The sequence below is a fragment of the Amborella trichopoda genome, chromosome 11 (genome assembly GCF_054954075.1).
Source record: "Amborella trichopoda isolate Santa Cruz 75 chromosome 11, AtrichopodaSantaCruz75HAP2 v2.0, whole genome shotgun sequence".
Classification (NCBI taxonomy): domain Eukaryota; kingdom Viridiplantae; phylum Streptophyta; class Magnoliopsida; order Amborellales; family Amborellaceae; genus Amborella; species Amborella trichopoda.
The window spans coordinates 13,685,400-13,745,080 of record NC_142346.1 but is presented as its reverse complement, the minus strand read 5'-3'; the positions used below and the strand labels follow the sequence as shown (position 1 = coordinate 13,745,080).

At 36.7% G+C, this 59,681-nt stretch overlaps 1 protein-coding gene and 2 long non-coding RNA genes across 4 annotated transcripts; all 3 read left to right on the top strand.

Annotated features, from left to right (window-relative positions):
- Positions 1 to 21,994: 21,994 nt before the first annotated feature.
- LOC148779757 (uncharacterized) lies at positions 21,995 to 28,596 on the top strand. Of its 2 annotated transcripts, none has more exons than XR_016044221.1 (3): positions 21,995 to 22,545; positions 27,483 to 27,904; positions 28,015 to 28,596. It is a non-coding gene; the product is annotated as an uncharacterized LOC148779757 (long non-coding RNA). The 2 variants fall into 2 exon arrangements; XR_016044220.1 differs by having other exon boundaries at positions 28,012 to 28,596.
- Positions 28,597 to 33,164: 4,568 nt separating this feature from the next.
- Positions 33,165 to 57,215, top strand: LOC18426913 (ACT domain-containing protein ACR12). The gene is made up of 10 exons (XM_011622350.3): positions 33,165 to 33,694; positions 37,457 to 37,511; positions 38,459 to 38,581; positions 39,055 to 39,149; positions 54,791 to 54,875; positions 55,181 to 55,240; positions 55,529 to 55,584; positions 56,186 to 56,291; positions 56,547 to 56,615; positions 56,862 to 57,215. Exons 1-10 carry the CDS (start codon positions 33,534 to 33,536, stop codon positions 56,922 to 56,924), a joined length of 873 nt encoding a protein of 290 aa, XP_011620652.1. The 5' UTR covers positions 33,165 to 33,533; the 3' UTR covers positions 56,925 to 57,215.
- On the top strand, positions 39,463 to 40,002 carry LOC148779756 (uncharacterized). The gene is made up of 3 exons (XR_016044219.1): positions 39,463 to 39,583; positions 39,700 to 39,781; positions 39,895 to 40,002. It is a non-coding gene; the product is annotated as an uncharacterized LOC148779756 (long non-coding RNA).
- Positions 57,216 to 59,681: the final 2,466 nt, after the last annotated feature.

Below are 59,681 nucleotides of genomic sequence, written 5' to 3'. Positions count from 1 at the left end.
ATAGAAAATTTAAGTATATTATTAACCTATATAATTCCTATTTTTGGGTAATTATTGTTTACTTTTTTATTTTTATATTCCTAATTATATTTTATAATACTTGAATTTTTTCAACTTATATTAGTAAATATATTATTTATATAAGTAAATATTATTTTGGAAAATTTAGAAAATAGAAACATAAAGCACCAAAAAACAATTTATAGTTTCCATCACATGTCATATAAACAGAATTATGATTACACTTCTATTTAAGGTATTAATAATTTATAATATTTTTATCCTTAAATATAAGATTTATAATGTGTCACATATTACATAATTCTTATTAAACAATATGTCAGTTATTACCAGGAATTACATTTATGTTAATTCCTATGTCTTGATTAACATATATATCAAATGACAAATGCCCTTAAGCATACTTAGCACACAAAACTAATATTGCACATAGAATATTATATAAACATACTCAGCTTTATCTCGAGCAAAAGTAAGTGATATATAAATACCAAGCATGTGAAGGAAAACTTCAAGAAACTCTTGTATTATGGGTTAATTTTTTTCATTTTTTTTATTGCAATAAGCAACGGCTAGCCTAGTGCAAAAGCCGTTGCGCCTAACAAGCATTTCCAATAATAATTTGTATTTTTACTTGGCAAATATATTATTAACATATATAAATATTAATCTCTATAATTACATAGAAATTTTAATTATATTATTAACCCATATAATTTGTATTTTTGAGTAATTATTTTTTAAAAATTTCTATTTTTACATTTCAATTATACTCTTATCCTAATTGAATTTTTTCTACTTATATTAGCATATAGATTATTTATTTGAATAAATATTATTTTGGAATATTTAGGAAAATAGAAACAAAACACTAGAAAAAAAAAAGAAATTGTAGTTCCATCACATGTCATATAAATACAAATTAATGATTACACTTCTATTTAAGGTGTTAATAATTTATTATATTTTTAACAGTGTTCGAAAAACCGACCGTTAGCTCGCTACCGGTGGGGTGGCACCGGTTTGGTCCGGTTTTCGTGTACTAGTAAAAAAACACATCGTCCTGAAAAAAAACGGCTAAAAAACTGGCCGGTTTGGCCTCGAACCGGTGACTTTTTGACAAAACCGGTCCAGTTTGGCATTATATCAGGCGATATATCAAAATAATGGCACCACAAAAAATAACAGCTGCTATTTTTAACAATACCCGTTATTTGGGCAGAACCCGTGATCCGCCATTTTTTGCAGCTTTTTTATGCTTTTTCTTGTCGTTTTTTTGTTTTTTGTGGCTCAATTATTGTACTATACCTTCAAATCTTCTATAAATCCATCAATATTGAATCAAAAAACTCCAAGATTATATCGATTTTGGCAAATTTTTGGTGGGTTTTTTGATGTTCTTCAGTTTTTTATGAAAAATCCGCCATTCATTTGATTTTGGCCTGGTGTTCAGTTTTTTTTTATAAAAGTTGGGGATTTTAATGATCACAGAGATACATATATTTCAAGAGTCCTGATTTCATTAAAATGAAGAGATTAGGGGCTCGATTTTGAGATTGAAGCAAATAAGGTAAGCCCGAACCCAATTTTTTAAATTTTTTTTATTAATTTTGCAGCTTTTTTGGGATTTTTTAGACAATATTTGACTAGTATTATTTATTGCAATAAATAAAAGAACGATTTTTTAACAACAACAAAAAAAAATTTGGAGCTCGATTTTAGGAATTTAGGGTTTTTTTTGTTTTGAATGTTATAATATATATATATATATATATATATATATATATATATATATATTTATAAAAATATGTTTTTTGTGATGAATATGAGAATATATATACACAATATTTGTGTGAGATTATTGATTGTATAAAATAAATGAACGAATTTTAGAACAAAAACAAAAATTTGGAGGTCAATTTTGGGGACTTTAGGGATTTTCGGAATTTTCGAGATTTTAGGATTTATTGAATGAAAAATAAAATTGATATTTTTTTTGTGAGGATTGTTTTTAATGTTATATTATAATATATATATATATATATATATATATATATATATATATATATATATATATATATATATATATATATATATATATATATATATATATATATATATATATATATATATTGTGATGAATATGAGAATATATATAAACAATATTTGTGTGCGCTTATTGATTGCATAAAATAAATGAAAGAATTTTAGAACAAAAACAAAAATTTGGAGGTCGATTTTGGGGATTTTAGGGATTTTTGGGTTCATTGAATGAAAAATAAAATTGATATTTTTTTTGTGATGATTGTTTTTAATATTACATAATATATATATTTATAAAAATATGTTTTTTGTGATGATGTAATGAATATGAGAATATATATATACATATTCAATAAAAAAAAAATTGTATTCCAAGTATTCTTTAAATTTTAGGGAGACATTTTTTACGAATGATTTGAATTTGTGGAGTCATTTTGATTCAAAAAACACTCAGTTTTCCGAGTATTCTTTAAGTATCAGACTACTTGTTGGCTATACTTCATTATGCAATTGTGTCATAAAGCCTTAAGATTTTATATCTTTATGTATGCAGCAATGTTATGAAAAATGGATATATTTAGTTGTTCAACTTTAATTGTGTCTAAAGCCCATTCTTATAAAGGTTTCAGTTTTGGCAGTATATCTTATTAGATCTTCAGTTTTGATCAACATACAGAATTGATCTATTGTACTAGCTTGTAGAACTCCTTGGAGCAATTCATGCTTTATAGTTTAAACTTATAGCAAGGAGTGTATTAAATTCCACCTTTGGAAAGTGGATGTATTTTTCCCTTCTGATGCGTCCATTTAGAACCTTTTGAGAAATACTTTTTACCTTGCATATATATTCATGGCAAGGGTCACTATCACATGAAATGCAAACTGCTCATCATGAATTGAGGTATTTTTATATGGATTACTTCTTGTTTAATAGGTTGCTACTCTTATTCAATTTCATGGTGTACCATGTGCTTTGGGAAAGGTTTGGGCACTTATTTTTATTCATATTCCCCATTGAAGGATTTACTTGACCTTAGCCCTCTAGGAAACATATATCCTAGTATTACCCTGTGCTTCTCCAATAACTGGGAAAATCACTTCAATCTCGGTTTAAAAGCACTACATTACTTAATGCATTCCCATCATGCAAGGCTTTTTCAGCTTTCATGGTCTAGAGGCACACATGCATGTTTTTTATAAAGAAATATTAATTGAATGGCATGGTGATTCATGGTCATCTTAATTATAAGTTTTTTTTCTATTGGATGTTATTGTAAGGCTTACAAGGTCCCCTTGGTAGAGTGATTTTCCCAAATATATATTTTTTTAATGAACTTTTATACTCAGGAAAATTTACAAGAAAATAAAAAGATGAGAAGGGGAGATGTGACATGGCAGTATAGTACAAAAGTGAATGACAAAGGAAGAGTACGATGTAATTTTTGCAATAAGGAAATTGGTGGTGGTATTTATCACTTAAAAGAACATCTTGCTTGGGTAAAGGGTAATGCAGCGGTTGTAAAGAAGTGCTACCAAAAGTAAAACAACAAATGATAAAATTAATTACAGAATGAAGAGGAAAAAAAGTGCAGAGAGAAAGGGATGCAGAAGAGATAGGGAGGGGGTACGAAAGTCCAATAGATGAGGAAGATGACCAAGAGGCAGAATTTGAGCCGCAAATAGAACGAGCAAGGATTGTTAGTATTCAAGAGCTTAATTCTAGACAAATGGAAATTCAAGAGATGTATGGGAGAAGGGATGGTGCATCTAGTAGCTGTCAACCTCAAGAACATGTAGTATCGAGTAGAGGTGGATGTGGGTCTTCATTGTTTTTATCCACATTTAATAGATTGAGGCGTAGTTTCTCTAGTCGCCCATCCTCTTATAGTCGGCCATCTACTACTCAACGACATGAACCCATAGATATCAATGACCCACAAACCCTCTGGACTTGATCCCCACAAATCACAATATCATAAAAAATATTAAAATTTCCGTCAACAGGTGTATTAATAGAAAAAAAGAAAAAGATGATTAACATGTTCTGGTATGCTAATGCAGTGCCATTTAATTCTGCAAGCTCAGACTTTTACCCACAGATAGTAACTTCTATAGCTGAGGCAGGCCAGGTGTTAGAGGTCCAACTGCGAAGGAGCTTGCAGAGCCATGTTTAGAAGTTGTTGTTCATGATGTTGATAAGCATATTACACAGTTCAAGGTCTGTTAGCCAGATATAGGAGGGACCATCATGACAAACGATTGGAAGGACAAGTCTCATAGGTATCTTGTCAAATTTTTAATAGGTTGCCCTAGGGGCATTATTTACCACTTTAACCTTGATTTATCAAGAAAAAGACATACTGGGAGACTGATATGCATACACCTAAACAAAATTGTAAAGGAGGTTGGGCCTGAAAATGTGGTCCAAGTAGTGACTGATAATGCTGTGAATTACAGAAAAGCGGGCTTGTTGCTAATGGAGAGAAGACTCAATCGTCATTGGACACCTTGCTAATGAAGAACAAGTTGATTATAAGGTTTATATACAACCACATGTATCTTCATGCTTTGATGAGGGAGCATTGCATGCGAGAGATTATCAGGGAGTCCATTACTAGATTCGCTACAGCATTCCGTAAGATACAATCGATATTGGTAAACAAGGCAGGATTGAGGTCAATGATATGCTCTAATAAATGATAGACTGATAGGGCAGCAATGAGTCAACTTGGAAGGCAGGTTGAAACCACTTTTCTCGATTTTTGGGCTCGATATAACCATGTTGTTTTTGTAACTGAACCTTTAGTACAGGTGTTGAGGTTAAGTGACTCTGATGCTAAACCTGCAATGCGGTTTCTGTTCAATGCAATGAGACGTGCAAGGGAAGCTATATTTGAGAATAACATATGGAATGAAGAGATATTGGAGATTGTTGATTGTAGGTGGAGAGACCAACTGTACCAGGATATCCATGCAACATGTAATTTATGATTCACTGTCACAATTCATGACTCTTTCTCAACTCCAAGAAAAGTTACCATAATTAATAGTATAATAAATCATGTGTAGGGTTCTTTCTTAATCCACAAAATTTGTTCTCTAATGCCACTTTAGATGATGCTGATATCATGGAGGGGGTAAGAAACTGCATCTATAGGCTTGAACCGAATCTTGAAACTCAGATGGAGTGCATGCAACAGGTAAACCTTAATCAAAACGTGTATGTAATAAAATTTCAATTTACAATAAGGAATTGCATGTCTATGTAGTACTAATTTTTTGTTTATGAGTCTTGTTATTTCTAGTTTATCATGTACGTGGAAGAAAATGGGGAATTTACAATGCCAAAAAAGCAGTTGCAAAATTGCACCCAAGTTAGTTTTAAGTTAAAACTTGCAATAGTTTAGTATGCTACTATTTGTGGTTTTTTTTAAATCAATTTATTTTCTATTGTTAAGTATTTCTTTGTTTGTTGTGTCAGCACAGTGGTGGATGATACACAGAATTTGAATAAAGCAATTGCAAAAGATTGTCGTTAGAATTTTGAGTCAAACATGTGTTTCCTCGGGCTGTGAGAAAAACTGGAGTACATTTTAGTGGATACACGCCCCTAGGCGGAATAGGTTAAAAACACAGACGCTGCACAACTTGGTGTACATTCATTATAATTTGAAATTAAGAGAGAAACATATAAGGAGGACCCCCACAGGCTACACGCCGATCAACCTTGATTACATCTTCCGGAGGGACCTCGCTAATGAGTGGGTGTCACTAAGGACCCCACTACTAGACCAAGATTTTCTTAGTGGGGCAGTTGCCGATATGGATGATAATGTGAATGTTGCGGCATCTAATGAAGGAGACATAATAATGGACATGGATGACGATTATACACAGGATGAAGATGAGGCATATGATGATGAAACAAATGGGACAATGGAAAACAATTGGCAAGAACCAGTCATCCAGGAACGTGAAGGGGCGCAACACGATGCGGTGCCTAATGAACAGGAAGATTTAATGAGATTGGCTCGGGAGGAAGTCTAGGCATCGAGGCATAGGAGTTAATCAATAAGGGAGAGACGAAGCCGTAGCCGTCACCGTAATCCGGTTATTCATGATGATGACAATATTGAAGATGTTGAGGGCCATAACACAGATCGGGGTGGGGTAACACAGAATAGGGTACGGATAACACAGAACAGGGTGGGGGTAACACAAAATAGGATGGGGGAGAGCATGAAGGCTGGACGAGTCTAGGAGACTTTGGCCAAGGCAGTACCGCAAGAAATATTCCTGACTGGCGAAGGGGCACAACTGCGGTATTACAGACTCCACCAAGCCTTACTCAGATTTTTCGCCCCGTAAATCTTGATAGTGAAACACAACAATATCATGATCTCCCTCGCCGCTCTCATTACTACTAGCATTGTTAGTTGGACTTTGTAACTTCATTAATTGAATTCATGTCAAATTTTAAATTGTTTTGCATATCTTCATAGTATTCAAATATTAATTTATATAAAAAGTTGTTTCATTTTTTTTATAAGATAAATGTATGTAATATAATAGTATACACTTAATCTAAGTTTTTCTATTTTTTTTCAAGTTTTTATTTAATTTTTTTGGATGAATTTTATTACATTTTTTTTTGAAAAAAAAACTTCTTTACCAGTTAAAACAGTTAACCGCCCCGGTTAGTCTAGTTCCGGTTCAAACCGCTCCTAGCCCCAAAAACAGTTAACCGTTCCGGTTTGATTATGCGAACATTGATTTTTAACCTTAAAGATAAGATTTATAATAGAATAATTTGTTTGTTGTTGTATTATTAGTAATGTGTCACATATTAAATAATTTTTATTAAATAGTATATCACTATTACCAAGAATTTACATTAAAGGTAATTACTATGTCTTTGCTTAACACGCACACAAAATGACAAATATCCTTAAACATACTTAGCAGGCAAACAAAACTACTATTGTGAATAGAATGATATATAAGCATACTTAACTTTATCTCAAGCAAAAGTGAATGATATAGAAATGCATAGATGCATGTGAAGGAAAATTTCTAAAAACTCTCAACAAAACCAACACACTTAAAAGTTTGTTTTCGATATTCCTAAGAAATTAGTGAATGAAAGTGATCATCATTTAAGCCTTATCCTAGCTATTTGGGCTTGGCTACTCAAATCTTGTCCCACCATTCCGCTCTATCAATGGTCATTCTCTGAACTAGACCAAAAGTCCCCATATGTCTTATCACATCTTCCATTTTCATGTCTTTTTTGGACTTTCCCTTGTCCTTTTACAGGTTTCCAGTTGGACAAGTAGTCCCACCTCATTGGTGTTGTCCTAAGTCGACACTGCACATGGCTTGCTCACTTAAGTCGATTTTCCCTTATCTTGTCAGCTATTGAAGCCATCCCTATGTTCCTCCTAATATGTTTCATAATGAAATTCTATCATTTCTTGTCTTGTCACTCACCAAAAAAAATGAAAGTGGTAATTATTACATTAAGAATTGTAGAAATAGTGAGCCAAAAAATGATTCGTGAAGCAATGGGAAGAATTTATTCATTGACAATTAAGGAAATTTATTGTAAAGAAATAGGAAAAAAATACTACTAAACTCATTCTAACTACTCACGTAAATTAAATCCCTACATAAATGAGAGCATGCATTGTCAGCCCAAAGAAAACTTGTGTGATTTCCAACCTAAAAAGGTAAGTTGTGGGGGAAAGTAGTATTAGAAGATGCATTAATTGTGTTAAACCTGAAATTTATACTCCATCGTTGCAGTTCAAAAATAATTCCTTACTATTTAATTAATGAAAGAGTAATGACCCTTTAGAATCTTTCCCCACCCATTTGTGTAGGACCCCAAAGGATCACCATTAAATTTGGCACGGATCTCTAAAAAAGTTATCACATTGATGTGAGACTTGACTTTTTTAGAGATCCGTGCCAAATTTAATGGCGATTCTTTGAGGTCCTACACACATGTGTGGGAGAAGGTCCTATAGGATCATTTCTCTTAACGAAAATATGAAAAACAATTCATCACTATTTGTAATTATCATTATCTTGTTTTAGAGCAAGTTAGCACCACTAGATTGTTAGTATTGGGCATGAGCGAGAGAGATGAGGGGACCGAGATGCATGCCTACGAGACCACATTCATAAAGAAATAGAATTTATAAAATATGTATTCTATTTATTCTAACTATGATGAAATTGGATATAATTGTATATCTATTTAGCACATTTATATTATTCAAGTATCACGAAATTTATAATATCATCAAATAATCCCTCGCAAAAAAATATGATTTTTATAATAACTTTACATTGCAGAACGTATGCTTAACTTATTTATAATAATTGCCATATTAGAAACACTTATTTATAATAATTGCTATATAGTTTCTAATATGTGTAATAACATTAATATTTGAATAGTTATCTTATAATTATTAATTACAAATTATAATTTAAAAATCATTAATTAAATTTATAACTATTAACTAAAAATCCTTAATAAAATTATTAAATTTAGTAAATCATGATTTTTAATTAAAATTTACTATATATAATATCATATAATAGTGAATGAGAAAATATAACTACGTCTTTGTATTTATGCTTTGCAATTAAATATTCAAAATTTATTTAGAGTAAATTATTTAAGTGATATTTTACAATATCACATAAATGTTTAATACATAGAAAATTCAGTATTATACAATAAATATCGTAATTATATACAAATGCATATAATTGCTATTTCATTATTACCATAAATTAATAATATCTAATTCAAATCTTAATAACACTATAAAAAACCACTCACAAAATCTTTGGATCTTCACCCTTCATCTATGTCTTGAGTTTATCTTCTCAATTGAAGCATAAATCTTGCAGGGCGCGATCTTTATCTTCATACACAGTTTTTCTTCTTATGTTTATTTTTGGTTTACCTCTTGAATTTATCTTCTCATGATGTCGATCTTTCTGCTAGGTTATCTTCACAGGTGCAATCGTTGGTGCTTCTTGAATCTTCGAACCCCATGATTTTGTAAGTGCAGGACCAGAGATTCATTATTATCATGAATGACAGTGGTAGTGGGCTGTAGCCACTTCCGTTGTTTCAACTCAATCCATGCTAACTTTTTAAGGGTGATAAAGCAAGGAGCCTAGAGTTCAATGGAGCTGATTAAACGAGAGAATTCCTTGTTCCAGAAGGAAAAATTCCCTTCTTGCAGATATTAATCAGTCGTGCGATCCGTAAAGCTTTTAAGGCTTTAACTGCCAGACAATGATACGGTCGATGGGTTTAGCTATCGTTTGGCAGTTCAATACTGTTGTTGAAACTGAGATGGGTTAAACCATCGTTGGGCAACTTAAAACTGTTGTTGAGACTGAGATGGTTTTAAGCCATATATGGGCAGCTTTAAACTGTTGTTGAGACTGATATGGTTTTAAGTCATCTGTAGACAACTTTAAATTGCCGCTAAGACTAAGATGTTGAAAATGAGATAAGTTAAACCATATCTGGGTAGCTTTAAAATGTCGCTGAAACTGAGATGGGTTAAGCCATCTCTTGGCAGCTTTAAATAGCCACTAAAACTGAGATGGGTTAAGCCTTCTCTGGGCAGCTTTAAACTGCCGTTGAAACTGAGATGGTTTTAAGCCATCTATGGGCAACTTTAGACTGCCACTGATACTGAGATGGGTTAAGCCATCTCTAGGTAGCTTTAAACTGCCACTGAAACTAAAATGGTTTTAAACCATCTCTGGACAGCTTTACACTGCCACTGAAACTGAGATGGGTTAAGCCATCTCTGGGAAGCTTTAAACCGACGTTGGGACAATCCCTGACCTATTCTTGAAATCCATAGACTAAGCTATGCTCCAATCATAGTCACACTTGAATGGCGAGAACCATATTCATCCGTTGGTTCACTGCATTATCCCCAAGCGGTTTTATTCTTAATCTTTTATTTCAGAGGCGAAGTATGAGTCATCTGATCTGACCTGTGATAAAAGTACACCCAACACAAGTTCATGAATAGGGCTATTATATCACTTTATGAAAGCATATGACACTAATTTGTGAATGGAGAATGGGTACACTATGTGACATGTTCTGCCCCTTGATTAGTTTGATATGTTAGTTGACTAGTCTGTTTAAATTTTGTTTTCATGTTTGTCAATTTGCTATTTCTTGGGCGGGTTAGCTTAGTTTGCGAGGGAGTTTCAAATCCTAGCCCTCTCTCCTGCAAATTGCATTTCTCACTATTAGCCCAAAGACCTAGGTGATTAACTATGTGGCTATTCTTAATCATGAGATTATCTTGAGTCTTTATGTAAGAGGTGTGTCTACTCTTTTGTTTTAAGGTTTATTTATGTTTTATTGTAAAATCCATGTAGAATTGATACTTTAGAGTTTTGTATTGCAGAGAAAAGTGAGTATTTTCATATTTATCAATTTGCTATTTCTTGGGTGGGTTAGCTTAGTTTGCAAGGGAGTTTCAAATCCTAGCTCTCTCTCCTACAAATTGCATTTCTCATTATTAGACCAAAGACCTAGTTAATTAACTATGCAGCTATTCTTAATCATGAGATTATCTTGAGTCTTTATGTAAGAGGTATGTCTACTCTTTTGTTTTATGTAAGAGGTGTGTCTACTCTTTTGTTTTAAGGTTTTGTTATGTTTTATTGTAAAATCCATTCAGAATTGATACTCTAGGGTTTTGTATTGCAGAGAAAAGTGAGAGTGTGTGCGTAGATGTTACGAGTGCCTCGCTAAGTTAGCTAATCTTTGGTCTCAGTGTTGCATAGATGTTAAGAGGGCCTCACTTGCTAATCTTTGGTCTTAGTGTTTGAAAATTTGGTGACCCAATCCAAAATCGAGTGATTTAGATCGGGTAGTGTCCAGCCCGTCCCTAATCTATTTAAAAACGTGATCCAGCGGGTTTGACATAGGAGCCCATCCACATCGATATCAGCTCTAGCTGACTTAATTTGTAGAATCTGGAATCGGATGATTCAGATCGAGTAGTGTCCAGCCCATCCCGAATCTATTTAAAAAATGCCCATCCACATCGGTATAAGCTCCAGCTGACTTAATTTGTGGAATCCGGAATCGAGTGATTCAGATCGGGTAGCGTCCAGCCCGTTCCGAATGTATCTAAAAAACTATATTCAGCAGTTTGGATGGGGCTCCAGCTGACTTAATTTGTGGAATCAGATTATTTAGATCGAGTAGCGTCCAGCCCATCCCGAATCTATTTAAAAAACTCGCTTCCTCATCGGTATAAGCTCCAGTTGACTTAATTTGTGGAATCCGGAATCGAGTGATTCAAATCGAGTAGCGTCCAGCCCATCCCGAATCTATTTAAAAAACGCCCATCCTCATCTATTTAAAAAACACCCATCCTCATCGGTATAAAAAATGCCCATCCTCATCTATTTAAAAAACGTCCATCCTCATCAGTATAAAAAACGCCCATCCTCATCGGTATGAGCTCCAGCTGACTTAATTTGTGGAAATCCGGAATCAAGTGATTCAGATCGTGTAGCGTCCAGCCCATCCCGAATGTGCCAGCCGCCCGTCTCAAAAATGTGCTACCTGCCCATCCCGAATGTACAGATCGAGTAGCGACCAGCCCGTCCCAAATGTGCTACTCGCTCGTCTCAAAAATGTGCTACCCGCCTATCCCGAATGTATCTAAAAAGCGGGATCCAACGGATTTGGAGCACATCCACACATCCACATCCGTATCAGCCTCAAGCTGACATCTACATCAATATCCATATCCTCCGGTTGACATCCACATCAATATCCATATCGAGAAAATTATAAGTTGATTATCATCAAATGGTTGACTTTTTTGGAAATCATGAAATTGTAAGTTATCATCAAATGGTTGACTTTTTTGAAAATCATAAAAATCTTGTTAAGTGGGCCTACCGAAATAGGAAAATACATTATAAAAATCTTGTAAAGTTGTAAGTTCAATAGGCCCACGTTGTAAGTTCAATGGGTCCACGTTGTAAGTTCAATGGGTCCACCAAAATAGGGAGCATGGTACTCCCACATGGTTATCTTTCCAGCCCCATATCTGCATGCTTGGAATGAGTTCATTCCAAGTTACATGGCCGTTTGCTCCCACATTTCTTCAATGTGGGACAAATCTTTTTCAAGCTTATTTCGTTATGTTCTACTATATGAGTACGGTACGGTGGTGCTCCATATCAAAATAATTTCATTTTGTAACATACCACAATGCAATACCAATTGCGCCCTACTTTTCCAAAAGGTTCATAGTAGTTGTAACATGGTGTCTATACTATTGTGGCGGGACAAGGGAAAAAGTTTATAAAGAAAAGTTATATACTATGATTAGAAAACAATAGATACACATGGGAATTGACATTGAACTAGGGATCCACGCTTCATAAGAAACTTTATGCTAATAATCAATTAATTAAAAAAAAGAAAAAAAGAGGACATTGTCAAAAAAATAAAATAATGCTTTCCTCAAAAATGCCTAATGTTTTGGGGCTAAACATAAAAACTATTGAGATCTTACACATATTTCTGAAATAACCTTGTCTTTGGTCATATGTGTTTGATTTCTTATTTCAACAACAAAATTTATTATAATATCGTAATTAATAATTATACATTGATAACCAAATATTATATTATAAATTATGTAATGTATTATTTTTCTTATGGATGTAAATAATATTTTTAAAATTAGATGATATTATAAGATATTTTGAATTTGATCTTATTTGTATAGCAAATAATTATAAAATATAAAACAACCATTCTAATTTCAGTATATAAGATTATAGTTAGCTACGTTGTGATAATTTTGGATGAGTAAAAGTGAATTAATAAATGTTTGATACTTTAATGTGATACTAATTTCACTTTATATGATAAATTATTATTTTTAATATTATAATATGAAAGTTATTATAATATTTTTAATTTATTTTGATGTAATATTATAATACTATATTAGAATTACTAATTATATAGACATCCAGATAGAAAAACAATGTTTCAATATTTACCTATTTTCACAATGTAATAAAAACACTCCTAAATTTTTTTAGAAACTAAAAGAACATTATTTTTAAATATTTAAAGTGATTTTTTGAAAAAAAATTAGGACAAAAATTACCGATCCGATTTACTGATTCACCAATCCGACATGATTAATGGCGTGACGTGATTTTTTCTACGTTTCCAAACTACCAAATTGGGTCCAATAGAAGTTTAATATTCCATGGCTGAAGGTCTTGTCTTTGAGATGATCTGCGTAGTTAGCATCAGAGTATTTTTCATAATATTTTAAATTTACCACGTCTAAGGTGCTCCCGCATTGAGCAGAATAGCAGATTGGACCCTACAGTGCACCGAGTCTGCAACCCACATTTGATAACAATGCTAGAATTAGATGGGTTTTTTTATGTATGGGGGCTGAGATTTGTATAATGTTACTTCTTTATATTGTAGCGCCTATAAAAATTTACTAAGCGATGTCATTTCGATGCATTGTTTTTTGCACTTGGAATTCTTTTTTTTTCTTCATGTCCATTCATCTCAATGTCAAGATGATCACTTGCAGGGTTCTCCAACACCGGAGCACTCTCCTCTATAGGATTTTTGAGGTGCACATTATTTCCACAGTATAAAGTTGGAACGTTATATAAACTTTTTCCTTATATATATATATATATATATATATATATATATATATATATATATATATAGAAAAACACTACGCAACGCTTATAGGCGAAAATGAACAATGATTTCGCCTATGTTCATCAGCTTCAAAAGTTCATCGCATGGTCAAAGTTGTTCGATAGTGTTTCAATTTTCATTTTTTTTTTACAAATCATAATTATCTGAAATTTGGAGCATGTGTTTATCAAAAATAGGATAATCTAATAAAAATATAAAAAAATAATTCGTAAAATATAAATTAACCAAAATACCCCTTAAAATTTACAAAGGTATTTTGGTCAATTTATATTTTGTGAAATATTTTTTTCATATTTTTGTTAGGTGCGCCTCACTAAGATGTACATAAGCTCCAAATTTCAGATCAATTTGATTTATAGAAAAAAATAAAAAATGAAAAATGAAACACTACCAGACAATCGTGACGGTGCTATGAACTTTGGATGGTGATGAAAAAAGACGAAATCACTGTTCATTTTCGCCTATAGGCGCTGGGAAGACTTATATATATATATATAATCTAAACTTCACAACCCTTCAAATTACAAAGGTTCAAGATAGAGAGAGTTGTGAAGGGTGGATTTATTAATTTTGTAGTCTATTTTTTAAAAAAAGCTATTTTTGTGGGGCAATTTTGTAAATATTACTACAAGACAAAAGGTACTTTTATCATTTCTATAAGGGATAAAATTGAAATTTTAATTAAAAGACAATGACACTCTATAAATAAAGTTCCAAGACACTAACTTACAAAATGCCATTTTATTTTTGTGAAATTTTCAAATTTGTCCATGCTTAATGGTAAAGTTACTTATTTAAATAATTTTTTAATAAAAAAGTAATCATTGTTTTGATAAATACATCCATCGCAACCCCTTTTAACTTGAACCTTTATATTTTGAGGGGTTGTTCACTCTAGACAAGCCCATATATATATATATATATATATAAGAATGTAAATTTTTTTAAATGGATTAAATATATTCTTAAAACAAAAGGAATTCAAGTCCCAGAATTTGAGATAAATATGACTGAGAAATCTTTTTAGACCTTCCATACCATTAAAGGAGAAACGATAGAATCAATCCATTCACCTGAAACTAGTTTGCAGTTAAATGGAAAAAAACTCGAAGTTAAGGCCTCACCCTTTAAATTAGGACCTAAAGAAACTGATAAGGTTGAAGGAATACCACATATTATATAACAAAATAATTACACTAATCTCTTTCTACAAACTATAGGAAAACAAACTACTAGGATTGAAAATGCCCTCAACAGTCTAAAACCTATGAAACAAGAAAAGAAAGAGGAAAGCCGTAAAGAAGTAATTTTATTCAAACTTCCACCGAATATAGAAACATGAAAGTTCAGCCTACAAGAAATGAAAAAAAATGAAGACAACAAAGTGCTAGTTGATGAATTAGTCAAAAGATTGTCAAAATTATATATTAATAAGGAAAAACCTTCCCTTGTTGGAGAATTGCAGGTCTTACAAAAATATCAAAGTTATACAGACCAAGAGATTTCTCAAATAGAAAATGCTTTTAAAGTAGAAAGCTTATATGTTAACATGATAGATTATGGACGAAAAACTAGATCAGTTTCTCAAACTAGGGTGTATTATCCTCGACCCACTCCTGTAGATCTCTAAATAGAAGAAGACATTATTTCTAGTTCTATCTCCTACTCAGGAAGATCTATTGTTATTCGCAGTCGTCTCCATTCAGAGGACTATAATCCTCTGCTTCATCTTTAGCTTTGGTTGATGTAGACATTTTGTCATCATCTTCTTCCAGGGCTAGTAATAGCTTCCTTTTAGGCTGTGCTTTAGTTAATCTAGGATTTTGTTGCTGCATAGTTGTAATAAATTCAATTATCCCCATTTTAGGATGATCTTGTGGCTGAGAAGTAGGGATTATTTTTATGTAAATATCCTCAGGTTCTAAGGATTTGTTTCTATAATTGTCCCACCATTTTATGGCTATTTGCCTGTAAAGTCTTGGAATATAATCCCATCTATTCATGTCATCTTTGATAATTTTGTATGTCCATTTAAGGATCCAAGGGACCTGGTATTTCAGCAAAACTATCCAAGTTTTAGACACCGCCGATGATTGCAAAATGCTAATTAATTACAAACTTTCTGATGCTGCTGTTTGTAACAATGGGGCCTGTTTTACCTTTCTTTTTATTATGGTTAAAGGATTAAGTCAACCAGATATTCTCGGAACACCTTTTTAAAATATGCTATACCTTATAAAAATTCATGACACAGGGATTGCTGCCAATATTGAAGGGCGTGAAGTAAAATTCGACTTCATTGATAAACCTAGTTTATATGAGATAAATAATATAAAAAATATAGCTGAATATGTTACAATTATGCAGCAACAAAATCCTAGATTAACTAAAACAGAGCTTAAAAGGAAGCTGTTACTAGCCATGGAAGAAGATGATGACAAAATGCCTAAATCAACCAAAGATAAAGATGAAGAAGAGAATTATAGTCCTCTGAATGGAGACGCTTGTGAAGGAATTACTTTTTCTCCAAAAATAGAAAAATAAAGAAAACGCTTTTTCAAAGGAGACGGTGTGACTCCCAATTACCCAAGACACGAGTCCCATAACAAATGGTCGATACTCATCTAGGTGGCCGATACTCATCCAGGTGACTGACATCAAGAATATTACTATTCATCTTTCACTGTAGCTAACGGCTGATATAAATACCTTCCTACTATAGTGTCAGTGCGTCCGTACAGTGACTCACCTTTCTATTGTAATGTCGGTGCGTCCATGCAATAATTCAACAGATTCCAAAATCTTACTTTGAAGTCCGATCTTCTGTCTATAAATAGGGGAAGCCTCTTCCATAAGAGGCATCGTCGGTTAGAGTGCTTTGTGCTTCGAGTATTAGAGTGTGCTTTGTGCTTTGAGTGTAAAAGTGTGCTTGTATATCCGGTGGTGTATCACACAGCCGTGCATCTTACCATCTGTGTATCTTACCATGTAAGTTTGTTTTACTTAATTAGATTTGTCTTATGGTTTTACTCCATCAGGACAAATTAGAAATTCTAAGTTAAGGGAGAGAAACATTCAGGTACTTAGAGAGGAAGATATTTGTTCTGATCGATGCTCAGGGAATCAGTTAAATGGACTCTAGACTCGACATAAAATGAATTTATAAAAATCTTATTTCCGGCCTGACCTTCACCATGAAGGAACTACAAGCCACGAACGAGTACAAGGAAGCCGCCCAATTGATTAGTAAATCAATATATAAATATATTCCTATCTACTTCTAGTGAACTTCTTTTATCATTTTCTCCATTTTTATATTTTTCCCTTTTTTTTTGAATTTTCTGAACTATTTCCAGCTATAAATAAAGTTTTCCAAATCACATCTTTTGTAATTTTTTTCATCTTTTTAAGACTCTTAAATGTATACTGCTCTGTATACATTAGTTTGATTTTTATTCTAACAGTTTTATTTATTTATTTTTTCATATTTATAGCCCATTTTAAGAATACATATTACTCGGGCTAGTCCACTTGGACTCATTGAGCAACGCAGCTTAGTACAAGGCAGAATACGAGCCCAAGCTCAGTCAAAGCATACATTTTGGACATAGAGATAGAGAGAGAACGCCTTGAATGCTATTTTATCTTTGCTTAGATAAATAGGGTGAGGTTTGTATCTGACACCCACTTTATACTATACAAGTAAGGATTACCTCTAAATTTTACTTGAAGATGTAGTTCTAGTGTTGAAAACTTTATAATGACTTAATAATCCATGTTTAACCCTAATTATTAAATTTAAAATTTCAAAAATGGTGCAGACCGAATAGATCCATAAATCTTGAATTAGATGATGTAGAGACCATTTTGGAATATTGCAAATTTCTTTTATTTTCTTGACATTGAAATACTTAGAAAGCCCTTAGGACTGCACTATTCCAAAACACCTTAAATTACATACACCATTGTCCATAGTCCCCAATTCATGGTTCGTTATCCCATTAAATACTCATTTAAATTTGAAAATAACCAAAATATGGAATAGATATCACATTCAAATTAAAAAATGAGATAAAAATCTTCCAAAAATGTATACATCATGATAACAGAAATCCCAAGATTTTAGCCATCTTTGACCATGACGACATGAATCGTGTCATCTAGGTGGATTGACCAAAACAACACAATATATGTCGTCTAGACCACCCAAAACCATAATATGATGACTGGGTCATGCAAGGCCTAGATGACATGGTTCGTGTCGTCTAGGCCTAAATGACTTAGACGACACGAATTGTATCATCTAAACTACTTAGTGATAGAACAAGGTCTGGGTCATACAAGGCTTGGATGGCATTATACGTTTTGTTTGGCCCAGACGACACAACTCGTGTCATCTAGGTCACCCAGTGCCAAGCTTGCATGCTTGGACGACATTGGACGACACATATCGTGTCAACTATTATGTTCACCACAATGATTTTTAAATTTTGATATATGCTTTTTCATTTGTTCTTCCCCCTTCGAGAGCAAATCTTAATTGTGTCCCAAAATTTATGTGAAGGGGCGTTTTGGTTCAATGTGAATTCTATTTTCTAGGACTCTCTTCAGAATAATCTTATGATTAACGTTATAATCTTTCGAGACTGTTGTTGAGCTAGGATTAATCAAGGTTTTTTTAATTAAAAATAATATTGAATTATTATTTTTACCTTTTTGGGAAATTTTATTCAAAGTTTGGACACCATTCTCTTCAATAGATTCTTTTCTTTTTAACGGTTTTGTTAGGCTATACACTTAAAGTCCTTAACATTTTTTGACACTTAAATACCATTGAATTGTAATGCGAAATTTTTCAAGTAAGGGCATTTTTTGTCATATAGAAGGATAGAATGGATATTTCTATAAAAAAAATAGTGACATTCTATTAGGGGCAATGATTTCATGCAACCGTTGTACAATAATATGATGCAACAACCTTAAAAACCATCTTATGATTATTTGTTTGATCCAAATTTTGAAATATACACTCTTTTGTTCTAATGAAAAATCGCAAAAAAATAAAAAATTGGAAACACAACGTAGAAAGTATTTTTTTAGCCCAATTAACAAAGGCCGTTCATTTTGGTGAGATGCTTAGATCTAGGCCTTAAAAGGATTTTTTCATTTCCAATTCTTTTGGATGACTTTATTATCACTAGATGAACAATGTTAAAAAGGAAAAAATAATTTTGAGTTTATAAATGCTAAGATCTTGAAATTTACAAGATGAATGGTCTAAATTCGTTTTTGGAGGGGACTCATTTTGACTATATCACTTTTTTTTCGGAGGGGATTGATTATTGAGATGAAGAGAGTGTGTGTGCAAAATTTGGGGTCATACAAATGCCACAAACATGGTTTTCTAGAAGTATCGTTGTATTATACTATGATGCAACCGTTGCATTGAATCATTGCTCTTCTATTATTAGTTAAAAAACAATTAAGGCAGAGCAATGATTTCATGCAACGGTTGTATAGTAATATGATGCAATAACTTTAAAAAACTATCATACGACCATTTGTTTGATCCAAATTTTGAAATATACACTCTTTTCATTCCAATGAACAATCACAAAAAAATAAAAAATTGAAAACACAACCTATAAAGTATTTTTTTAGCCCAATTAACTTAGGCCGTTCATTTTGGTGAAATGCTTAGATCTAGGCCTTAAAAAGAGTTTTTCATTTCCAATTTTTTTGGATGGCTTTATTATCATTAGATGAACAATGTTAAAAAAGAAAAAAATGATTTTGAGTTTATCAAGGCTAAGATCTTGAAATTCACAAAAATGAATGATCTAGATTCATTTTTGGAGGGGACTCATTTTGACCATATCTAGGATTCAAATTGAAATTTTATTTTTTGCGGGATTGATTATTGAGATGAAGAGAGTGTATGTGTAAAATTTGGGGTTATGCAAATACCACAAATATGGTTTCTAGAATTGTCGTTGCATTATACTATGATGTAATCGTTGCATTGGATCATTGCTCATTAAGGCATCTTGAGGGTGATGTTATACACCATGTCAGGGATGTCATTGTCCATTATTGTTAATAAATGTTTTTATTTTTATTAAAAATTTCTATTTTACCCTTAATTAATTACTTAAATTACCCCTAGATAAAAAGTTATTACAATATAAGATAAATGTATCTAAGTGTCCAAAAATGTTGAGGACTTTAAGGGGCCATTTGGGTACGTGGAAATCTATTACGTGATAATAGATTACAAGGAAATATAACATTTATGCTATTTGGGTACACTTTAATAGTAAGGAAATGGAAAGACATTATCCGAGATTTCCCAACAAATCACGAAATCCATTATGTACGGTAAGATGTGAAAAATCTATTATAAGGTTGACAGGTAGTCTTTGGAAATCTTTTGCATGCACCTCTCTTCCCTATCCATGCTTAAAAAAACATTTATCTCTCTCAAGTGTACGTTGTATTGCATAATTATTAAGGTAAGTAAAAAGTGAAAGTAGGGCATATGAAAAGGGAAATCTAAATTGATTTGAATGGGTGTAGGCGGACAATTTTCTACTGCAATCATAATAAAAAATTTCTATTTCCTTCTATCCCCAATTTGGGTTGTAGCCATCATCTCACTCTCATATAAAAACAAATTTTTTTAATAATTGGTAAGTGAAAATAAGGGGAAATCTAAATTGATTTGAACAATTGTAGAACATGATGAGGGATAATTTTCCACTGCAACCATAATAAAAATATTTCTACATACGTCTATTCCCAATTTGGGTTGTAGCCCACCATAGCTCTAGAATAAAAACAAAAATGATAAAAATAGTAATTGAAAATCGATGAGAAATTACACAACACAATCATAATAAAAAATTTCGCACAACATAATCCTAATAAGAGATTAGTAAAAGCTCAATTGAAATGCGATACCTCTTTAGCCTCCTCCAATGCTTCAAAATTTGTTACTGCAATTACCAAACCTTCTAGTTTACTAATCAAACTTCTTCCCATTTTTTAATTCGTACCATAAATATTTTGATTTTGGTATCATAAATTTATTGTTTATTTGAAATTATTTAGAGAGAGACATTTAAAAGACTTTTATAAAAAATAAATTAAAAAAAGACTTATCACACTAAAAATCATGTCATTCCAATCATATTATTATGATGACTTATCATGTTGAAACCAAAGTTTAATCATGTTAGCCAAACATAGCCATATTTTTCATATTTGGATGGTAATGCATTTCTCATATTTCTTTAAGACATTGTCAAACAGTAGCAATGTATTTCCCAAGTTGCATCTAAATACTGGCCAAACAGTGATAATCCATTTGCAGGTAATGTATTACGCCCGTAATATATTTTCATAGACAATATATTTTCAGGTATCCAAATGGCCCCTAAGGGTATACACCACCAAGTGGTATAGCCTAAAAAAACCCTATTTTTAATTGGTTGCACATGAACTCTTAATCCATTATACACCTGTTTAATCTTATTAAGGCGTATAATCCCTTTAAAGTCATGATGACATTTAGGATTTGTATGCTAATATCACAATAACAAATCCTCTTTTCACTAAGGCTTATAATCCCTTTACAACTTTATCATGATAATAAGTTATCATAAGCCCTAACCTAGTAGGATTCAAATTCCAATTAGACTTCTATGAGAAACACAATTATGAATAAGGTACACAAAATATTAATAATTTCGAATGTGTTTATAAATAGGATGGACAAAGTTAATTGGATTCCAAACGAGTCTCTAGTTGCATGTTTGATTTCAAGGAGTTTGTCGAAGTGGGAGTTGAATGTCCCACTTCCATGTTTGATTTCACAGCATGGAAGTGCGACATTCCATACAACTTTTTTTTAAGGGAAAATTATATAAAAACCCCCAAGTTGCACAATCTACTAAACTTACCCCCATCAAATTTGATTCTCTCATCTTTTTCCTACTAACCTATGTTCTTCGCAAAAACCCCCCAACCCCAAAAATAGTAGAAAAAAAGTCCATATTGCCCTCCCAAACTTTTATCCCTCTCTCTCATACCTTTTTATTTTTACTTTTATTTTTTACCTCACGGCTTCCTCTCGTGCTCTCTCTCTCTCTGTCTCTGTGCGAGGTTCCTCCCCCACGCTCCCTCCTCACGTCCTCTCTCACGGGCTCCCTCCCCCACTTCCTCTTTGTGTGAGCTCCCTCCTCCACACATTCTCTCACACTCTCATTGGTGCGACTCCCTCCTAAGCCCTCTCTCACGACCGAGCTCCCTCCCCACGCACTCTTTCACGACACAGCCCTACCCCGCCATTTTACCCAAATCAGCCCCACCCATTTTACCCTGAATCAGCCCTACCCAATAGCCCCTTTACCCCAAACCAACCCCACTCAATAGCCCCATTTTTACCCCAAATCAGCCCCACCCAATAGCCCCATTTTTACCCCAAATCAGCCCCACCCAATAGCCCCATTTTTACCCCAAATCAGCCTCACCAGATAGCCCAATTTTTATCCCAAATATACCCCACCCGATAGCCCCATTTTTCCCCTAAATCAGCCCCACCCCATAGCTCGACTCGATTTTTACCCCAAATCCGCCCTATCGGATAGCCTGAGCTCGATTTTTACCCCAAATCAGCGGCATTTATGGTAAATCTTTATTTATTTTAATTTCATACAAATTAGAACATATTTGTTTAATAAATTCCAATAAATGTGTTGTTGGGTCATTGTTTTTGTTGTATTTGATTTGTCATTGACAATGAATGCTCATGGTTTAAGATAGATTTAAGTTTTTCTTATTAATTATTTATGCATGATTTAAATTTTGAGTTTGTTTTACCGTATTATTTTCTTTAGGTTTCTTTGCATATTCTTCTCTAGCTTAAAATTATGAGTTTTTCATATTTTTCTGAGGTGATCCTCTTATTATGCAGTGAGGTCATTTGCATGTAGATTATCTATTTTGATTTGCTTAAGTTACCTCGTATGAATTCTTAAACTATAATGTGTATTTTTGCTTGAGACTCCATTTTGGAGTTGCATTTGGTTGATTTCGTGCTTTGGGCTATTAGAGGCATTTGGATGCAGATTAGAATTTGCACGAACATGTGCTATTTGGGTAGGTGCACTTGTATCCAATTTGGAGGATTTATCATATACCTTGTGGTTCCTATTAGTTTAAAATTACCTTGAAATGAAACAATATGAACTAGAATTGTCCTACTTTGAAGTAACGCTCAACCCACCCTAACAAAACCCCTCACCTCAATTAAAGTTACATTTTGAGATGGTAATTTGTACTAAAGGCTCTATGCTACCCCTTAATATGTAGCTGACAATCCTCCCCAATAATATTTTTTCTTTTGAGAAAATACTTGACCTTGTCGTTGACATTTTCACTCACATCTTCATCATTTATACTTGAGAACCCTTTTCATTAATTTGATAGTTGTTGATACCACTCTTATTTGTGATTGAAGATACTTGCAAATGATAACTATTTGAAAAGATGAAGTACACAATAAGACCATGAGTATAGCTTTCAAAGAACCAAATCTCATGATAAAATTCTTTATATTTTGAAAGTTATGGTTATTTTATCAGAGGTATGTGAACTTGTATTTTCAACTACATAATCTAGGAATTGCCCTCTGAATGACAAGATACTTATGACCGTACTTTATGTTTATATCCATAAAGTCATTAGTTTTATATTCAGACAATCATTGGGTTTGTTTAACTGTGGAGTGAAATTATTATAAATCTTGTTCAGGACAAAAGAAAATGAGTGATAGCAGATTGATTTATTGTATTTTTGGTGCAGAAGTCCAATCAAATGTCGATGGGACTTTGGATTAAATTGGTGGTGTTGCGTGTACATTTATGATTGAAAGTAGAACTAGGTTAGATGACCTGCCAAAATACGTAGCAGAGCGTTTCTTGCTAGATATTCAATTGGTATCATTGAGGTATTTTGTCCCTGGAAGTAGAAGAGTTTTAGTGAATGTATTCATTGACGATGATATTGAGAGGATGTTGAATGCGCATGAAAAAGAGAATAACCTCTTCGTTTATGTATTTGATGGGAGTGAACAAAGGGGTGGAAGTATTTCACGTAATAATAGGGCATTCGAAGAGGTCAGACCCCTCTTAGATCAAATTTGTTGCTATCTAGTTCTGAACAAAGCAATGCACCAAGGTTGCTTAGTTCATGAGAGGATGCACTTACCGATATAGGGCAACAATTTGAGTCTCTATATGACTTCCGAGAAGCCCTTAGCAAGTTTGTTATAGCTCATATACTGTCTTGTTAAAAATGAGGGGTACCACATAAGGGCAAAATGCAAGGGTGATGGATGCAAATGAGAAATATATGCTTCGAAATTAGGCAGGACGAATGTTTTTAGCATTAAAACATGGAAAATAGAACACTCATGCAATATTGGGACAAACAATTATGTACAGAGAAGAACATCACAAACAATTATTGCATCTTTAATTAAGGATAAATTAAGTGACACTGCGCATTACAAAGCTAAAGAAATCATGAATGATTTGTCTTGAGATTATGGGCTACAAATACCCTATTGCAGGGCTTGGCGAGGGAAAGAAATGGCCATCAAAGATATACATGGTTCACAAGAGGGAGGCATGCAACCAGTTATCTGTATATGTAAATCGTGTAATTGAGATGAATCCTGGTAGCTATGCAACAGGACAAGTATGGCAAAATGACAGATTTCGTCGAATATTTATAAGCTTTTATGGCTCAATACATGGCTTCAAAAGTCGATGTCGTCCACTTATATTTTTCTATGGGACATTACTGAAGGCACGATACCTTGGAACTTTACTTGCTGCCAACTCACTCGATGGGGAAGAACAAATGTTTCCTATTGCATTCGCTATTGTGGATGCCGAAAGTACCAACAACTGGGTATGGTTTATAGAATCTCTAAAGATTGCTATTGGGACAGATTGTGAAATTTCTTTTTTATCTGATAGACACCCTGGCCTAGTTGATACTGTTTGTCAAGTTTTTGAGAATACCCATCATGCTTTATGTGAGCGTCATTTAGCGGAGAATTTTAAGAAGGAAGCAAAAGACATACCTAATGATATTAAGAAGGCAGTTGTTAAATATTTTGTAGGAGCATGTAGAGCATACATGACACAAGAGTATTTTGAGAAGATGAATGAATTTAGATCAATTTTTTAGGACGCATTCAAGTGGTTCATGGAAGCATCACCTGATCGTTGGGCCACATCACTCTTCAGGGGTAAATGATATAATCAAGTAACAACCAATGTTGCTGAGTCATATAACAAGTGGATTCTAGAAGCACGAGACATGCCAATTCTTCATTGTGTTGACTTGATTAGAAGACAAATCATGAAAGTAATGCCCACCCGAAGCTTGGAAGCTGAAACATGGAGTACAACACTTACCCCTCACGTGCAAAAATGAACTCAAAAAGATCATAAAGCAATCCCTTTTTGTTAGCGTCACTGTATCAAGTGGAGCAGTGTTTGAAGGAAGGGGTGACCACATAAATTATAAGGTAGATATAATTGCACGAGAATGTGAATGGCGGGGTTGGCAAATAACGGGTTTGCCCTGCAAACATGCTTGTAAATGCCTTTAATGGATGGATAGGGATCTCGTTGAATATTGTGAAGACTATTTCACAATTGAAAAGTTTCGTGAAACATATTCCTCTTCTATCGTGCTAGTCACCTTGAATGATCTATCTGGGCGTATGGATGGACAACTTCCTCCAGATGGAGTAAGAGTACTTCTACCTCATTCAAGACAGCCCCCTGGCCGACCTAAAAAGAAGCGCATCGAGTCACACGAAGTACCAGTGCGACCTATTCACTGTAGTAGGTATAAACGAACTGGTCACAACAGGGCAACTTGTAAAGCACCCACTTGAAGGCATTTGTTTTAGTTATGTTTTTTGTTCTGTCTTTTTAAATTGTAGCACCCAATTGTGGAAAATTTTGTTAATACATATATTTTTGCCAGTACATATATTGGATATGCCACTTTTCTCTCTCTTTTTTATTGGATATGCTTTTGTGTCTCTCTTTTCTCATGAGTATGACTCATCTCTTTCTCAAGTGTTTCCCGTTGCCTAATTTGCAACTCTATTGTAAGATTGTTTTAGTGGGTTTGAAGCCTACTATTTGTATGTATATTAACATTATAGAAACTATGTTTTGATTTGTATATTGTTATACTCATCTTACCACTCTTATGTTAGGTTTTAGCTCCATTACTTTTGATTATTTCTTCCTTTCCATTTGTACATTGCTAACACATTTTATTTCTTAAGTTTTCTATATCCAAATCTGTCTCATTGCATATATATTTGAGATTCATTTATTAGATATGCAACTGTTCTATCTCTTTTTTTATTGGATATGCTACTTGTGGTTATTTTTTTATGTCATTTATGAAAATAGAATTAGCAATGACCCGGAACAACTAAGAGGCATAGGGGAGCCATCCTCTTCATCAGCTCAAAGGCAAGAGGTTTGATGGTCTATTTGTTTTAGTTAATGATTTACATTGATTAGGTATTTCTCATGTTATTGACTATTGCAATTTCTTGTTATTATTCATTTTAAGAGAGAAATGTACTTCGTATTGACAAATCAACTTAAGCCCTAGTAAAATGAAAGATCGATCAACGACAAATACCTCTAATTCAATAGACAAGGTTGAGCCCATTGATGGATATTGGAGTATCGCATATCGATTGCAATCTAGTGAGGGCATTTATAGGGAAATGGTGCAAGGACACGATTACTGCATTTCTAAGCATTGGTGAAATAGCTCCAACCCCATACGATGTGTGACAATTATTAAGGATACTCATGACAGGTGAGCCTGTAACCGGCATTAGGCTTGAAGACTATGTTGCGTTCGTCAAGGAGTATCTGGGAGATTACCCCAAAGACGTCACCCCGATACGTCTCAAACATTTATGGTTGAGGAGTCGATTCAACCAACTACCCAAAAAGCCGACCAAATTACAACTCACGCAATACACACGAGCATATCTCATTTATTTAGTCGGCACAACTATATTTGCCGACTCATCTAAAGGATCAACGCTATCAATATACTTGCAATTGTTTCAAGATTTTGATGAGGTAGGGAAGTATGCATGGGGTGTTGTGGTGCTTGGTTTTTTATATCGTTCGTTGTCTAAGGTTGCTAGTGGGGAAAATAATCATTTTAATAGGTCAGCGACCTTACTACATGTATTTCTCACTCTCTTTATTATTTAATTTTAGAATATTACAATTTTTCACTATCTTTAGCTTCTTACTTTTTACTTTTTCTACAATGTTGGATCTATGAGCATTTTCAAGCTCTAGCCACCAAGCCTACATTGGTCATAGGCCCAAGAATACCTATGGCTTGCATGTGGAAGAAACAAATGTGCCACAAAAACATCTCATTTGATAACATCTCGTTCGATATGGTTAGTTATTAGCTTATGTGCTTATAATCTAGTAGTTAATCAATCGGTGGTTAGATATTTGATAACGTCTCATGCCTATTTTTTTAGGTGACTTGGTAACCATATGAGGAGTCGCATGAAATTGCAGAGTACTACATCTATCGATCATACCTCATCAGTTTCAATATTGCAGAGTACTATATGCCAGATCGCGTAATGCGACAATTTGAAAAGTTGCATGGTATTCCTATTATGCACCCAAGTGGGATAGGAGAGAGAAGGTCGGTATGCACCCCACAAATTGGACTGTAGAATTGGGTAGGCTGATAAAAAATTGGAAAGCACGAGAACATCATGTTGTTAAGGTAGCCATAGATAAATCTAGTGGAGTACCTACAACAGAGTACGTGGCCTGGTACAACATGTTTACGCAAGGAAGAAAAACCCTATTTCACCCCTTGTTGTAGTCGCAATCTCATGTACGAACTTCTACAGGCCAATCACATGCACAACCCTCATCAAGCCAATTGGTATACTATTTATTATATGTTTATTCTTATTTTATCGTCTTACTATATCTTAAAATTATGAAAAATATGTCTAATGGTCAATTTTTTTTTTTTTCATTCTATACTAGCAGCGACATACCTATATAGAGTTGCTACAAGCTGCACTTAATAATCAAGTATTAGCCGGGGAATCCAGGTGTTATATACAGGCGACTCATAATCTGCTATTAAATAACACTACTTTAGAGACAGGTGCCGAGGAAACAGCGTAGACTATGGGTGGAGATGTGAAAAGTGAAAGTGAAAGAGAAGAAGAAGAAGATGATGACGGGGAAGAAGATGATGATGGAGAAGAGGATGATGAGGCAGAACAGGATGATGATGGAGAAGAGGATGACGAGAGAAGAACAAAGAAAAAATCTGATCACTTTCAAGCATTGGCGTTGCAAGAGGAATCAAGGTGGAATTTACTATCGCGAAGAGATGAGAATACCGACAAGGAACCTAATGTGAGGGGAAAGAGTGTTCTTAGTTGGCCAATAAAGGGCATTGAGCAGGAGAAAAGGACCTTTTTTTTTTTTTTTTTTCTTGGATATGTGTATTTGAAACAAATGTTACATCTACCTTTTCAATTATGAGGAAGTCATCATGTTCGAGATTGTGTATTTGTTAACGATGTAATTTGGTTATATGATACGGGTTCTTTTCGATTTGATCTTGTTTACTCTGATCTTATTTTCCTCTTTAAGTTCTTTTTTTCCCTCAAAGTTTTAAGTTCTTTTTTTCCCTCAAAGTTTACTCCTCTTATTCATTTATGTTGATTATCTTGATTAAGGCAACATGCAAATCGTAACTTTTGTGCTCTATGGTTTATAGACATTGGGCTCTGTGATTTCAAATATTCATGGATTTGCATGCTCCATTCTTATCAAGTGAACCTATGCATTTGTTACCCCTGTTTTTGTTAAGTTAGTGAATCTCATTTATGGGGCAAGCCATGAAACAAGGTGTCTGGATACTGTACTCCGAGTTTGATATGTGAGTTACTGAGCTTGCCCATGAAGCAATGTGTCTATCTTCTTCTTTATTCACATTTATGTTATTTTAACTTAAAGGATTTTGACTTAAAATTAGTGTAAGTTATTGTACTCCGAGTTTGATGTGTTTATCTTGTGAGGAATGCAAATATATTGTGACCTTAAGCTATGTTTTGGAAGCTCTTATTATATTGCTTGAGAGTTTAAAATATATTGCATGGGAGTTGAAGCTTAAGTATGAGACCTGAGTTCAAATTTTTGGTGTATTTACTTGATGTATCTTTAGTTCGGTAACTGTGGCAAGATCGAAGAACCATTTTAGAAAATAATAGTGATTAGCAATAACTTAATAATTCATGGTACTTTATAATTGTGGAATTTGCAAAAAAAAATCTGGTATGTAAAACGCGCTCCGGCAGAGCCACCACACACTCCGGCAACACCACCATAGGCTCTGGCAACACCACCATAGGCTCCGGCAATGTCACCACACGCTCTGACAACATTAACATTGGCTCCGGCAGCGTCAACATTCGTTGCGGCAGCATCTAAATTGGCTCCGGCAGCGTCAACATTGGCTGCAGCAGCATCTCAATTGGCTCCGACAGCGTCAACATTGGCTGCGGCAACATCTAAATTGGCTCTGGCAGCATCCCACATGCTCCGACATTGCCTCCAAATGTCTGTCAATGACACCACGCGCCCCGGCAGTGTCGCGAAGTGCACCGGCAATGGCGTGATATAAAAACGCTCAGAAAAATGGTGTACGCGCTCCGGCAATGCGCTCTAGCAGCTAACCTTATGGAATTTTGGCGCTCCAGCGTTGAAGGACCACGCTCCGGCAATGGAGCTTCTAGAGCCGCAACGCTCCAGCGATGTGTGACAATGCTCCAACATCAGACCTCTGGCAGTGAACATTTTGGAGCCACAACGCTTCGGCGATGGTGGACTACGCTCCGACAGTGGACCTTCTGGAGCCACATCCCTCCGGCTAGGGTGGACCACGCTCCGGCAATGGAGATTTTGGAGCCACATCGCTCTGGCTTTGGTGGACCACGCTCTGGCAATGGTGCTTCTGGAGCCACAGTGCTCCGGCGATCGATGACTACGCTCCGACAGTATGTTTACTCACTCCGACATTCGTCCTGTTCATTCCGGCATTAGTTTATGACACCAAGGGTTCCGGCAATGTTTGAACATCGCTCCGACAATATTACTGAATGCTCTGGCAGTCGGCTCCGGAAATGGAGTCTTTGGTGTCGCAGCGCTCCGGTAATATGGCACTGCGCTCTGGCAGTGTGGCTTGACATTTCACTCCTGCATTGTTATACTACGCTCCGGCACTATGTTGCTTGGGTTCTGCGTATCGATTTGGTTTGTACGGGAAGGCTATTTCTGTCCAAATATTCTAAATTTTTTACTATGGGGGTTTTTGCGAGGAAAGGTTTTCTAGGAGAAAAAAGTGTGAAGAAAAATTGGGGTGGGGGTAAATTAAATAGAAAATTCATTTTAGGGAGGTTTTCGTAATTTTCCCTTTTTTTAATGTAAAAAAATGTCCCTTTTTGGATTACCCTCCTTCCATGAAAAATGATGAAAATGGCAGTAAAATTCAAAAGAAAAAATTATTACATAGAGCCAAATTTTCCCAAGGATCATAAAATTTTTCCATATTTCAAGAAGAGTTAGTGATCATAAAATTAGTAAGCAACAACTTTTAAAATATATAAATATTTAAATCATAAAAATATTGTAATTAAAAACAAACGATTTTTTTAAAAGCTACAAAATAAGAAACAATGCTAGTTCGCTAAATAGCATATTTTACATATTTAAAATAGTGATAAAAAAGCTGAAATATAGTCACTAACAATTTTAAAATACGATTCGTAATTAAAAAATAAAAAATTTCATAAAGAGTACTAAAAAAAGAAAATGTAAATATGTTATTTTTATAAAACAGATTAAAGGATAATACCTTATAAAAAAAAAACAAAAGTATTGTTTCAAAACCAAGATATCAAGATGGAAAATTGCAAGAGAAAACCAAAAGAGATATGAACATAAAAAATTAATTAGAAATGATATGGGGATACAAATTCTTTTAGGGCTTGTTTGGGTACATGGATTTTAAGGGATCGATTTCTAATATCTTGGATGTTGTGAAAATCCACCGTTTGGATTGTTTAATAACTAGGATACTTAAGATCGAGAAAATTAAAATCATTGAAATAAGACCTACTTTTCCATGATTTTATTTCTGTACTAAAACCTGTTTTTTTGTATTTCCAAGGCCCATAGATTTCACTCATTGCTTCCCTCGACCCGAAATATAGGCAGCATTTGGTAGGTATGAAAAATTCGAGAGAGAGTACCCAAATTTTTTAAAGAGATAAACTATCTCAAAATTTTTAGACAGAAAGACTATCTTAAATTTTTAACTTTTAGAAAGAGAAAGTATGTTAAAATTTTAGAGAGAGAAAGTATGTTAAAATTTTAGAGATTAAAAGTACCAATTTTTTTTAGAGAGATGAACTATCTCAAAATTTTAGAGAGAAAAACTATATCAAATTTTAGCTTTTTGAGAGAGAATGTATGTTAAATTTTTAGAGAGAGAAAGTATGTTAAAATTTTAGAGAGAGAAAATGTCAATTTTTTTTAGAGAGATAAACTATCTCAAAATTTAGAAAGAGAAATTATCTCAAATTTTAAGTTTTAGAGATAAACTATCACATTTTAGAGAGAGAAATTGTATGAAAATTTTTAGATAGAGAAACTTTCTCAATTTTTAGAGAGAGAAACTATTTCAAAAATTTTAGAAAGATAAGCAATCTCATATTTTAATTTTTAGAGAGAGAAACTATATCGAATTTTAAAGAGTATCTAAAAAGTTTTAGAAATATAAACTATCTCAAATTTTTTTAGAGATAAACTATATCAAGTTTTAGAGAGAGAAAGTATTCTTAAAATTGTAGAGAGAGAAAGTATTCTGAAAGTTTTAGAGATAAACTATTATAAATTTTAGATAGAGAAATGGGCAAAAAATATATATATAGAGAGAAATATCTCATTTTTTAGAGAGAGAAACTATCTCAAATTTTGAGTTTTAAAGATAAACTATCTCGAATTTTGAATTTTAGAAAAAAGAAAATATATTAAAATTTTAGAAGTAGAAATTATAGCAAAATTTAGAGAGAGAAACTACCTAAAACAATTTATGGAGAGAGAAATTATATAAAATTTTAGAGATACAAACCATATCAAATTTTGGAGAGAGAAACTATCTCAAATATTTTATAGATATACTATCCCAATTTTGTGTTCTAGAGAGAGAATGTATATAAAAATTTTAGAGAGAAAAATTGTATCAAGTTTTGTTACCAAACAATGGACATATAAGTGATTGCAAAGAATCCATGAATTTTCTATAGTTTATCCAAACAAGAGATTTGAGAAATTCATGACAAAAATTCTTATCTCCAAATAAATTTTATAGGGTCACCTTACTTCTACCAACCTTATACAAACCTCAAAAATATATTTTTTCTTTTCTAAAATCGTGTTAAAAACCGGCACTTTCCTAAACTCTCAAACTCTATTGGGAAAGCTTTCTAGGTTCTTCCTACAACATAGAAGTTCTATCCTCCCCTTATCTCCTCCTATCCAACAGTCCATTTTTTGAATGGAGGGCTAAGATCCCCTCAATCACAATGTCACGTCTCTACACTATTTTTTTTTTTAATTTTTTTCTATAAACTCTTTTGACACCAAATTTTGTATGTCTATTCCACTATTAAACTTGCACTAATGAAAGATATAAAAAAATAATGGAGAGCTAAGATCGTCTCAATCACAATGTTATGTCTCTACACTATTTTTTTTAATTTTTTTCTATAATCTCTTTTGACACCAAATTTTGGACGTCCATTCCTCTATTAAACTTGCACTAATGAAAAACATAAAAAAAATATTTTCAATAAAATAAAATGACCAAAATACCTTTAAAAATTTCAATAGATATTTTGGCTATTATTTTTTATTGAAAAATTATTATTAATATTTTTTTATAAGTTTGCCTTAATGACAAGATGGCACATACTAAATTTTATATTTAAAAAAATTATATTAAAAAAATTAAAAATAAAATACTTTGAGATATAAGACCTATGATTAAAGAACTTACTCTCTTGATAATAATTAGACGGCTTGATGGTCGGGGGAGGATATAAAAAGCTTTACCAGCACTCTTGGGGAACATAACATAGAAAGCTTTCCCAACTCTCTTACCCCTACTTTCTCTCACGCTACTACTTTCCTCTCTCTCTCTAACTCTGACGGACTTTCTCTCACTTTACCACTTTCCTCTCTCTCTCTAACTCTGTCATGAGATGGACCCGGTGTTCTCGCTCCTCTAAGCTGAGCTCAAAGACCCTTCTGTCCTGTCCCGCCACAACCTATTTATAAATCTAAAATAAAGGCCTTAATAATACTCTCTCTCTCGTTTCCTACTCTCTCTTTCTACTTTCGTCTTGTCTCTCTCTTGAACATCTCTTCCTCATTGTGGAGCTAGTCCCAGAGGGGTGGTCCTGTCCGCTGCGTTTATTGGTCCATCGCCCATGGCTGCTGCCTTCAAGGCCTTGATCTCCTCTGAAACTCTTCCTCTCCTCAGGTCTCTTGAAGCAGGGCGCAATCTTTCTGCTTGTTTGCCTTATGGAGCGAAAACCCTAAGTCTCTCTCAGTTTCAGCATGCCCTTCGAGCTGAATTTGAGAAGGAAAGGTATGGAAGACATCGTGAGGACCCTGCCATGTTTACTGTTTTGTTCTGATTTTTACTGATCATTCCTTTATGGATATTTCTGTAATTGTATGGGGTCTTCAGGAAATTCTTTTCATGTATTTTGCTTTCTTGCTGTTTTGGAGTGTTTTTTATCAAGAATTTCATGTGTCAGTTGATCAAGGCGATGTTCTTTAACTGGTTATGTCTTATATTCATTTTCATTTGGCTGGGTCGAGTGCTATTGTAGTTCATGAGAGCTTTTTTTAGTTTAATATTGTAGTTCTTGATAGCCTTTTTTAGTTCAGTTTTTTTGTGTATTTTCTTTTTGGGTAAAACAAATAATCTTTGCCATGTTTTGATGGTAATGTATGTCATCTGTAAAATCTTTGCCATGCTTTGAGGGTAATGTATGTCATCTGTTAAGCTCTCCATGTTCTTTTCTTCTGATTGGCATGTTCCCTGGTTGATTGGAGTTGAGAGTTCTTGACAACTCTTGACATTAGTTGTTAGAGTGATTCACAAGTTTCTTTCTTACAAGATTGAGATTGAAATATTTGGATTGCAAATGTCTCAAAAGTAATTGACATGGATTAAGTAATTGACTTGTATTCATCCATGGGGTCCTTCACTCGAAGTAGTTTTTGAAATTTTGATGGTATCGATGTTGTTAATGTTGCAATTGAGTATGTTGCATTTGAATTTACTAACCATATGACTCATTGGACTTCATTATGACATATTTTCATACGTTTCATTGGCTTGACCTGTTGGGAAGAAGTGCATTCTCATCTGTAGAAACCAAAAAGAAGGTTTTTATTAATTAGAAACCTTCTCTTTGATTCACACATAGAGAATACAGGAAGGCACCACTTCCAACAATTTGTATCGTAGCATAAGATGTGTTTTGTGTTTTCGGTGGAGAAAAACTCTTGACAAAGTTAGTTGATACATAGTTTGAGGGGGATAAATAATTGCAAATTTCACAATGGAGGCAAGAGGGAAGAAATAAAAAAATCTATATAATGGAGGTCGGGAGCACAATTGTGTTGATTTTGCTATCAAGGTGGAGATTGTTAGGAAGCACACCTATGTTTTCTTCAAAAGATTGACGGTGTTATAGTTAAAAAAAATAGTGTTTTCTTAGAGAGCATAGAATTCTATTGATCTCTATAAAAGGGGATAAAAAAAGTCATACGACTCATCCCTCTAAGGGTCATCCTATTGGCTGTGTGTGTGTGAGAGAGAGAGAGAGAGAGAGAGAGAGGGGGGGAGAGTGAGAGGAATGGAGGGACCTCTTGTAGAGAGAATCATGGCCTCCAAGAAAGAGAGGTTGTATTTGGGTTGGTTCACTTTCCCCTTCTGGAGAGAGACATTCTCGGTTTCTCTCAAGGTTCTCGTTCTGGTAACAGTGGTATTGTTGGAAAGAGGAGGCTGATCTGCGGTGTCATTCAGACGAGAGAGTGCTTCTATAAGGGAAGACCAGCGAGGGTACTATTGATGTTTAGGGAGATGTATATCTCGTGTAACAAAAAATATAATTTTTATTGAAATAGTGAGTTTATAGGGGGGAAAAAGTTTCGGTTGTTGTTAAGGTTCTCTTTCTGGTAGGATTGTTATTGTTGGAAAGCAGAGATTGATTTTTGGTGTTGTTCAGATGGGACAACAGATCTATGAGGGAAGATAGCCAGGGCTCTTTCAATGTTTAGATAGAGAGATATAGCTTGTAACAAAAAAAAATTTAATGTTATAGTGTGTTTCTACTTGTTGAGGTCGTGGACATATTCCATTAGGCTGAACCACGTGAATCTCTATGCTTTGTGGTATGATTTGGGTTTTGTTGTTTTTATCGCATTTGATTTGTGGTTTTGTTCATTTATTTTGCATTTAACCAACTATGTACAGAATTATGTGCTTGATCTTGGATGATATCCCGATATTTAAGGATCCTAATTCTGGAAGCAATGCGCTCTTAAACATAACAATTGGTATCAAAGCATTGGTTATAGGCTCTTTTTTTTTTTTTGTTTTTTTGTAGAAGGAAACAAAAATTAAGTGAATCATGGAGGCATAAACAATCATGATGATTAACTTGAATAGAAATAATTGGTTGATTTGAAAGGCTAAAATGGATGATGTTCTATATTGCAAAGATCTGTATGCTCTTGTTAAGGATAATTGACCCATGGAAAAACCATGTTTATGGCATTTGTATGAGCACTAATTTTGTACAATCATTCTCTTCATCCCAACCATCCATCCCCCCAAAAATAAAATTCAATTTGCACCTTAGATATGTTCATGAGTCCCCATTTAACAACGAGTCTAGACCATCTATTTGGTAAATTTTAAGATTAGGGCTTTACAAACTCAAAATCAAAATTTTATTTTTTAACATTATTCATCTAATAATACAGTCAATAATTTAAAAAAAAAATAAAAAAACAATGTTCATCTAATAATAACAAAATCATCTACAAAATTTGGAAAAAGAAAAAAAAAATCATACTAAGGCTTAGATCGATCTAAGTATCTAACCAAACATACAACCTATATTAAGTGGGTTAGAAAACACTTTTTAGGTCATTTTCAAAATTTTTTGGTTGATTGTTCATCAATACGGAAAGAGTAAGATTGGGGCCAAACAAATGGTCCTTAGCATGATTTTTGTAGATTGTTTTATTATATGGGAAAGGTTTCTATACTTCCCCTACTGCATAGAAGATATACTTCCCCCTCCATCCAGCCATCCAATATATAGATCAAGTAAGTTATTGACTGTTTGATCTAGATCCGACGTCAGAGTATTTTTGTTTTTAGTTTTGTTTCTACAAATTATATGAATATGAAATTTGGTACGTGCCATCATCTCAATTGGGCGCACCTAAAAAAATATTAAAAAGAATTTTTCGACAAGATGTAATGACCTAAATACCCTTGAAGGGGTATTTTGGTCATTTTATTTTATAGAGAACATTTTTTATATTTTTTACAGGTGCGAGCAAGAGAGGAGTGGTATTTTGGTCATTCTATTTTATCGAGAGCATTTTTTTTATAGGTGAGAGTTTAAGAGAGGAGTGGACGCCTAAAATTTGGTGTCAAAATATTTTGTAAAGAAAAGATTAAAAATAAAATAGTGTAGAGACGTTGGATAGGGGGAAGTATAGAAGTTTTATGCTGTAGGGGAAGCATAGAAAGCTTGCCCTTATTATATTACTATAAAACTGTCATATGAAATCACTCTCCACATATAGTGGAATTTACATCTAAATCCTAATTTATTTTTATATTTAAAAATAGTCTCATATATTTCAAATCAAGTCCCATTTGTTTAGAACATAAAGTTTCTTATAATTTAATCGCTTTTTCTATTCATCAGATTAAGGCTAACATGTCCGTAGTTTTCAGTTTTCACCATTGTACACCTATACAAAATATTAAAACTAATTTTAAAAGAATAAAATTACAAAACTACCCCCATACTATTCAAGGGTAGTTTAGTCATTTTATACATTTTAAATTTTTTGTATGTGTATAATAGTGATAAATACTTGATTGTAAAATATGAAATATCTTTGACTATTTTTAAATATAAAAAATAAAATAAAATTTACCTGCAAATTTCCCTATGCATATATATTTATTTATTTTTGTTCTTTTTATGTTGCCATATGGCCATATCCTTCTCTTATAACACTTGCTCTTGTTGTGTTCTATACATTTATTATGTTAAGAGATGATTGTCAAGCGATTTTTGTACCTCAGGAGTATTTGCAGATGTTCTTCAGATTCTACAACTCTACCGGGATCATCCTCCCAGGTCAGCATATATATCTTCCTTTTTTTCCTTAAAGCTTGTCACTATGGGAACTATATAAATTTGTATTGAATTACATTGTGGATGGCTCCCAATTTGAAACACAAGTGTGATTTGATAAATTTGAAAACCCATTATGATGTATCATTTGATGGGCCATCTGAAATTTGATCAAAAGACTGATAGGCTATTTCAAATTAGATAAAAATTTTTGGATGAGATGCTAAATTGTTCAACTCATATGTGTGATTTGATAATTTTTTCCCTTTTTCTTTTTTGACATTCTCAATGAAACTCTCTTAGGTGCAGATGGTATATTATGATAGGGAAAATCATGTCCTCACTTCTTGAAGCCGATTCCTAGTCTTTAGGAACTCTTAAGGCACATGAAACAATTCATAAAATATTACATGACCAAGGTTTAAAAGATATCAAATATGACCATTTGAATTTCCTTGCCACACAAATCCGGCATTGGTTCTTCTTGAATTTCAGAATCAGGGGGATATGTGCATCTGATAGATGCTATGAATATCTGTATCCGATTAATTGATTATAACTTGATCATTCTGTTCTGAGTCTATGAAAAATACATGCATGTCTAAAATTTGGATGGATATTTCCCATCTTTGGACTCTCTTATCTATTTATTCACTAAATTTATTTAACGTGTGAAATTTATATGAAAAAATATAGATATTAGATGTCTAGATATGTCATACTCGTAAGGACATGTCTTGTCTGACACGACATTTTCCTGGGAACTATTTTAGAGACATGTAAATATAGTTCTAGTTTCAAGTCTGTGGAGAATCTATTGGATGTCAGCTTGTTTTATTAGTATATTTTGTAGGCGGTGACTTCATGTATTTTACATTTACCCTGATAGCAAACAGGATCCCTTAGGAAATATGACTCACATGGATATGACACATACTTTCGCACTGCAGGGATCTGATGAAGGCACGGATTCTGTGCCCACACCAATAGTTTTGATAGATCAAGATTCTGACAAGGATTCTACGGTTGTCGAAATTAGCTTTGGGGATCGTCTTGGTGCTCTTGTGGATACGGTGAGGTCACTGGGGTGCACTTTCTAGTGCATGTTTTAGTTACTTTGCGGGCTGCAGGTTGTGCTTTTTAATTTCATGGGGCTGCATGTAATCCAAAAGTAACAATGGTTTTATGGAAACTGACACACTTCAATATATGCGCACAGCCTATGTGAACTCTAGTCATTGGATCCCCTTTCTGATGTTGTGGTGAATGATATTTTATACTTGTCATGTTAGTTAAGTCTGTACTTTATGCTTATTGCCAATTGCATTATTTGAGTCATAAGGGGGATAAACTCTGTCTTTTTGACACATCCAGTCCCAGGTCTGTGTGTTTTTGTGGGTAAGCCCATGCTTCTTTCTAGTTGATGCTTATAGAGGCTATTTCTTGTTTCATGAGTGGATTGCTTGTTTTTGTGTGTTGATTTCAACGCCTTCTTGATTTGTTACATTTTGCCACCATCAATATCAAATGGTTCAAATTCCTGTAGATGAAGGCCTTAACTGATTTGGGCTTGGACGTGACTAAGGGAACAGTTTCAAGTGAGGCTTCCGTCATCCGAACAAAATTTTTCATAACGCGATTGTAAGTATTTTTGATACTGTGGCTGTACTTTATAAAGCCTATCACGTTTTTCACAGTTTCTGTGGTGTATCGACATATATGGAGATAGTATTTCTACATTGTTCATTGGAGCAAATGAGTTAGAACTGCCATTATGCAACTGTTAAGATGTGGGAGTTTGGTTGTTCAGCATGGTTTGTTATGCTTTAACCCCTTATAGAAATAAGAGATATGTGGACTTCTGTGTCTTCATTTCTTGTTATTATTCAAATATGAAATGATGAAATATGGTTTGTTTATCTCAGAGTGGTTAGAAGTTAAAGCCTTGGTTTTTGCATATTTGGTGGTTTGCTGTAAAATAAAGGGCCTGATTGCCCACTTATGGGCTCATATTGCGTGGTCTCTATGCATGGAGCTAGGGATGGTCTAGCAACTGGTAATCCACTTTCTGAAAGGTAGGATCTCACCTTTGAGGATATTGTCTTTTCTTCTATATGGTTCATGTTTTTATTTCTGGTGGGTTGTCTCTATGGAGCTGAACATGTCATTGGGTTTCTTGCTGTGGTTCCAGTGGAAGGGGATGTGCAAAGTGTCCTTGCATATGAGAGAATTGGCAATTCAGGATACCTTAATGGTTCTATGGGGAGTAAAAGGTGCAGGCTGCATTAGTTTGTTTCTTGAGGTTATTGTGGAGTTTTGTAGGAGGTAATGATTTGGTTGTAGCATAATGTTAACACTTCTCAAAAAAAAAATGATTTGGTTGTAGCATGACCATTGACTGAGGCAGCTGGCAAGATGAATAGTAATCAGAAGCTGGATCAGAAAAATTGTTACAAGATGGCTTAACATTTTATAGAAATGGAGTAAAGGAGGCACATTTTGTCCAGAAGTTGTGTCTACATGGGGAGCTAGGTGTGTTGATGTTTGTGGGATGATTGCGTGTTGTCCCTGGCTGCAAAGTATTTGGTGATTGTAGTATGCTTCAAAGGCCCCATTGGTGACAAGAGTATGAACTAGAGGTCATTTTCTGCTGCCATCTTAGTTCAGATTTTCTAAGTATCTCTTCTTGGAATCCATCTTGCTCTTTGCCTATACTACTGGTCTTCAATGAAAAATGATCTTTTTGGAAAGTTAAGTTTACTGTTGGGTCACTGGTTTTGAGCTGAGGAGGAGCAACAAGGGTCCATGAACTTAATTAAGAACCATGGATTTGTGCTATTTACTGAAACATAAGGATAAATATCCGACGTTTACGTTTCAGAAAAAAAACATAAGGATAAATGTCCAATATATCAGTACATGAACGATTAAGTATTTTGGTTCATGGAAATAACACAAGAAGACATGCATTCACTTTCAGATCCCCTTAACATCTTCTGTACAGTTAAAGAAAAATATCTTAACTGACTAAAGACCCACATTGAAACTGATTTGAACCCAAACCTTAGGTGATTGTCTGGTCATTAGTTACTCAATAGGTCATGGTCACCCTCATAAGGATGTGTGTAAATGTCTGGTCCTTGCTTCCCTAAACCTTTGGTGAATGCCAAACGAGTTCTCTCCTTGAGTTTACTGTACTGTCAGGATATGATTGCCTTTGACATAAGGATGTGTCTGTAATATTGTCACATATGAATGTCTTTTTTATTATAAAGTTGTGGGAGAGCTTCAGGCTTGTTGCCCTAATGTGTACACCCTAAAGTTGTGGGGAGGACCGAAGGGGCTGGACACTCCTTAGCTGGAAATGATGACTGAAGCTGCAAAAAATTACTGTCATTTGAGTATTAGCACCTTCTTTAACGAGAGTGTCTGCACGTGAATTACTTTCACGCAAAACATGTTTCCAAGAAATCGAAAGGCCCAAGCACAGGTGTGCAATTTTTTCGAGGATGTATGCTAGAGACCAGGGGTAAGAGGTGGAGGCAGAGGCCCAGCGAATGACCAGGGGTAGGAGGTGGAGGCAGAGGCCCAGCGAATGACATTGTATGAATCTCCTTCCACGATGAGGGTAGAGGACCAACTATGGTCGAAGAGTCTAAAACCTACGAGAGCAAGAGCTTCCGCCGTTTGGGAATCTCAATGTCCAATGTGTTTGGAGTAGGAAGCCAGGATTTGGCCCTTGTGGTTGCGAAACAAGCCTCCAATATCGTCTGGTCCGCGGTTGGTGGGTTGCCCAAGGAACACCCAACCAAATTGAACTTGATGGCACTAGGGCTAGGAGGAGTCCATTGGGATGCTCGGGGAAACCCTGGGGCGTATGAGATGAAGGAGAGGTAGCCAGTCAAGGTGAAAGACCGAGTGTTGTATTCCTTTGAAGATTTTATGGTTATAGGCCCAAAAAGTTACTAGAGAAATCTGATCTTGTCAAACAAAACTGCGGTAAACTGGTATTGTCCTTGGAAGATCCGCTGATAACGCTTGATCCACATGGTCCAACGGAGCGCAAAGATTGATGCCTTCAGGAGGAGAATGCCAGGCTTAGGCCAAGAGTAGGCCTGGAGGGAGGAAAAGAGCTAGGGGATGGATTGGGGTGTAACCCATTGCCAGTGAAAAAGGCGAAGGAGGCTCCAAAGTACGGAAGCAATGGGGGAGGCAACGGGACAATGGATGAATAGGTGTTCGTTGGTTTCCTCAGTCTCGAAACACATGGTGCATTGGTTGGGAATGGGTAGGCCTCTTCTCCGTAGGTGGTCAACTGTGAGGACCCTTTGGTGTACAGCAATCCAATTGAAAACCTAGATCTTAGGGGGCACGAGAGGAAACCAAGCCTTGGCAGAAACAAAAGTAGGTTTTAAGAGCAAGGTAGGAGGTTGGGTGAGCTTGCTATAAAAAGATGGTACCGTAAAGAAACCAGAGGGTGAGGGGTACCGGATGAGCTTATCCTCGCCCTGGATGGGGATGAAGGAGGAATCCGGAAGGGCTGAGAGGTCGAGAAACTCTTGATTTTGTTGTCTGAAGGGGACCTCCTCAAGGTAGGGCTCCACACAGGCTTGTGTCCTAGGGTGTGGAATACTTCAGCTACTAATTCCTGCCTATTGATTGTGAGAAGGAAGAGGGAGGGGAAGAGATTCATAAAGGGTGAAGCTCCAAACCACAGATCAGACCAAAATTTGGTTCGAGTGCCAACCCAAGCTAAAATGCGAGTGATATGTTTGAACACCTTGAAGGTGTGCCATACACCCGAGGCCCTGCTGTAAGCCCTGGAGGAAGGTAGCCAGGAGGAAGGTTGGAGGTGGTATTTTTGTTGGAGAACCAGCTGCCACAGGTGATTGGATTGGGTGGCCTAACGCCACCTCCATTTGCCCAATATTGTTAGTTTTGAGCTTTCGGATGCCGAGACCCACAAGATGGCAAGGTGAGCAAACTTTGTCCCATGTTAAAAGGTGGATCATGCACCTCTTACTATCCCCCTCCCAAATGAACTTCTTCATTAGGTGGTTTAGGCGATTGAGCAGTTGTCAGCATTCTGAGTAGGGACATTTGGTAGATTGGGATGCTGGATAGGGTGGCTCTTCTGGGCAGGGAGAGGAAACGACCTTTCCAAGTAGCGAGCCTACACTTAATTTTATTGATAATGTGTGCCCAAGAGCTAAGCTTAGGTTTGCCAATGCAGAGAGGGAGTTCTAGATAAGTTGAGGGAAGACTATCTATACTGCAGCCCCAACTCTCGACCAAAGCTTGGGATATGTGGGGGTCGAGTGCTACCCCCATCATCTTTGATTTATCCATATTAGTCTTGAAGCCAGTAGCCCATTCAAAACATTTAAGGAATAGGAAGAGAGTATCGGTCTCTTGGAGGGAAGCATTACAAAACACCAAAGTGTCGTTGGCGTATTGTAAGTGGGAAATGGTAGATCCATGAGTGCCACACTTAAACCCGTGGAGTATGCCTTCGCTAGAAAGTCAGGAGATAGAGTGACTAAAGACTTCTGCTACGATGGCGAAAAGAAATGAGGAGAGTGGGTTGTCCTGGCGCAGACCCCTAGAAGAGGGGAAGAAGGCCCTAGGGGAACTGTTAATCAAAACTGAGAAGGGTTGGACATGCAGCCCCTAACCCATCTCCTCCACCGCTGACCAAAGCCCATTCGGAGAAAGGTTTCATCAAAGATCCCCCAGTCAACGTGGTCATACTCCTTAGCCCAATCGAGTTTGACAATTAGGCCAAGGGTTTTGGATAGGTGCCTTGAGTGGATGCACTCATGAGCCACTAAGGCCCTGTCAAGTATTTGTCGATCGTTCACAAAGCACCCTGCAGCGGGAAAATTACTAGGCCGAGGACTTCTCTAGGACGGGAGGCTAGCACCTTATACATGATTTTGTACGAACTCAATGATGCCTTTTTCAACCTCGACAGGGTGTTCGAAGATGGAGTTCTCCACTTTGATGTGGGTGATGGTGTTGTCTCGTTGTATACAGTTAACAATCTTGTGGAAAAAAGAAGTGTTGAGATCGCCAAATTTAAGCCACTTGACTCTCAACCTTTGGTACCAGCAAATTGCCTCTTTCTTGAGGAGATAGAAGTACTCGAGTTTTTGGTTGGATCTACATGTTCTTTCGGCTACCGTGAGGGGTCTCAATTCCTCCAACTGATTCTAGTGTTTGATGGCTAAGAGACTTGAGGTTTTCAAGGCTCTATAGTTGCAGAGTAGGGTTTTACTCCACTCTTTGAGGGAGACTTTAAGAAGTTGGAGCTTTCTCTGAAATATGATTCCTGCTCTACCAGATACCAGGGGGGAGAAGGAATGCTACCATGAAGGAATGAGTTGAAGGATGTAAGGTTCCTTGAGTCAAGCTAGCTTGAATCAAAAGGGTTTGGGGCTCCTAGGGGCACGTTGGGTGTCTAGGAGGATCGAGCTGTGGTCTGAGGTGGGTTTAGGGAGAGCAGATGCAAAGGAGCCAGGGAAGGTTGCATCCCATTTGAGACTGAGAAGAAAGTGATCAAGCTTGGAGAGCGAGGAGTTGGAAGAGTGGTTGAACAATGTATATTGGGCACCTTGAAGAGGGATGTCTATGAGGTGGTTTCAGAATATAAAATCCAAGAAACGAGTCATAACAACAGTAACTTGAGCCCAGAAATTTATTTCAAATGAGAATTTGGTGACATTAAAGTCGCCTTCCAAGCACCAGATTGGTGGGGATAAGGAGGCAACTAAGTCGAGTTCTTCCCACAACTGTTCTGTAAGATGTCCGAGTGGGGTTCATAGATAGCCAAAAACTTCCACTGAAAGGCATCCGAGGTTCTGGAAGGACCGCTGAGATTGAGAAGGGGTCCCTTATAACCCAAATGCCTCCCAAGGCCCCTGATGTTGGCAAGGCGACCCACTGGCATGGCCTACGACCCCAGACTTGTCTGACTGAGATTAGGGAGGGTGCTGGGAGTTTCATTTCAGTGAGAGCTAGGAGAGCTGGTGAATGGAGGGTGGAGATATCACAGATAGCACTAGCTTCGATGGTTGCCGCTGCGCACGTTCCAGGACAAAATTAACATGATAAAAGGAAAGGAGGGGGTAAAGCTTGCCTAGTTGAGCGTCTTCAGGGAAAGCCCCCAGATGCAAGGGAAGGGGGGGGGAGGGGTTAGTCGACGATCTTGGATCAGCTAGATTGTCGTAGTTGATTCAGAACACGAGGTTTAAGGTTTAAGCCTTTCCTGGTGACCTTGAGCTGAGTGAAGGGGTTTGCTTTGAGGAACTGCTGGAGGGCTTCTTTAGGGCCTTCGAATTTAAATCCCTGACCCACATGACTTGATTGGCATTGCTTTGAGCATGGTCGAGTGCATTAACGAAGTCGGAATCCACAAATGTGGGTGAAACAAAGGGTGAGTAACAGTTAGGTGAGGGAATATGAGCCATGGAGGGAGGGGCAAGGGGGGGTGGGTGGGTGGGTGGGATGGGGCATGTGAAGGGAGAGAGGTGGCACCATGGAGAGGCGGTGGATGAGGAGGGCTGGGAAGGGGGAACAAATACAGGTGGGGAAGGGGATACTAGGCCAGGAAGGGTGGGAGGGATATGAAAATCTAGGGATTAGCAGGAAAGGGGACAAAGGAGTGGTGAAAAAGGAATTAAAGAGTGGCCAACTGCGAGTGGGGGAAGGTTTGGGATAAGCAACCAGGGAAGTGGAGCGAAGAAAGGGGTGGGTGTAAGAGTGCACGCCGGAGGGCAAGGAGGGGGTGAGCCGGTCACTTTACTTATCTCAAGAAGGTCCGGTTCCTGCATTAGAGGAGAGCCATAATGCGTAGGGGGAGTTGGAGCTGAAACCCCTGGGTGCATAACTTGGGTGGAGTAGCTTGGTAGCCCGTTAGCAGATGAAGGGGAATAGGAGGTGAGGGGGGGTGGTAGATTCCAAAGCATGGACAAAGTTGTGGCGGTTCTTTAGAGTGGTGAGGGGCCACCTCTGGGGTGGAAAGGGGTACCGAGGGGCCGGGAGCTTTTGAGACGAGGGTCAGGGTTGGTGGAAGACCAAGGTCATACAGGAGAGAAGTGATGGGGAGAGACAAAGGAGGTGGTGGAGGAGTATGAAGGGTAGGAAAAAAGGGTGAGTGGTATAGCTTGAGATGTGGTGGAGGAGGAGAAGGTGTTGAGAAGAGGTGGAGGTTGGCCGGGGTCGTTCAGAGGGGAGCCATGGGGATGGACAAGTGGGATTATCCCAGATGGGATGGGAGTGTAGATGGTAGAAAGTGAAGACTCGGATGACATGTCGGAGAAGGGTTGCGATGACTGCATGCCATCATAGTTAAGAGAACCGTGGGCGTAGGGTGGCGTTCCCGCTCTGGAACCTCGATCCCACAGTTCCTCCTAGGGATCTCGTAGGGACCCCGGTTTTTCAATTTTGGGATCTCGCTCCCAAAAAAAGGGGATTATGTTCCAACCATTAGTGGATTTCGGTACTATTTTGAAATAGATTCCCGCTCCCATCAAACATGGTCCCATGTTTTGCTACATTACAATCTTGGGTTCCATATATGTGGACTCTACTTTCAAAATCAGATGAATCCAATTCCACAATATTTTTACACCTCTATGTCCCAATTCCTACACCTCTCTCTCTCTCTCTCTCTCTCTCTCTCTCTCTCTTTCCCTTTTATAGAAGTGGCAAGTTTTATAACAGAGCAACAAATTCAGTATTCATGCAAATGGTAAGTTTTATAACTGAGCAACAAATTCAGTATTCATGCTCTGATCAAATTCCAGATTATCCAATAAAATGTCAAATCAAGACAAAGTAACCAACACAACATTCATATTCGTATCCTAAATCGATTTATCACATAAATCTTAGAAATTCAATGCATAAGAACCCATGCAACATTCGTGTTTCAATCTAAATACCTGATTATGGCATAAATCACAAAATATATATGAAAAGCACAAAAAAAGCATTCATCTCGTCACTATCTCTCCACTCTCACTGTCTCCCTCGCTCTCACTCTCACTCCTCCCTGTGCACACCTCTCTCTCTATTTCACACAACTCTCTCTCTCTCTCTCTCTCTCTCTCTCTACTGCGCACACACAGCTCTCTACTGCATGCACACACACACCCCTCTCTCTTCCTCTCTCTACAATGCACACATCTCTCTCTTATGCACACACAAGAGTCACAAAAATACACAGGGAAAGAGCACAAGCGCACATACCTGTAGCGTGGGAGAGTTGGGAGGAGCGATCAGATTTACTAGAATGATCACCACAAGCTAATGGCAAAGGAGCTGTGTGGGCTGGTTTTGGGTCCAAGGGTTAATATAGAGGGAGGGGGGATTGGGCAGGGAAGAGGGAAGGTGTTGGGGTGGGGCGGGGAGGGTACGTGTTGGAGATCTAAGTTGATTAAAATAATAGAAAAAATCCAATTTGTGTACTTGTAGATTATTGAAAAAATCCAATTTGTGTACTTGTAGATTATTTTTTTGGATTTATGTTTAAGGAATATCTTGGTGGTCCGAGGGACTTCCGGGTTGGAAGTATGGTCATAACCCAAAACCAAACGATAAAAATTGTATAAGGTGTAATTTTTTTGAAAAAATACCAATGAGGGTATTAATCAATTCAAGAAACACTTTGCCAGTATTAAAGGGAATGTTGTTTCTTGTAAAAATGTTCTTGAAGCTATTCAGGATGAGATTAGACAGTATCTGAATTTAATAGAACTAGAAAAGGATGAAAATGAGCCTTGTTTTATGGAAATATCTTCTCCAGGTTCTTCTAGAGTTGATCCGGGTTGGAAGTATAGTCATAACCTGAATCCGAATGACAAATACCGTATTACATGTAATTATTGTAAAAATGATACTAATGGGGGTATTTACTGGTTCAAAAAACACTTGGTCGGTATTAAGGGGGATGTTGCCCCTTGTAAAAATGTTCTTGACTACCAAGGAGGAGATTATACAATATTTGAGTTCAGAAAAGCACAAAAAGATCGAAAATGGTGGAGTAGCCAAGACTCCTAGGGTCTCATTTGTACAAAGTAAGAGGGAGATAGAAGTAGAGGAGGAAGAGGTAGTTGAGAACAAACAGAGGAGGACGAGCATTATGTTGAAGAGGGAGATGACTCTGAGTTTGATGATGATGGCCTCGAATCTGATGCATATGATGAGACCAACCTTACTCCTTCTAATGATGATGATGATGATTGAAGAATGAAGAGTTGAAGACTCTTGAATCTTGGTGTTGAGTGTTGACTATTAAGTCCTAGACTGTATATTTTTTGAATTTCTTTATATTTTATTTTTTTTTAGTTTCTAGTTTCTAGTTTACTATCTAACTTTTGTGTGTATCAATGTATGCTTGTATGGTTTTAGCATTGTATGAAAATATGGTTTATAGACTATCAAAATTCACCTCATTAATGGGAATATCAAATATGGATTATGGATTGAATATCAAAATTCTAATAGTTGTGTGTAGAATATCAAAATTCTCCTCATTTATGGTTTGAATATTAAAATTCTAACATTTTTCTTTATAGTAGGCCGCCCAGGTTCTGAACGCCTGCTTAGGCGCCCGTGTAGGCACTGGGCGGCCTGGACCCCCACGGCTGCCTAGGTGCCGCCTAGTGCTTTTTGAACATTTCCGGGGGTAGTTGAGAGGAGTTAGGGACAGGGAGACACGTGGAGTCAGGGGTAGGGAGACGCGTGGCAGTAGGTGGTGATAGAGGGACATACGAATCCGGGTGGCCTAATGAAGGAGAGGGGTAGGGTGGATGGTTGATTGGGAAGGGTTTTGGGTATCCCTCGGAACCGCATGATTCGGTGATTGATGTTTGCAAGGCGATGGAGGCTTGCGACAACGAGGAACCGTGATCCAATGATTGGGATCCAAGGTAACAGTGGTGTTGGGTTCTCCTAGGTGAAAATGGAGAGGGGAGGGCAGCAGCGCCGGTTGCCATGCACAGAGGACCCTGAAGAAAAGGCCTTCAACCTCCAACTAGAGTGCTGAGGGGATGGAACTTCAACAAGCATCTGAATGGAGCCCATGGGAAATTGTTCTATGGATTTCCAATAAATGGCTATGAGGGAGCTGCAGAGGTTGCCTAGGCTTTGAAAGGTATCCGCAGTCCAAGCATGGAGGGGAATATCGAAAAACCTGATCCAGAGGCTTAAAAGCTCCAATCTCCGGTGGCCAGGGGGAGAGAGAGGGTCGCTTCTTTGAACTTCACAGAGGGGTACCTAGCAACAATGTTGACAAAGTCTGCTGGGGGAAGAGAAAATGGATTTTGCCTGATGAGAGTCTCCTACAACAGAGTTCTAGCACTCCCCAGAGTCTTTGAGCCCAGTTCTCAATGTGGTGAAGGTCGTCGTGAGGTGGAGAGGGGTAGCGAGGGGGCAAGAGCTTTTGAGATGAGGGTCGGGGTTCGTGGAAGACTAAGGTCCTACAGGAGAGAAGTGATGGGGAAAGACAGAGGAGGAGGTGGAGGAGGAGTATGAAGGGTAGGAGAAAGGGTGAGTGGTATAGCTTGAGATGTGGTGGAGGAGTAGAAGGTGTTGAGCAGAGGTGGAGGTTGGCCGGGGTCGTCTAGAGGGGAGCCATGGGGATGGACAGGTGGGATTATCCCAGATGGGATGGGATTGTAGATGGTAGAAAGTGAAGACTCGGATGACGTGCTGGAGAAGGATTGCGACGGCTTCATAGGTAGGGGTGCCATCATAGTTAATGGAACCGTGGGGGTAGGGTGGCGTTCTCGCTCTGGAACCTCGGTCCCACAATTCCTTCGAGGGATCTCGTAGGGACCCCGATTTTCAATTTTGGGATCTCGCTCCCAAATAAAGGGAATTATGTTCTAACCATTAGTAGATTTCAGTACTATTTTGAAATAGATTCCTGCTCCCATCAAACATGGTCCAAGGTTGTGCTACATTATAATCTTGGGTTCCATATATGTGGACTCTACTTTCAAAATCAGATGAATCCAGTTCCACAATATTCTTACTCCTCTCTGTCCCAATTCCTACACCTCTCTCTCTCTCTCTCTCTCTCTCTCTCTCTCTCTCTTCCGCTTTATAGAAGTGGCAAGTTTTAGAACAGAGCAACAAATTCAGTATTCATGCAAATGGCAAGTTTTATAACTAAGCAACAAATTCAGTATTCATGCTCTGATCAAATACCAGATTATCCAATAAACTGTCAAATCAAGACAAAGTAACCAACACAACATTCATATTCTTATCCTAAATCGATTTATCACATAAATCTTAGAAATTCAATGCATAGAAACCAATGAAACACTCGTGTTTCAATCCAAATACCTGATTATGGCATAAATCACAAAATATATACGAAAAGCAACAAAAAGCGCATTCATCTTGTCACTATCTCCCCACTCTCACTCTCTCCCTCGCTCTCACTCACTCCTCCCTATGCACACGTCTCTCTCTCTATTGCACACAACTCTCTCTCTCTCTACTGCGCACACACACAACTCTCTACTGCATGCACACACACCCCTCTCTCTCCCTCTCTCTACAATGCACACATCTCTCTCTTATGCACACACAAGAGTCACAAAAATACACAGGGAAAGAGCACAAGTGCACATACCTGTAGCGTGGGAGAGTTGGGAGGAGCGACCAGATTTACTAGAATGATCACCACAAGCTAATGGCAAAGGAGCTCTGTGGGCTGGTTTTGGGTCTAAGGGTTAATATAGAGGGAGGGGGGATTGGGCGGGGAAGAGGGAAGGTGGGGTGGGGGGGGGGGGGGAGGGTACGTGTTGGAGATCCAAGTATGTAGTTGATTAAAATAATAGAAAAAATCCAATTTGTGTACTTGTAGATTAGTGAAAAAATCTAATTTGTGTACTTGTAGATTATTGAAAAAATCCAATTTGTGTACTTGTAGATTATTCTTTTGGATTTATGTGTACAAAATATCTTGGTGGTCCGAGGGACTATGTTATTAAAGTTATACCTCTAATGGGGTTTGGAGTATATATAAGAATGGAGTAGACAAGTATAGTATGGACTAACTTATAGAATGATCTATAATTTTAGCATTTATCAAGTAGTATATTGGTACCTGATGTATCAAATTTTAGTAATATGCATTTATTTAAATAGGGTATGTCATACACATTAGATTTTGGACTAAGGACCACGGATTAAGTAGCAAAATAATCCATACTCTTTAGATTTATCAAGCATATAGGCATGTGTTGCATAAGAATATGGTTTGATGCACTTATTTGAACATAGGATGTCATACATATTACATTTTGGACTATGGACCACAGATTATATAGTAATGTGCCTAAAAGTATTTAATATTTCATTAAGTAGCATGTATGCCTAGAAATAGGGAACTATGGATTTATTTAATTAGAGGTTGTCGTAAGTTTACGTATTGGATTTTGAAGCATGGACTATGGACACATACAGTAAAGTGCTCAGTAGTATTTCTCATTTATCAAGTAGCATGTAGCATGTGATATACAAAAATGGGGCATTATAGATTTATATGACCAGAGGATAGCATACATATTGGACTCGTTCCCTTAACCAATGGTAGTTGCAGACCTTGAGGCCAATCAACTGAGGACCTTGATTCCTATACTTGAAGAACCTAGATATTAGAACAAGAGGAACCCCATTTATGACAAACGGAAACCTTGATCCCCTAACCAAGGGAACCCGTACTAGCTCTACTTGACAACCTCGTTTAATGTGTAGTGGAGCTTAGATTCTTGCCAGTCAAAACCTCGAACCCATCGATATGGGATCTCGCTCCCATAAACCTAAGGATATCTTTCCCTCGCTTGTTCATTGTACAGACGTCGATCCCAAACCCAGGGACTTTTGCAATAGGGCAGTTCGGTGATTCCGGAACCGATCCCGCTCCCGTAGACAACAACTATGGGCGCCATCAAGGAGGTGACATGTCGAGGAGATTGGTGTGAGGGGGCAGCGTGTAGAGAGACTGGGGGGTTCACGTGAGGGTGTACCATGGAAGAGGCAGGTTGCATGAGAGCCAGTTAACACGAGGCAGGAGGGCGGCGATGGCTGCATGCAATGATTCAAAAAGCAGACTGCCCAGTGTCCAGAAGGCCTGGGCGCATCGTCCAGGCCTAGCCAGCCAAACTAGGCGGGCAGTCCCTGGGTGGCCGGCTAGGGCCTGCGCCTCTCCTAGAGGTGGAAATGGGTTTTTCTTAGGGTTCTTTTGGGTTTTTTTTGAAAAAACAAATGCTTTTAAAGGTGGGTTTTAGGTTCATTTAAAACGTAAACCCACAAGAACCGATTTTAGAGAGAGAGAAACCTAAAAAAAACTAGATTTTGTGATTATCATTGGATCGAAGTGTTTCTCAAAGTTACGGGAAATGGATTCAAACATCATCCATCAAGTTTAGATTTAGTTTTGGAGTTTTTTAGTCCTATTAGAGCGTGTTTTTGACTATTTTAGCACCACAAAACATCTTAGAGGTGGAAGTCTGGAGTTCGAGCAATCAAAGTAAGTGCAAAACTTTATTTTTTAGATTGCTTGTTTGATTTTGAGATGTCTTCTTCAAGATCTAGTCGAAGTGGAGATCCGGGTTGGAAATATGGATATAACCCGAATCTGATGACAAAAATTGCCTAAGATGCAATTATTGTGAAAAAGATACAAAAGGGGCATAAACTGGTTTAAAAAACATCTTGTCGGTATTAAAGGGAATGTTGCCCCTTGTAAAACTGTTTCTGAAGCTATCAGAGAAAAGATTAACCAATATATGAGTTCAGTAAACAAAAACAAAATCCTTGTCATTTGAATAGGTCTATTTTTGGTTCTTTTAGAAGAAGTGATTCGAGTTGGAAGTATGGTCATAACCCAAAACCAAACGATAAAAATTGTATAAGGTGTAATTTTTTTGAAAAAGATACCAATGAGGGTATTAATGAATTCAAGAAACACCTTGCCAATATTAAAGGGAATGTTGTTTCTTGTAAAAATGTTCTTGAAGTTATTCAGGATGAGATTAGACAGTATCTGAATTTAATAGAACTAGAAAAGGATGAAAATGAGCCTTGTTTTATGGAAATATCTTCTCCAGGTTCTTCTTGAAGTGTTGATCAGGGTTGGAAGTATGGTCAAAACCCAAATCCGAATGACAAAAACCGTATTAAATGTAATTATTGTGAAAATGATACTAATGGGAGTATTTACTGGTTCAAAAAACACTTGGCCGGTATTCTTGTAAAACTGTTCTTGACTACCAGGGAGGAGATTATACAATATTTGAGTTCAGGGAAGCATAAAAAGATGGAAAATGGTAGAGCAGCTAAGACTCCTAGGGTCTCATCTGTACAAAGTAAGAGGGAGGTAGAAGTAGAGGAGGAAGAGGTAGATTGAGAACAAACAGAGGAGGACGAGCATTATGTTGAAGAGGGAGATGACTCTGAGTCTGATGATGATGGCCTCGAATCTGATGCATATGATGAGACTTACCTTACTCCTTCTAATGATGATGATGATGATTGAAGAATGAAGAGTTGAAGACTCTTGACTCTTGGTGTTGAGTGTTGACTATTAAGTTCTAGACTGTATATTTTCTGAATTTCTGTATATATATACTTTTTGTTAGTTTCTAATTTCTAGTTTACTAGCTAACTTTTGTGTGTATCAATGTATGCTTGTATGGTTTTAGCATTGTATGAAAATATGGTTTATGGACAATCAAAATTCACCTCATTCATGGAAATATCAAATATGGACTATGGATTGAATATCAAAACTCTAATAGTTGTGCGTCGAATATCAAAATTGTCCTCATTTATGGTTAGAATATTAAAATTCTAACATTTTTCTTTCTATTAGGCCGCCCAGGTTTTGAGTGCCCGCTTAGGCGCCCGTGTAGGCACTGGGTTGCCTGGACCCCCACGGCTGCCTAGGTGCCGCCTAGTGCTTTTTGAACATATCCGGGGGTAGTTGAGAGGAGTCATGGACAGGGAGACACGTGGAGTCAGGGGTAGGGAGGTGCGTGGCAGTAGGTGGTGATAGAGGGACATACGAATCCGGGTGGCCTAATGAAGGAGAGGGGTAAGGTGGATGGTTGATTGGGAAAGGGTTTTGGGTATCCCTCGGAACTGCATGATTCGGTGATTGATGTTTGCAAGGCGATGGAGGCTTACGACAGCAAGGAACCGTGATCCAATGATTGGGATCCAAGGTAACGCTGGTGTTGGGTTCTCCCAGGAGAAAATGGAGAGGGGTGGGCAGCGGCGCCGGTTGCCACGCACAGAGGACCATGAAGAAAAGACCTTCAACTAGAGTGCTGAGGGGATGGAACTTCAACAAGCATCTGAATGGAGCCCATGGGAAAATGTTCTATGGATTTCCAGTAAATGGCTGAGGGAGCTGCAGGAGTTGCCTAGGCTCTGAAAGGTATCCGCAGTCCAAGCATGGAGGGGAATATCGAAAAACCTGATCCAGAGGCTTAAAAGCTCCAATCTCCGGTGGCCAGGGGGAGAGAGAGGGTCGCTCCTTTGAACTTCACAGAGGGGGACCTAGCAACAATGTTGACAAAGTCTGCTGAGGGGAAGAGAAAATGGATTTTGCCTGATGAGAGTCTCCTACAACAGAGTTCTAGCACTCCCCAGAGTCTTTGAGCCCAGTTCTCAATGCCGTGAAGGTCGTCGCGGCAAGGAGAGAAAGAATCCATGAGCGCAGCGGAAAGTTTTGCAGAGAGAGATTAAGGGAGAGGTGGAGGGGTGGGGGTGGGATGGGAGGTGACGGGTTGGAGGTGAGGAGGGGAGGGAATGCCCACTGAGTGAGCAGGTAGAAGAGGTTGCGGTGCTTTGGGAGGGCGAAGGAGGTGGGCTTACGAGGAGTAGAGAGGAGGGGAGGGAATGCCCACTGAGTGAGCAGGTAGAAGAGGTTGCGGTGCTTTGGGAGGGCGAAGGAGGTGGGCTTACGAGGAGTAGAGAGGAGGGAAGGGCTCAACCAAACGACTCCTTGGCTACTGGGGTGCCATTCCCTTAGTTTGAGTGGTTTCCTTAGTATTAGTTATTTGCATTATATGAGCTTGTCATTTATCTCCTGCAAAAATTCTTTGTTCTAATCTTTTCATGGTTCTTTGAATTGCCGTGGTTTCCGGATCCTTGTTTGAGCGAAGCCTGTTAGAGAAGCAAATTTTCTTTTAGTAATGTGCTTTAGAAGTTATATAGACAACATTGTTGGGAAGTCCTGAATTTTAACATGCTAGGCACACTGGTCGCAAAGTAGAAGATCCTGATATGCTGGAGAGAATTCGACTTACCATCATTAACAACCTATTGAAGTATCACCCGGTATGATGATTCAGTTTGTAAAGCCTTTTTTTTTCTTGGCCTTAATGTGCAGTTATTATTTTCTTTTCTAAAATATATTATGAGCCAATGGGTTTGGGAATCTTTGGAATCCATTGTAATGATGGGTGCTGATCAGAGAAATTGTGGTACGCACCACTAGGGACATGTCTTATTCTGGTGTCTTGACACTCCATTGCCATCTATTATTTCAATGGATGGTGATGACGCAATGGGCATCTATTGGGTTATTGTACTTTCCCTTTTATTTTTTGTTAGTGCTCCAAGATCCTGGTTCGTCTTGTCAGGAATCTAGTGAACGGCTGGCCTTGGGTGAAGCTTTTGGAATTAAAGCACCACAGAAAAAGGTACTACATGGAGGAAAAGTTTCATGATTTTTGCTTATTGATTCTGTTATGTCTCTTAGCTGTGCACCATAATCTTGAGGATTATGGAAAAACCATTGGGTTATCACCATCACTGAAATGATAGATGGTAATGATAAGAGTGTGGGATCCACAGGAATATGACATAACCAAATGATGGATCTCTCACTCTTTATTCGTCATTTCAATGGATAGTGGTGATCTAGACTATGTTCATCCCAAAATTATATCTTCATTTTGTTTCATGACCTGAAGTACTTTTGTTTTCAGCTTGATGTTGACATTGCAACCCATATACATGTTAAGGATGACGGACCCAAGAGAAGGTTTGTAAATCTTAAGGGCTGTATAGAAGTAATGAAAAGGTCTTGGTTTCATTACCTATAGAATTATAATGTACCTCAGTTTAATCATGTTCCTGAAGATTAGATATGGAAAATCTGTTGAAGATTAGATATGGAAAATCTGTTATATTATTTTTTTAATTGTTGAAATGACAATTCCTTAGAAACAAATAAATGAAACAACAAATTTTAAGTAATGCATGGGACATTTCTAGGGAGAACGAGCTCTGTTTAGATGCTACCTTTGGACTTCCAAGGATAGCATAAAACAAGGTACCTGGGGTTTTTGGAGATAGATAGTGTTTGAGTTGGACAAACTTCCCTAACTGATAGGCATTTAATTTCTTGAGGGTAACATAGTTTAAACTTGTGAGAAGTTGAAATTTTAATTTGGTACTCTCAAGTTGTAGATTTCAATAAGCTACAAGTTTAAACAAAATTCTTAACTTGGAAACTTTGAAAGCACCTAATGTCTGCAAGTTTTTCCTTTGATAAACTCTCTCTCTCTCACATTCTTACTTCTTATACTAACCTTCAGTTTTTCAAAGAGGGAAATACTAAATGATATGTGTGTTTTTCTCAGCTTACTGATCATAGAAACAGCTGATCGCCCTGGGCTTCTGATGGAGATTGTCAAAATTCTAGCGGACGTCAATGTCAGTGTGGAATCGGCAGAGATTGACACTGAAGTAAGTTTAGACTTAAAACTCTCGATGTGCGCCACTCAAAAGTCTAATACCTTTCCAAGTTTTTCTCCAAGGTTCATCATTATGAAGTGCATGTCAGATCTAAATTTTCAAGCCGCCTATTTTCCCTAGTTGATTTTGGCAGAGGGATCAAATTTTAGCTGAATTTGCAGAGATTTAGTCCTTGATCTTGTTTGGCTGGGATATCTTAATATGCTGTTTTTCTTTTTTTTTCCCTTTCCTTTTATGCTATTGCAGGGGCTTATAGCGAAGGATAGATTTCATGTGAGTTACAGAGGTGCTGCCCTCAACAGCTCTCTGTCAGAGGTGATATCATCTCTCTCTCTCTCTCTCTCTCTCTCTCTCTCTCTCAATGGCTAAGCTGGGATTTGAACTTTTTTGTAACGCCATCTTAAAGCCAGAGGCCAGACCTCTGAATTATCAATTGTACTTCTTTTGGGTGGATAAGTTGTAATTCAAGCCAAGGATTATAGTGCTTACCCCTTGTGCTTAAATATCAAGCCTGACATCTCTCTCCCTCTCTGATAAACCAAATTTCCACATCTCTCTCAGGTGTTAACAAACTGCCTGCGCTATTACCTTCGAAGACCTGAAACAGATGATGATAGCTACTGACTGTAGTGCATGTTGCTGGTGCACTAACTAACAATTACTGGCTGGCTTTATATGGACTATGGCAAGTTCCATGGAGGACTTTTCACATGTGGCAGCAACTTCAATTGGGTATATCTCGATGGGTGTTCTATTGGTGACATAGTGTCACTAATAGGTATATGGCATGTACTATTTAAAATGGGTAACTTCAGGAGTTCAAACAATATCATATTTAAAGTATACCATTGAAATATTACTATCATGCCCCTTTAACAAAGAAATTTTTGGGTAATGCACCATTTTAATGGTGAAGTTTGAGTCTCCTACTACACAATTTTTTTTACCACAGACTATGGTCTAGTCCAAGATTTGATGGAGGGGTATCATAGGTAGAATTTTTACTTTTGAGTTGAAAGGCGGATAATCCTTTTCTCGTTTCAAAGTTATTTCATATATCCCTACCTCAGAAAGTCGGCATCTTATGGTTGCTTTTTAAGGGTAACAAGGATGCCTATCCTCAATATTTCCTTTAAGAAGTCGCAAAACAGCCTTGCGTTTCTCATCTCTTTTGAATTATATCTCCCTCTTTGATAAATAAAAAATCACAAAAAAGAGTCACTGTTTCCTCTCTGTTATCACTGTTTATTTCTGTGCTTTGAGCTTGCCTGTATTTATTTAGTCTTTTGGTTATCAGATTCGGGTTTGCTTCTGACCGAAGCTTCAGCCTAAGCAAAGAAATATCTATGTAAAAGTATTTTTTTTATTTTTTTTTATTTTTATATATAGATATCTAATTTATTTAAATTTTTTTTTTGTTTTAAAGTCCAAAGTCTTCTTCCGAATCGGGAGAAACACTGAATTGCTTCATTATTCTCACCAAATAAAAAAAAAGGCTCCGAAGCTTTAACAAGATTGTTCCCTTGACCTTGCAAAAATCATTCTAAGGAACTCACCAATTGTGCTTGAACCCACAAAGAGTTCACGTGCTCCAGGCTAAGTTGTTCGGAGTAAAGAGTGCAAGGGAGTTCGAGAATTTTGGGAAATGGAGCATCACTGCAAAGGTCTCTATGCTTGAGAAAAAGATCGAGTAACCCTAATCATTGCGTACCTCTCCAAAGATGTTGGTGGACACACATTGACTATGAGGCGTGCCTCTTGTTTAGGATTGGAGAAACTCAAAAGGGTGGAACTAGGGATGATGTTGTCTGGAGTAGTAGGGAAGCCTTAAAAAACCTCAAGCACACAACCACATTGCTAAAGGTGATATAGAGTCTAGGTACAATTTAAAATATTACCTACAAAGCTAGCACTGCTTACAACTTCTTGCTCACTGTTACAAGCCCAAAAGGAGTCCAACAAAGACTCAAATATCACTGAAAAATAAGAAATAACAGCCCCAAGTTATAAAAACAAACACATGTACATGATAAACAAATTATACCGCTTTCCTCGTACACATGGACTGCACATACTCTGTATGCATCAACAATAGCATACCCAACACATTACGTACTCAAATCTCCATGGCAAAAATATTCATCAACCCAACACATTACGACCTCAATTCTCTATGGCATAAAATATTTATCAACATACTCAATTCTTCATGGCACAAAATGGTCATCAACTCAAAATTGTAGCAAAGTATCAAAATTGCAGCAAAGTAAGTAAAAGGAATCAAGGGGAAACCAATTATTGAACCCTTTGTGCCTTGGTCGCCAATCGGATCTTTTAAAGATTTAATTTTGTTTCATCAATGAAAGCAATGATGACCAAAATGGCTGATCCACTTAATTAAAGATAATCTTATGCATATTTACCACTTAATTGGCTTCAAAATAAGAGAGAGAGAGAGAGAGAGAGAGAGAGAGAGAGAGAGAGAGAGAGAGAGAGAGAGAGAGATGAATTTTTAATGATGAAAACAGTTTGCAAAAGCAAAGTATAGACAACTCACATGAGATGGGAGTATATGGCTACCATTTTGATTTCAGGTTATCCATAAAGAGAACTGGCTGTCAAAACATGGTGTGCTTCTAACCATTCTTGGATGGATATGAAATTCTTTTTGAGGCATATAATGGGTTCAAATAACCCACAAAGCCTAAATCATGGACTTCACATCGCAAACATAAGAAGTTCGAATTCCATCGCATTTCTCAACGAGGCACGAAACCTAGAAATCACAGTCAAAACCCAAATCATGTTGTACAATGGTTTAATGGCCGAGAGGATCAACTTTAGAAGGCCTAAGGGCTCATGCTGATAAAGATAAGAGTAATGATCCTATAGGACCCTCCTCCACCCATGTGTGTAGACTTTAAAGTATCACCATTAAAGTTGGCACGGATTTTTAAAAAAAGTTATCACATCAGTATGCAACTTGACTTTTCTATAGATCCGTACCAAATTTAATGGTGTTCCTTTGAGATTCTACACACATACACATGAATGTGGGAGGGTTCTATAGGATCATTTCTCTAAAGATAAATATCCGAGATTTGAGTTAAAATATGCATATCTCGCAAAAAATTTCACAACGGTTATATATGTTTATCTCTTCCAAGCCACCAAGGTCTAGTTATATTGCAAAGAACATGGAATAAAGGTCAGTGGATTAAGTGGTGCATTCAACAAGAAATGCCGCCTAATTTCAAAACAGTCAGAAATTTGGTGAAGTAGAATGACGCATGCCACTCAGCAATGACCATAGTGAAGACTCAACCGAATTATATCAGCTAGTTAAGTCCAACATTTGTTTTGGGTCCATTTTTTTTAACG

What these genes read in the sequence shown, in the direction of transcription:
- LOC18426913 (XM_011622350.3), top strand. Translation starts at nt 33,534, where the DNA reads ATGGCTGCTGCCTTCAAGGCCTTGATCTCCTCTGAAACTCTTCCTCTC. An exon ending in TTGGTGCTCTTGTGGATACG is followed by an intron (nt 38,582 to 39,054) that starts GTGAGGTCACTG and finishes AAATTCCTGTAG; the next exon opens with ATGAAGGCCTTAACTGATTT. An exon ending in TTAAAGCACCACAGAAAAAG is followed by an intron (nt 55,241 to 55,528) that starts GTACTACATGGA and finishes TTTTGTTTTCAG; the next exon opens with CTTGATGTTGACATTGCAAC.